The sequence below is a fragment of the Equus asinus genome, chromosome 3, assembly GCF_041296235.1.
Source record: "Equus asinus isolate D_3611 breed Donkey chromosome 3, EquAss-T2T_v2, whole genome shotgun sequence".
NCBI classification, from domain to species: Eukaryota; Metazoa; Chordata; class Mammalia; order Perissodactyla; family Equidae; genus Equus; species Equus asinus.
In genome coordinates, this window is record NC_091792.1 from 68,586,493 (window position 1) to 68,657,645 (window position 71,153).

General features: G+C 46.2%; 2 protein-coding genes and 1 pseudogene across 7 annotated transcripts in view; all 3 read right to left on the reverse strand.

The window, feature by feature from the left end:
• Nucleotides 1–19,630: 19,630 nt before the first annotated feature.
• CHMP7 (charged multivesicular body protein 7) lies at nt 19,631–31,923 on the reverse strand. 3 transcript variants are annotated; one of them, XM_014835566.3, is made up of 10 exons: nt 31,492–31,923; nt 29,311–29,482; nt 24,149–24,334; nt 23,878–24,011; nt 23,024–23,072; nt 22,657–22,776; nt 22,265–22,363; nt 21,986–22,046; nt 21,300–21,479; nt 19,631–21,066 (listed from the first exon to the last, which is right to left on the reverse strand). In XM_014835566.3, the coding sequence occupies exons 1-10, from the start codon at nt 31,788–31,790 to the stop codon at nt 21,014–21,016; spliced, it is 1,353 nt and encodes a 450-aa protein (XP_014691052.1). In that variant the 5' UTR covers nt 31,791–31,923; the 3' UTR covers nt 19,631–21,013. The 3 variants fall into 3 exon arrangements, with proteins under 3 accessions (XP_014691052.1, XP_044622766.1, XP_070361297.1); XM_044766831.2 differs by having other exon boundaries at nt 31,662–31,869; XM_070505196.1 differs by lacking the exon at nt 21,986–22,046 and having other exon boundaries at nt 19,638–21,066; nt 31,492–31,897.
• A 5,612-nt stretch (nt 31,924–37,535) lies between these two features.
• LOC123284448 (stathmin pseudogene) lies at nt 37,536–38,247 on the reverse strand (annotated as a pseudogene).
• A 10,066-nt stretch (nt 38,248–48,313) lies between these two features.
• LOC106827632 (tumor necrosis factor receptor superfamily member 10A-like) overlaps nt 48,314–71,153 on the reverse strand; it is a 26,900-nt gene continuing 4,060 nt past the window's right edge. For 2 of the 4 annotated variants that reach the window (XM_014835568.3, XM_070505199.1), the window contains 9 exons: nt 64,587–64,687; nt 58,457–58,568; nt 57,604–57,715; nt 55,833–55,906; nt 55,656–55,751; nt 55,050–55,081; nt 54,452–54,634; nt 49,747–49,822; nt 48,314–48,452 (listed from right to left, as the gene is read on the reverse strand). In XM_014835568.3, coding sequence (XP_014691054.3) covers nt 48,415–48,452; nt 49,747–49,822; nt 54,452–54,634; nt 55,050–55,081; nt 55,656–55,751; nt 55,833–55,893 — 486 coding nt within the window. In that variant the 5' untranslated portion in view covers nt 55,894–55,906; nt 57,604–57,715; nt 58,457–58,568; nt 64,587–64,687 and the 3' untranslated portion in view covers nt 48,314–48,414. Of the gene's footprint in view, nt 48,453–49,746; nt 49,823–54,451; nt 54,635–55,049; nt 55,082–55,655; nt 55,907–57,603; nt 57,716–58,456; nt 58,569–64,586; nt 64,688–71,153 lie in introns of all 4 variants that reach the window. The other 2 variants (XM_044766832.2, XM_070505197.1) reach the window with 1 other exon arrangement.

Consider the following 71,153-nt stretch of genomic DNA (forward strand, 5'->3'; position numbering starts at 1 on the left):
TTTGAAATAATGGATTCAATGTCTTCAACAGATATCAAACTATTCAGCTTTTCTGTTCCTTGTTCTGTCAGTTTGGTAAGCTGTATTTTTAAAAGTATAAAGTTGTCCCTAATATCTGTAGGATAACTGCTTCTATGGTCTGTAGTGATCTTTCTTTCATTTTCTTTGTTTTTTTTTGATCAGTCTTGCTAGAGGTTTATCAATGTCATAAATCGTGTCAAAGAACCAGATTTTGGGTTTGATACATTTCTTTGTTGTACATTTGTTTTCTATTTCATCAATATCTGCTCCTATGTTTGTTTCCTTCTTCTAGTTTTTAGGTTTGATTTGCTGTTTTTTCCTAGCTTCTTGATATGGAAGCTGAGATGGCTGATTTTTCAGTGTTCCTCTTTTATTTTCAACATATGCATTTAAGGCTATGAGCACTGCTGTGGTGGTCCCACAACATTTAATATATTGCATTGTTCATCATATGCTTTATTAATTTTTTAATGACCAAAGGATCTAAATAGAGGTATGGATTATTTTTTATTTAATATGTCTGCAGTTTGCTATTCCAAAATTCGAGAATTCGTGTCTCTCATCAGTTCTGGAAAACTCTCATTGATTTTCCCTTGAATATTATCTCTCCTGCATTTTTAAACTCTTTCTGGGTGCTGAGTTAGGCATGTGTAGACCTTTTCATTGTATTCTCTCTCTCTTCTCCCCTCTCCTCCACCCCTGCCCCAGCCTTTCTCTAATTTCTTAATCTTTCTGTACTGCCTTTGGGTAATTTCCTCACATCTGTTTTTCAGTTCACTTACTCTTTTCTCAGATATATCAAATCTGCTGTTTAACCCATTTATTGAGATTTTAATTTCTATAAATATTTGTTGAATAAACAAACATTTTATTTTAAAAATTCTATTTTCTTTTTAAAATCTGCCTAGTCATTTTTGCAATGTATTATTCTTTTCTTTTGATTCCTTGTTTATGCCTTTAGATTACTTTAAATATTTTCATTTTTATAGTCTTCAGCTATGCATTCTTTTAGCCGACGACCTGGGGGTCTAACCTTGCTATTTTCTGTGTCAGCCCTCACTCGTGGTGGATTGTTTCCTTGTTGGGGTCACGAGCTCATCTTCCGCAGGTTCATCTGTGGGAATTGTATGAGGCCTGTGTGAAGGCCTGAGGAGCTGTCTGCCTCTTCCGGGTGTTCACAGTGTCAATAGTCTGGGCCCACTTTCTGTTTTTAAATTCTGGTAAAATACACATATAGAATCACTTCTTATGTCTCGTCTTGGTGGTTCTAATATCACAAGAAAAATGTCAATTTAAACCCCAAACAAGAGTGAGCAGGCTTGTGTCTGATTTCCCAGGTGATACTTATTTTTTTCCGTCTGAGTCCAGGCTGAGATACACACACTTCCTTGTCATCTCCTTGTCCCAGAGGACAACTTTGCTTCTCGTTCACCTTTTCGGGGAGGGTGTTGTACTTTCAGGTTCACAGTGTAATCGGTGAGTCTTGGTTCCAGCTCTCTGCTTGCATAGACTTTTGCATTCATCTTTGCCTCTGGGTAGTTGTAAATTCTGTGCACCCCACCTGGAGGCAGCCACCATGTCAGCTCATCTAGATTTAAGTTTTGTTTTTGTCCCCTGGGATTTCTTTTCTTTTTTTATGATCTCAGTAATGCATTATTTTATCCCCACTTTTATTTTGAAATATTTCAAACCCATGAAACTGAAAACAAAACACAGTTTCTTTTACCCGATTCACAGCAAAGCCAATCACCAAAAGCTCAGGCCTGTAGCAAGGAAAGAGGTTTATTATTGAAAGCCAGCCAGACGAGCAGGTGGGAGTAGAAAACTCAAACCCACCTCCTCACAGGGAAAAAGGTGGGGTTTTTAGGTAGAGGAGGGGAGCAGGTGGCCTTGCTGGCTGTGCCTCCCCACCAGCCTGCGGCATCACCTTCAGCCTGCGTGTGGCCTTTTGAGATTGAACCGCCTTTCTTCTTACCTGTCGGACCTTGACTTCCCGGGAAACTCACTCACTCATTACAGAAAGATCTGGTTAGTTTGAGCAGCTGAGTACGTGCATGCACAGTGCAGTTAGCAGAGCTTATGTCCAATTTTTTCCTCTCTTCTAACCCAGGGAAAATTTTAACTCATTCATTCCTGGTTTCACTCACAGAAGAACCGCAAGAAGAACAGACTGAACAGACACACATTAACGTTTTCTCTTTGCTGAACCATCCGAAAGTTAGTTGCAGATATCGCAACACTCTACCTTAAACGCTTCTCCACATATGTCCCACATAATGACAATGCAGTTAGCATACTCTCAGAATTTAACAATGGCACAGTGAGTTCATCCAATACAGCCCAATTTCTCCATTTGTGCCAATAATGTCCTTTAAAACTGTATTTTTTGTAATCCAGAATCCAGTTAAAGACCACACCATTTACTTAGATGTCTTGTCTATTTTGTGTCCTTTAATCTAGAACAGTGTACCTGCCTTGTTTTGTCTTTCATGACATTGATATTTTAAAAGTCTAGACCAGTTTTTTTTCAGAATGGCTCTTAATTTGGATTTGATTATTTTCTTAGTGAGTAGTTTCAGAGTAAACATTTTTTGGCAAGAATTGCACATACTAAATGTTGTGTCCTTCTCGGTCCATCCTATCAGGAGGAACATGATGGCATTTTCTGCATTAGTGGTAATGCTAAGTTTATTTGGTTAAGCTGGTATTTACCCGGTTGATCCACTGAAAAGTATTTTCCTTCATTTGTCATAATAAGTTGTGGGGTGATACTTTCAGGCTGTGTGAATATCCTGGTTCCCAATAAGCTTTTGCTTAATGGAAATTTGTGTCTAAATTAGCTATTACTGACTGAATTAATTTTAGTGTGATGGTTGCAAAATGGTAATTTTTTCTATTATTCCTTTGATGTTTATTAGTTGACATTCTTCTCCAAGGAGAGCTTTCCTTTCTCCATCCTCCTACCTAGGCCCGCCTTAGTCATTATCATCATTGTAGTTAGTTTCAAAATAAACTCATTATTATTTTTTTGGTAACATTGCTTTATAACATTATACAAATTTCAGGCATACATTATTATATTTCGATTTCTGGGTAGATTACATCATGTTCACCACCCAAAGTCTAATTGCCATCTGTCACTGTGCACATGTGCCCTTTTATCTCTTTCGACCCATCCTCCCCCTATGGTAACCACCAATCTATTCTCTGTGTCTATGTGTTTGTTTGTTTGTTTTTAATCTTCTACATGAATGAAATCATTCGGTATTGGGCTTTCTCCATCTGACTTATTTTGCTCAGCATAATGCCCTCACGGTCTATCCATTCTAGTTGTAATGGCAAGACTTCATCTTTTTTATGGCTGAGTAGTATTCTATTATATATATACCACATATTCTTTATTCATTCATCTGTTGATGAGCACTTAGGTTGTTTGCAAGGCTTGGCTATTGTGAATAATGCTGCAATGAACATAGAAGTGTGTATATCTTTTCAAATTAGTGTTTTTGTGTTCTTTGGATAAATACCCAGAAGTAGAGTAGCTGGGTCATATGGTATTTCTATTCTTAATTTTTTGAGGAATCTCCATACTATTTTCTACAGTGGCTGCACTAATTTGCATTCCCACCAGCAGTGTATGAGGGTTGCCTTTTCTCCACATCCTCTCCAACACTTATTTCTTGTCTTTTTAATAATAGTTATTCTGACAGGTGTACAGTGATAGCTCATTGTAGTTTTGACTCGAATTTCCCTAATAAACAGTGATGTTGAACATCTTTTCTTGTGCCTGTTGGCCATCTGTATATCTTCTTTGGAAAAGTGTCCATTCAGATCCTTTGCCCAGTTTTTTAATTTCATTGTTTGTTTTTTTGTTGAGTTGTATGAGTTCTTTATATATTTTGGATATTAACCCCTTATCAGATATATAATTTGCAAATATCTCCTCCCAATTTTTAGGCTGTCTTTTCTTTTGTTGATGGTTTCCTTTGTTCTGCAGAAGCTTTTTAGGTTGATGTAGTCCCACGTGTTTATTTTTTCTTTTGTTTCCCTTGCCTGGTGAGACATAATATTCACAAACATACTGCTAAGTGATGTTGAAGAGTGTACTGTCTATGTTTTCTTCTAGGAGTTGTATGATTTCAGGTCTTACATTCAAGTCTTTAATCCATTTTGAGTCAAATTTTGTGTATGGTGTAAAATAATGGTCTACTTTCATTCTTTTGCATGCGGCTATCTGGTTTTCCCAACACCATTTATTGAAGAGACTTTCCTTTCTCCATTGTGTATTCTTGGTTCCTTTCTTGGAAATTAGCTGTCCATAGATGTGTTTATTTCACTAATTTTTAAGCACATTGTGTTAAAAACAACTTCTCTCATTATTCATTTTGATTCTCAGATTGTTCTGAAGTTGGCCATTAGGAGTCCCTTCAAGTGGACTCTTGTGTCCTTTTGACATATTCTCATTGGTTTTTGAGTAATTACTTTCTGGAATAACAAGATATTCTAGGCTCACCTGGAACTTTCCCAGACCCAGCCCTCAGAATCATTTATCCAAGGAGCCTTGATTCCTTTCACTGGGGAATGGTATTTTAAAATTAAGATCGGGCTTTATGTGTGTTCATTGCTTTGGGGTCCATTGTTTCTAGGCCTGTGATGATTAATTGTATGTGTCAACTTGACTAGGTCACAGGATCCCAAGATATCGGGTTAAACATTATTTCTAAGTATGTCTGTGAGAGTGTTTCTGGAAGAGATTAGTATTTGAATTGGTGAGCTGAGTAAAGCAGATTGCCCTCCCCAATGTGGGTTGGCATCATCCAATACAAGCCAAGACACTGCATAGATTGAAAAGGTGGAATTTGTCCTCTCCTTGACTGCCATGCTGGAACACCATTCTTTTCTTGAGCTCTGTGCTCCTGGTTCTCAGGCCTTCAGACTCGGGCTGCAATCTACATCGTCAGCTCTCTGGCTCTCAGGCCTTCCTGGGTCTTCAGTCTGCAGAGAGCAGATCATGGAACAGTTCAGCCTCTATAATTGTGAGAGCCAATATCTTATAATAAATCTCTTTAGATAGATAGATAGATAGATCTCCTATTGGTTCTGCTTTTCTGGAGAACCCTGACTAATACAGGGCCCTTTGAATGGACAGAGATAAGAGCTTTTTGTTTTTTAGTTTTTGTCAAATATGAGTCCACACTGATTCCTTAATTCTAATCCAACATCAGCAAATCAACAAATTCTCCCCCTTTTCCTCCCATTCCTTGTTTATATATCCTTTCTCTTATAGTAACAACCTTGTTTTCCAACAATATCAATATATTTTTTCATTTGTTCAATCCTATAACCAGATATAGATTTAAATTTATGTTTGTTAAATTTTACCAAGTATTTCTGGGCATTTTTGCAGAAAGAGACATTTAGGGTAATTCTGTCTGCTTTATTGCTGGCAACATGGAGACTCTTATGTGTCTGAATAATATTGATCCCCAGAGCTGTCATTACTCACTCACTAATTGAGGGGCAGAGGGTCACAACCACAGTGTCTAGCCAAGTCCTTGTAGGGATTCGCTAGCAACTATCCACTAAAGGAGTGAGACATTTTGTCCCTCTTTATTTTCTTTCCCTTAGGTATCATGAAAAGAAAAATATGGCGCCATGGTCTTCAGACCCCTTTGATGGGATAATCTTGAAGATCTCCCATAACAAGTTACCAGAGTGATATTTCAAAAGGTAAATCAAATCATAGCATCCTCTCCCCTATATAAAATCCTTTAATGGTCCCAATGCATTAAAATAATGTATTAGCAGGCTGTAAGTTATCTGGCCTTCTACACTGGGTCGGGCCCAGGGTGAGGCAAGCGAGGCATGACCCTGAGAGTGAGTGCCTCCTTAAGCTCCGTGTCCTCGCTGCTCAAAGTGCCTCACCTTAGAATCACTCCAGTCTCACACACCGTCACCCTCCTCCTCGCCTGTTACACCCCAGCCACACTGGCCTCCTCTCTGCCTCCACTACAAGTTCTTTCCTGCCTCAAGAGCTTTGCAGTGGCTGTTCCCTCTGCCTGCAATGCTCTTCCTCTGGCTCCTTTCAGGGTGCTCTGTCTTGTCTGCATTTAAGAACTCTAATCAGATGAGATTTTTTTCACTGTGGTGACATTTACATGGAAACTACCAGAAGCAGTTGCCTCTAAGATGCTATCTAAGCCTACAGTGGTCCCATGGATTCTGGGCAGCTCTCTGCTTCTCTGCCACAAATGGGGTAAATCAATCTACGCTGAGACTGGAAACCTGGGGGCCTACATCCAGCCTCCCCAGGTGGAACATACAATCCATTTCCTTTGAAGGCCTGCCAACGACTTGGGTTGTGGTAGGATCCACAGACCCCTGCCTCTTTTCTGTTTCCCTAAATGTCTTCTGTTCTTTCCCCCATGAGCACAGTTCCCTCGCCTCTTGAGGACTTCTAGTAGAATCTCCTAAAGGGGCTCAGAATTTACGAGAACAAAAGTCAGGAAAGTCAGCGACTGGTGGGCAATTTCTGCCCAGCCTCTCTGAGGCAAAGGAGTGCAAAAGGCCTTGCTGGCTTTCGGGGAGGCAGAGGTCAGCAGGAGATGCAGGAGGACCAGTGCAATGCCCGGCACACAGAAGGCACTCAATAATCATTTGTTGAATGAATGAATAAAGATTCCCCAGTACCTATGAAGAAACAGCGGTGGAAAATCATGTGCGTGGACTTCCAGACAAATTGATATTGTTGAAAAAGGCAGGTAAATGAAAAAGACACAGCTGTGCTCAAAAACATGACTGGCGTCTCTGGGAAACACCATGTAGTAAGCTTGACTGAGCCGCGAGCCAGCTGGGCTCCCCGTCTGGAAACCAGCAGAGGCTCTGGGATTTCAGTCCCTGTGGATTAACAAGGAATAAAAGTGCCCCATGTGAGGAGGAGAGCAAAGCCACCCAACCTCTTAAAACCAGGGATTGAGGGGGAGCTTCCCCTTTATGCAGTTATACAGCATAAAACTACATTTGACCAGTGCTGGGAGCTATGGCTTATTCCAGGAGGCAGAAGACCACAGATAACTTCACTGGGCCACACTAACTGCTAGCCAACTGGGGCAATTGTATGCCCAATAAGGACATCACTCTCTGCTGCCTAGAAAACCTGGTTCTTTTTTCTTTTTTTTTTTTTTTTTAGGAAGATTAGCCCTGAGCTAACATCTGCTGCCAATCCTCCTCTTTTTTTTTGCTGAAGAAGACTGGCCCTGAGCTGACGTCCGTGCCCATCTTCCTCCACTTTATACGTGGGATGCCTGCCATAGCATGGCTTGACAAGCAGTGCCATGTCCACACCCGGGATCCGAACTGACGAATCCCAGGCCACCGAAGCGGAATGTGTGAACTTAATGGCTGCGCCACCTGTCTGGCCCCGAAAACCTTGTTCTTAACCGAGTGCCCTGGGGCAGGGATGGAGGCAGGCACAGAATCACCAAACAAGGATGAGTGAACTCAAAGAAAGGGGAAAAACTACCCACTAAAGGAGAATTTAGCAAAGCAAAACTCTAAAACACATGAAAAAAAACTAATGGTAAGAAAAGACACATCAACCAAATGCAAGAGGTGGGCCTTCATAGATCCAGATTTGAACAAACCAATGGGAAAAGGACGTCTTTGATAAAGTCCGGGAAATCTGAACACAGTGTGGGTACTAGATGGTATGAAGGGACTGTTCTTACTTTTCAGGTATGTTCATTGTTGTAGTTACTTTTTCATCTGTTATAGATTTATACTAAAGTGTGTATAGACAAAATGATATATCTTATATTTGCCCTAAAATATTCCTGTTGGGGAGGGGAGAAGAAAAGCATGGAATTATAAAGGAAACAAGACTGGCAAAATGTTGATCATTATTAAAACTGGGTGACGGGTACATTATTCTTCCAATGATTATGTATAGTTGAAATTTTCCATAATAAGTTGATTTTTTTTCTTTTTCTTTGTGAGGAAGACTGGCCCTGAGCTAACATCCATGCCAATCTTCCTCTATTTCATGTAGGATGCTGCCACAGCATGGCTTGACAAGCGGTGCTAGGTCTGTGCCAGCGATGCAAACCTGCAAATCCTGGGCTGCCAAAGTGGAGTGCACGAACTTAACCACTGTGCCTCTGGGCTGGACCCAAGAAGTTGATTTTGGGATGCCAAACTAAAGCTCTTGAAAACAGTAAAAAGATGGGCAGGGTAATAGTCAATGTGTAGCTAGAACATCTTTAAGTTCTCAAATGGGAAAAGATAAAGATAAGGAAGAATTTGATAGGAAAATGTACAGTTAAATCCATATGCTAAAAATTTGAGGGTAACCACTGAAAGATAAGAAATATAATCTATAGTTTCCAGATCATCACAAGAAAACAATAATGATATAAAGACCCTACCCAGCGTAACGTACAACGAAGAAAAACAGGCTAAAATATAGCGAACCAAAAAGTGTCTCTTTTGCTTCAATAAAGATATGAAAGGAAAGGAAAAAGGAAAAAAATGTATAATAATTTTTTTTTAAAGGATGACCACATGACTCAGCCCAGTTCACCCTGGGAGAGAATCTACAGCTGACTGCAGACGTTCTGCCCTGAGAGAACTGGGTGAAAATTAAGAATTTTCAATGAAAATCCAGACCCTCATTTGCTTAATTCTTTAAAACGCCTTTACATTCTTTATTAGTCAACACTACCCTCACCCCTTCAGGGCCAGCCAGCCTGGGCCATGGCTGCTGTGGTCAAGCCAGGCTCTGATTGACCAAGAAGCCCCAGACCCTCAGGTGGCTGGAGTGTTCCCCACAAGGGCTCCCTGTGTCCCCTCCCTCACTGCTGGCAGCATTCCACCTGGCCCCAGTTCAACCTGCCTCCCTCTTTCAGCCCCAGCTCAAGACCCAAGTAGGGACGGGGGGCAGGCCACAGCAGGACAAATGTCTGATCAAGGCCAGTAGACCTGATTTGTGTTTGAGACTGAGGTTGCACAGGACAATGGCCCAGCCACCGGGGAAAATGCCCCTGATTCCACGGGGCAGTTTGGAGTCCCCACCTTCATGACACCCTTCATTTGTGTAGCACTTGATACTTTCAAAAAGCATTTACACAGCTCCCATTTCTTTGTGGTCATCAATGCCCGCCTTTGAGGTAGGCTAAACAGAAATAATTATTCCCTCGGATCTCTTCTTCATAAAGAAGAAGATTCTACAAAGGCACATGCCTTTCCTTACATCACACGTCCAGGCAGTGATGGAGCCAGGACTCAGATCTCTTGTCTCCTCACTGCACTGGGTCACGCCGGCCCACCCTTGCACACACAGGAAGCCAGCCCACAGTTGTCCTTAGTGGGAATGAGGGTAGCTCCAAACCCACGCACCACAGTGACAGCAAACATGCATCTCTGCCCATGGAACAGCAGAAAAGTCAGGCTGGGGACACACCTGTCTGTATTTTGCACAGAAAGCGGAAATCCCTGCATAACCACATAAGAAGAGAGCAGATCCTAAGCAATTTATTAAAATAGCCAAAAGACATGGACATTCTATCCCCAAACTCCCCCTCATCCCATTATCCCAGAATAGCATGGTGCCTATGAGGGAGAGTACTGGGGTCAGACTACCCGTTTCGATACTGGCTTGGCTACTTAACTCTGTGACCTTGGGCAAATGGCACATCTCTGTTTTGGTTTCTTCATCTGCGAAATGGGGCTAACAGTGCTGGCCTCACTGAGGTAAGCAGCGATGAACTAATCCAAAATGAGACAACCCACGTACAGTACCTAGCACCGCGTGTGGCACATAAAGGCTAGAGGAGAGGGAACCCCTGTGTGTCTCTCCTGTGCAGCTGAGGCATTCCAGGAGCTCCAGCTCTGAAAGAGCCAGATCCAAGGCTCTCTTGACCTCCTCCGGCCATGGACCCAGGGTCCAGGCCACAAGATCACAAGTCCGGCTGCTGGCCCTAGGTCTTGCCATCTTGTCTCCACCATACAAAACAACCTGTAGACAAAAGCAGAAAGGACCACTCTATCCTGCTATTTCAACCTCTACACTGTGAGGGAAGGGAAGGCTGTCACAATGTTAACCTAGTGGCCATGAGTCCTGGCTGAGCCTGGGCCCCAGCTGTCCATACACAGCCTGGCTCCAGGGGCTCTCAGCCTGCTTCCCACTTGGCACTGGGAAAAGTCATTCCATATGCAGAGCTTGTCTCAGAAATGTGACTTCTACCCACCTGTCAGATCCCCTGTGCTCACCAGCACCCACTCCAAGGCCTCCTGCCATAGCATCCCCATGTGCCATGGTCCTCTTCTCTCACCTCCTCAAAACTTACCTGCTTGTTGACTTGATCCCTCAAGTCCCCCAGGGGACTAGCTGGCTATTCTGCCAACTAAACTGTATGCTAATGAGAAAGTCAAGAATTAAGGCTTGGGAGCTGCCTGGGAACTAGGCTACTGGCCAGGGATAGACCTTGGGACACTAGGGCTGCCTTTAGCCCAGATGGCTCCCAACAGGAGTATGAGTCATGACACCAGGTTCCTGCTTCTTCTCTCTCCCTTACTCATAAGGTGACCACAGAAAAGTGACTCCCTTTCTGAGCCTCATCTTGGAACTCTGCTCTCTGAGGCTGATTCACTCTAAAGTTCTGACTATCAAGTCTACCCTGAGGTGGTTCCACCTTTATGTTCACCCTCCACATCATCCTTTCCCCACCACCACTGCCATCATCATTACCACCACTACCACTACCGCCATCATCACTACCACCATCACCACCACCACTACCACTATAACCACCACCATCACCACCACTATAACCACCACCATCACCATCTTTCCTACCACCACCATCACCACAAACACTGCTGGTCATTGCCAATACTATCATCACTATCACTACCAACTGCATCACATTACCATCATCACCACCACCACCAACCCCAGCAGTAAACTCAGCTTACAGATCATACCCCAGCAGCAAGGAAGGAAAAGGGCTGGTAGGCAGACACAGCTCTTGGCCAAATTATGAAGTTTACTATCAGTGCCTCCACCCACCTGCTTCTCCACCATGTCCTCTGACACACCCAGACCCTCCCCTTCAAGTCATCCTGCCCTCTTTCATCGCCTTCAGTCATTCACCCTGCAGTGTAAATTTAACTCAGCATGCTGCCTCTCCAAAGAATATGAGCATATAAAGCTTGGGATCTGACTGTGGCCTAAAAGACTTTGACTCCCTTCAAGATTTGAGGAGTGAGAAAAGATATGATTGATCAAGGACTAGATGTCTCGTCCAACAGGGTTTTGGGGTGAGGACTACCTTGATGCCGTAAGATGGGAAGAACTAGTTACAGGAACAAAAGGGAAAACCCAGAAATAGTCCTGTGATGTAGAGAATCCAGAAACATGATACCAAAGTGCCCTACAGATCCCACAAGGGCATCCCCTCCACTGCAGAGGTGTCACTAACTTAAGTCTCTCAATTCCTCAGCTTCTGGCCTCCCAGACTCCACATGCCAGCTCCATGGCTCACCTTCTAACATTCTGCTGCAGCCATTTGCTCAGAGCACATGGGAGAGCAGGAGACGATCTTCTCCAGGGATAATGCCCGTGCAGTGGAGGAGCCCTCCTCCAGGCTCAGTGCCATCTCATCTGCTAGGACCAGGGGAGCTGGGTTCGGAATGGGGGCCTCTACTGGAGGAGCAGCAGCCCTCTCCTTCAGGCAGGGTGTGTCCCTGTGGCAGGACACCAGCTTACTGCGGAAGATGACCGTCTCCACCACAGCTGAGGGGACCGGGGGCAGGGGCTGCAGGCCAGGAAAGAGACAAAAGCCTGCGGAACTCCCCATTAAATGCATATTCCATGGGACGGAGGGCTGAGTTGGCCCAGCCACACCACTCAAAGATGCTGAAGACGTCTCCCTGACACAGGTGGGTGCCCCGGCTCAGCAGCAGGGCAGAAGGGCATCGGGCAGCTGAGAGTGAAGAAGGGGAGCAACAACACACAGAGATCCTTGCGACGATGGACAAGGTCTTTAGCACCTTGGTCTCCTTGTAGGAAGTGTTCTAGGGGGACAGGACAGGGGCTGATCAGGGCCCCATGGGGCCCTTTTCCAGCCAGGCACACTCACCAGCTCCAGCACAGAAATCCTGTGCAGCTGACAATATGAGAGGTAGTAGATGTGACCACAAGTGACCTGCATGACTAGCACAGGGACATAGAAGCTAGCCACCAAGGAGGCCACCGCATAGGTCTGGCTGAGGCTGCGGTTGCATCTTTGAACCAGATAGTGGGCTCTCTACTGCTGGGCTGGGCTCTGCCCTGTGCCACCTGCCCCGTCTGCCTGATGCCAAAGTGTAGGTGGACAGGGATGAAGGGCGTGAGAACTGAAGGAAACCAGGCTACCGCAATGACCACCAGAGCAGGCCTAGTGGCCACATGTTGTTGGTAGTAGAAGGAACTGGCCACGGCCGGATAGCCTGCAGGCCGATGAGGCACAGGCGCGGGATGGAGGCTGTGCAGCACATGATGTCAAAGGCCACTCAGATGTCGCAGATGCCCCCAAAGGGCCTGTAGCTAGCTCCGGGCTTCTTTGCAAGGCATGACCAGCATAGCCACCTGGAAGTCCAAGGCCACCAGGAAAAAAACGAGGACACTGGTGACCTTGGAGCACAGGTGGCAAAAGGGCAGGACAACAGCACACAGCAGGATGTTTCTCAGCAGCATCCAGAGGAGCCCTAGGAAGGCACCATCCACTTCCTGCCCTCTGCTGGACCAGGGCCTCGGTCACCTCTGGTGCCGCCAGGAAGGCCTCCTCTCTGGGAATCTGGAGGCACTCGAGCTGGGCTGAGATGAGGGCCAAGGGCCAAGTCATGAGGTCAGGTTGGAGGGACCGGCCTTCTCGGTAAAATCAGCCAAATGTCCCCCGACTTGCTGCAGGGTCCTTCTCCCTGCACTGAAGAGGCGCTCCTGGCAGGATCCCGCTGTTGGAGGAGAGGACAGGTCCCTGCACAGAGTAAAGAACAGAATGTCCCGGAGGATTTTATCCGGTGAAGGGAGCAGGAAGGTTCTGCTCAGTGGCTCCTGGGCTTGCCCCAGCATCGCAGGAAGGAGGGCGCCAGTAAGAACCACAAACATAGACTAAGGGCCCAGTGCCTGCACCAGTGGGCGCGCGTGGGGACACAAAGGGCCTGGGCGCAAGAAACCGGCTGGAGAGGAAAGCGTTATGCGGCCCGTGTCAAGGCAAGGACCTGGCCGGGGGCGCAGGCAGCAGACTGCGGAGACTTTACCGCCCGACGGCTCTCAGCGTCTGGCGTCTGGCACCCGGTGCTCGCCTCCCAACAAGACGCGCGACCCGCCGGAGAGCCGTGAGGCCCGGCCTCCACCCGCTCGCTCCCCGCAGCGCGGAGCACGGTGGTCCCTCTCACCTCCTTCCCCCGAGGGCGCCGGCCCCTCGGTTCTCAGTGACCAGACCGCTCCCGCCGTGGTGTAGACTGAGTCCCAGCAGAAGCGCCAGCAGGCACCTGAGCGGCCTCTCCGGGAGGGTGAGCTGCACGAACTCCGCGCGCCCTCCGGGCCCTCTCCCGGGCTTCCTCCGAACCCCCTCGCTGCCCCTGGAGTTTCCTCCACTCCCCGCCCCCTCCGGCTGCCTCGTCGCCCACTCCAGGCCTTAAATGCCTCCCCAGAGTTGGGGCTGGCCTTGTCTCCTCGGAACAAGAACTCGGCTTTGGAGGCTTTCCTTCTAGAAGGATCACTTCTTGCCTCCGCAGCCACTCACCGGACTCGGGAAGACCAGAAGAAATGTTCTCTTGCCACAACGGTGTTTTTGAGCTGAGGGAGGAGTCTGGCGGAGCCTGACGCCAGACAGCCCTGTCTGCAGTGTTAGTGGCGCAAAATTAGAAGGTGGCAATAAGGAATGTCACCTGTTCTTCGTCCTCTCGTTAGTGACCAGGATGGTGGAAACTGGTAAAGGTGGCTGAGATTTGGATCCATTCTATAAAGGGCCGGACTCCCAAGAAGCTCTGCTAATGGCAAACAGAAGACAATAACAAATTCAATTCTGGTTTCTGGAAGTTTCTCTTCCAGTCCTCTCCAGAGTCAAAGGGAATTATTTATACGAAACCTGCAGCAAAGATGCAATCAGTTTACAAGAAACAAGGTGGTATGTGTATGAGCTTTATAAATCTGATAAGATGATGAGAATCACAGCCAACCCTTGCCCCAATTGAGATAAGAACAGAAAAGGAAAAGAAAAATGCAAAAATTAGATTTACCTAGCTAAACCCCCTCTCTGTCATCAGGAGGGGTTCTGCAACCACTTTCACTGTGTGGGGATGCAGGCAGGGGTTCCCCACACCGTCAAGCAATTCTCCCATACCTGCTGGGTGTCCTACACTTCAGCTCAATTCTGACACTACCTACCCAGAAATAGCATCAGATCCCACAGGTTGAGGGCTCATCCCACAAGACTGCCCTCACTTCAGGTGCCATCGCAAGTCCAGGCTGTTACCTGTGCTTCTGACTGATTGTAAATCAGGTGGGGTTCCCACAATCCCTTCCTTGGGTTCAATTAATTTGCTAGAGTGGCTCACGGGACCCAGGAGACCTGTTTACTCACTAGATGCTGATTTATTACAAAGGATGTTAAAGGATATGAATCAACAGCGAGATGAAGAGATACGTAGGGCAAGTCCTCCGACAAAGAAGCTTCCCCGAAGGAGCTTGGGGCCCGGCACTGTGGCACGGGGAGGGTTCTGGTTCCCCAACCCGGAAGGACTCCAAACCTTGTCCTTTTGGGGTTTTACGGAGGCTTCCCTACATAGGCACGATTGATTAAAGCATTAGCTACGGGGGACTGAACTCAATCTCCAGCCCCTCTCCTTCTCTGGGGGTTGAGTGGTGGAAGGGGGGACTGAAAGTTCCAGCTCTCTATTCGTATGGTTGGTTCTCCCGGCAACCACCCCCCCCCCCCCCCCAGTCCTTAGGTACTTCCCAAAAGCCACCTCATTCACATAAACTCAAGTGTGGTTGACAGGAGTTTGTTATACATATCAAGACACCTTTCCTGCTCTCATCACTTAGGAAATTCCAAGGGTTTTAGCAGCTCTGTGCCAGAAATGGAGACAAGACCAAATATATATTTATTATAAATCATAATCATCCACTGGAAACCATGGACAAATTATTGACCATTTCTAAGCCTCCACGAGCTAATTTGTGAAATCACAGTACCCATCTCACTGGAAAGAGTAAACATGTTCAAAGAGCTTAGCATGGTGTGGTGATCGTGGAGACGCACTGCCCAGGCCTTCCTTCAAGGATTTGCTGCCCAGCTGCAGGGAGTGTGGTCAACAGCCAACTGGCCAGCTGTCAGCTCCTTCAGGGGCTGCCCCAGCTGTAGAGAGTCACCCTAGATGAGGTCACCCCCCTTGCCAGGGGTATCTGATAACTGAGGGAGAAGGGTGGGGATGGATAAAGGACTGGCCATTTCTGCCCGACGTGGGACACTAACGGGCAACACTCACTGTAGAATTCCCGGACAGAGTGGCCAAGGCTTTTTGGGGCCTGCATCATGGACTGACTTCTTCCTCTCATTAATCCTGCTTCTTCCCCCTTCCTTTCATAGGTGGTGACCCCTGATACCCCAGACTCTGTCTCCAGGCCTGCTTCTGGAGAACCCAGCCTGCGATACATGACCAGCAGACAGTAAGTACCCAATAAGTGTTAGTTATTGTTCATTTTTTGTTGTTATTATTGCATTAAAATAGGAGCCAGAGTCCAAGACTGGGCATTTTGTTCCCAACCCATCTAACCCTGCCCTGCAATTGCTTAGGGCTGTACTAATCCTTCATTGTGCTGATGTCTTGGAATTACCCGTCATTATGGGCTGAATGCTTGTGTCCCCCCCAAATTCATATGTTGAAACTCTAACTCCCAATGTAATGGTATTAGGAGCTGGGGCCTTTGGGGGTAATCAGGCTGTAAGGGTGGACCCTCATGCATGGGATTAGTGCCCTTATAAAGGAGACATCAAACAGTTCTCTTGCCCTCTTTCCACCACGTGAGGATGGAAGAAGGGGCCATCTGCAGCTCAGACGACAGCCCTCACTAGAACTCTCATCTCAGACTGCCGGCCTCCAGAACAGGAGAAACACATTTCTGTTGTTTATACGTCTATGGTATTTTGTTACAGGAGCCTGAACGGACTGAAGACACCCTCCCTCTGACTTTGAGTTCCTGGAGGGAGGGACCCTATCTAAAACCTCTTTCTTTCCTCCACTGATTTGTTAGTTCACACATAAAAGGCACACCGCTCAGATTTGTTACTTTTTAAGTTTCCTGGCTTGGGAACTCCAGCAAGATGTTTTCAATAGCTAACTCTCTTCCAAGCATATAATCTAAACAAGTTTCTGTTGTCCTAGACTCAGCCATTATGTGCTAACCCATAAGCCAGCCTCCATTCATTATACCACGCGGCGGGATGGAAATCCACTGGCTGAGGTTTGATCCACGCTGCGGTCCATGTGCTTGGGGGGTACTGAGTCACCTGGTCACAGCATTGGTTTGTCTCAAGAGGGTCCTAAGTCTGGCTCCTTTAGGAAGCGCTGTGCAGCCCATTGCTGTGACTTTTTTCTGCACAATTTCTGTGCTGCTACAAAATACAAGTTGGAAAAGTTACCCTCATGGCGCGTATCAGCAAAGAACAGTGTGAAGACTATACTTGGTTTCCCTAAAAACTGGAAACTGGCCAGCCAGTTGAGGGGCAATTTTCAATCCCTAGATTCTGTGTAATTGCAGTCCTGACAGCTAGAGGAAGCTGATCTGCCAACCCAAAGCACTGACACACACCAACCACCGACCGCAGACCACCGACCACGGACCACCGACCATGGACCACCGACCACGGACGAGCGCCCCCGGGAAGTACTTATGGAGTTATGTGGTTTTTGAGTCTGTGTTAAGAGGAGCCTCGTCTAAGAGAGAATATCAAACCGGAAGCCAACAAACCTAAATACCCCGGCCAACTCTGTGACCTCGGGCAAGTCCCGGAAGCTTCAGTGTCCTCATCTGTAAAATGGAGGCTCTGTATTGTTTCTGTGCAGGAGAAGGAACCATCCTTTACCCAAAGAGTAGCTGCAACTCGAGGAAAAATGAGACATTGGTGGAGAAAACAGTAAAATACTTCAAAAGAAAGAAAGGGTTGTGAAACTCACCCATAAACCTCCAGGCCAAGCTTCGTTTGGATCCCTTGTGAGTCAGCAGCTCTCGCAGTGGCCTCCTCTTTCTCAACTGCCTTGGTGGTTTTTCCTCTGGGGATTGCCTGATTACATATCCAGCAGACTGAACCAGAATATCATAACCTCTTCCCAGGGGGCGTCTGCTCAACCTTGGACCCTCTCTGCCCTTCAGGCAGGCAGTGACGAGTGACTCAGTCTCACCTTCGCTCGTCCCCCTCACAAGTGTCTGATGTCATAGCCCACCCAGGTCCCAGGGCTCTGGATAAGAGCCCCTGTCGGGAAGACCCAGGACATTCTGAGATTGGGCCCTTCCCCGCTTCCTCCCACCTCCCCAAATGTGCACTCTTACCCCTTCCCCACATCTGCTCTCCACACGCTGCATCACTGTCCCCCAGCTAGCAGTGACGGGGCACCCTCCCCCCACCTTTCCAGGCTCAGCATTGCTGTGGCACTGCTCTGACTCCTGCCACAAGCCAGCAGGGATCTGATAAGAGATTTTCACCTATTGGGGTTATGGGGTAGCTATTCTGGTTCAAAATGGATTTGGCTTGAACTAAAGAAGCCTGACTTATGGCCTACCAAACAGACATTGTACCTTTGCTTTAACCATTAAAGAATGTACTCTCTTAAGAATGCATACTTCCCCTCCTATGCCAGAATCTATAATGCCCTATTGGTAAGATCCCACCCTGAGCCCCAGCCCACTCCGCCTGCCAGTATTAGCCCCTTTCCTGACATCAGGGTCATATTAACCTGCTAATTTGCAACTGGATACCTCTTTGCATCTTTGATGAATGTGTATCTTGGGTGTGTTTAATGTATGTTCTTTGTTCTAAGAAGGTGTAAGACTGTACTGAAAACATGCTTCTCCAGAAGCCTTTCTTCCTCTGTGGAAACTGCCTTTCCAGGCTATTGTCCTCATCCTGGTTCAAGAAAAACTCACCTTCTCTCTCTTATCTGTAGGATGGTTATTGGTTATTTTGCATCCAGATTCAAGAGAAGGGAGAAGTGGACCACACAGAGTGACACTAAAGTGACACTAAGACAATCAGAATTTCAGGAGTCATTTTGTCTCTGCTTCACTCTTCAGAAGAGAAACGAGATGCTGTTTCCAAAGTCACACGAGTTAGTGGCTGAGGAAGACCTGGAACCAGGTTTCCTGATCCCAATCAGGGCCAGTCCCTACCGGATTCATTACATTTTCTCTCCCTACTTGAATTCAGTGGGATCATGGATAGCTGATACTATAAAACTTGTAGATTGCTTTACAAGATTTTGAATGCCCAAGGAAACATCCAAGGGAAAGGGGAGCTTGGATGTCATCTCTTCACTGAAGCCCTCCCTGCGCTCACCAACTTCAAGTGTTTATTCTCTGAGCTTCCTTAGCTCTGTATCCCATAGGTACTCCACTTTCAACAGGGCAGTATCTGAAGCTGACTCATTTGGGCCTGGCATCTCTCCACAAATAAGAAAACTCACCAGCCCCTTTAATAAACGAGTCCATCCCTTGGAGAGGAGAGAATCTTGATGCAAGACTCGGGCCCCCCCATGGGGATTGCATGCTCACAATGCAGCCACCGGACAGCGGCTCCTTTTTCTCACTCTGATCCAACCCCAGACTCAACATCGTCTCTTAATTTCCTGTAGCACAGCAAGGAACTATGCTGAAACATTGCTGAAAGCCCCTGTTGAAGAGACTCCTCAGCAGCTCAGGTCAGCGAGAGAAAAGGAGCAATACAAGAGCAGGTAAGAGGCTCACAAAGTCCAGGTCACTGACTTTCAGCAGGGGTCCCTACCACACGCCTCCCTCAGAGAACCTGGCCTGTCTTCACTTTCTTCTTCGTTCAAACTGTTTCTGCCCTGGGCTTGCTCCCAACACCTTTTCCTGGTTGGTTCGCCTGCTGACTTACCTAGAGCTGTGAACCTAGTGCTGTGGCAGATCTTACTGGCCTGTTGCTAGCTCTGCACTCAGCCTCAAAGTCCATCTCTCCATGGGGCGTGCAAACACCAGGCATGGAGCGGGCACTGAGTGAATACTGGTGCCAGACCACAATACAGGACAATCACACGGGCAGAGGAAATTGGGTCAAAGAGAATAGGCAATGGAAAAGAATGAAAAAACGACAGTATGTTCCTAGAACCGATGAGGCAATCCAAAGAATGCATCCTCCCCAGCATGGTGTCAGTGTGAGAGCCACTGGCCAGGCTGACCAGCCTTCACTGCAGCTCAGTACTCACACTATGAAGCACATCCTCCCATGGCCTTAAGTGAAAGGCCCAAGTGGGGCTATGCTGGAGGTGCCGGCGGGGAGGCATGAGGAACAGGACACCTTACATAACCCAAAGAAGAGATGACGACAAGCACTCGGGTTTTTTCTTTTAATTATTTACCAGATAAAAAAGAAAAAATAGTGATTGTTTCTCTTCACCCCCAACATTTCAGTTTACCAAGGTCAAATGGGAGAGAAGTTTGTTGAACAGTGATTCGTGCTCCTGGCCTGGAGCAAATTCTTCTTCCCCTCTGCTCTACACCACCTCAAGCAGGAGGAGCAGGCCAAAGGGCTCCAGGTGGAACACTTGTACTGTGGCCGCCAAGGGGCAGTAGTTGGGCTGTCTTCTTTTCTTCTCCCTGTTGCCAGAACATTTAGACCTCTCCTGTCTGTCCCCCCTCACCATCCTCCCCAATTCATCAAGGAAGTAGGAAGATGGTCTGGAGGCAGGCACAGGCGTAGAGCAGGGCCGAGAAGCACACAGCACATGTGGCAGAAGGCCACGATCTTCTGCTTCTATTGCACATCTTGGCTCAGACGCCCTGCCCTGAGCAATGGACTACAAAGTAAAACACTTCTGCAATTCAGACAACCTGTGGTTTGTGCCAGGCTCAAGAAAGGGAGGTGCTGTTGTTGTGTGGCTTGTTCTGATACATATATATTTCAGTTATTCCATGATAAGGGCAAGGCGAAGATTATGCCTCTTTTAAAAAGCATTCTGGGTTTGATACTTGGGGCCCTGCCGTCACCTGGGCTTCTCCTCCTCAAGTTAAAAAGCCCAAGAATAACCCTTTCTCCAGTCAGATCTTCTGCATAAGATGGAAGAGCAGCAGTGTCCCCCAACCACACAAGCTCCCTCTCCAGTCATCATTACTCTGAGCCACTCAGGGGTGACCTCTTTCTGAACACCTGGAGAATCTGACAAATGACCCCAGAGAAAAATCTTTTACACTGTATGTTTCTCCATAAAGTGGCACCTATTTGATTCTCATTCTTCTCATTTCCAACGAAAAGAGACTGGAAAAAGTTGTTTCACTGACCTTACACACAGAATAAATTCCTCTAAAAAACAGTGAGGATGGGGGAAAAGGACTGATTTTGATTTGGCAAAGCTGCAAATCTTTCACCTTCATTGGCTGGCACGAAGCTGGTGGGTGAAGGCAAACCTGACTGAGCCAACGGCGAGCAGGGCAGGCTGCGGGAGACGACAGGGCAGACACAGGACTATAAACCGTGGCACTATAAAGACGAGGAGGCAGGTCCGGGACACGGGCCGGGAGCGAGCCGTGGAGCACGCTTCCAGAAACTGTGTCTGTCCTGCAGTAAGTGGCAGCATCCAGGTAAACTGGAGTAGTTCTTCTTCCTCCTCTTCCCAACAAATTCTGAGAGTTTCTCATTTAAATAACTATGTACACACACACACAAGCCTGGTCACTCTTTTACATGAGGGTCCTTCACTTGAGGGTCCTATAATGGCTTTAGAGAGTCGGTTCCAATTGCCTTTTTGGAGATTTACTGCTTGGGACCAAACCTGCAAGGAGAAGAAATGACTGAACAGTTCACCAGGCAGATCTTTAAAACGAAAGCATCCCAGTGATTAAGAGATTGAGTCTTAAATATAAATAATGAGCCTGCAACTCCCTTACTGGGCTTTGGTAGCATGGCAAATTGAGTAACTGGGCTGGGACTCATCAACTCTGTGCCTGGCTACTGTCAGCCAGAGGTCCCGCTGCCCACCAGCAACCCTAGAAGACAGCTCCATACCTCCCTCTGATAAGGACAGTTTCTCAAGTTCAGCTTCAAGTTCAGCATCCGAGATCCTAGGCTTAGGCACAATGTTGGTATAAAATGTCTCATGGGTGTTGTCAGGCAGATATGAAGGTTCTTTGGTGGTATCCTGAAGAAGGATGTCCAATTCCTTCTCCAGTTCCTCACTGTCAAAATCTGGAAAGAAAAGATGACATAAGGACACATGAAGACCAGGGAGGAAACACATGAATGAGTCAAGGACTGAGGATAGCCAAACCCAGCCCAACTTTACAAAACATGTCCAGACCTCCTTGCAGGTTAAAAAAAGTCATGCAAGTTAGGACACAGAAGGCACCTTCAAGCAGATACTCTCCTTCCATACACAGAGCGAAGTCATTCTGGAGATCTATTTTGCTAACACCATGGAACCCCTGCTTCCCCTTGCCCTTGAAGGAGGACCCTCCAGTGACAAGGCTAGTGAGTAAGGAAAGCTGGAGCACAGAGGGGTCATTGGCACAGCCTCTCAAGGAGGGAAGGACAATTCCTTCTAACTGCCCTCGTGGCTAAGGCCCAGAGACAGGGCAGGGTAGGAGAGCCCTGCCTGTGCCAGGAAAAGCAGATTGATGATCAAACCTATCACAACACGAGGAAGTGAAGTCCTCTTAGAAAGGAAAGAAGAAAGAGTCACTTTGTCAACTCACCTAAGCCATTGGTTACCCCACCAGCCAGAGTCTGAGAAACTTCATCCTGGGTGTCGCACAGCTGTAAGAGAAAAGTGCAAGGCCTTGAACTCTGAATGGTGTCTCTGAGGGCCTCAATGGTCAGGGTTACAAAGTAATGCTGCCCCATCTGAGAATCAAGGAAAGCTTCCTCAGGTTCACAAGGTAGAGAGTCAAGTTTGGGTAGAGGAGGTGCAACAATGTCACATCTGTCCTCAGTCACTTCTTCTGTCAGGGTCCCTCCCCAGCTCCCTCCTGTACCTCCTGGATCTGATCCACCAGGCTCTCTGCCTTCTCCACTGTGACATCCTTCATGGAGAGTTTCAGTGCTCCTACCCCAGCCTGATAGGCATTGAAAACCTAAAGAGAAAGCAAAGTTATCAGTGCAAATGAAGAACACTGGGCCAAATACACGCAATATTGTTTCATCTCTAAAAGATAACTTCGGGTTTTTTGGGTTTCTTTTGCCACCCATGCTTGATTCAGTCCATGCCAACTGAGGCCAAAATCTCCCAACAGGAGAGGCAAAGGCAATCCCAACCATATCGTGAAAGAGCCCGGGGCTCCCACAAACAGCAAAGCCGCAGTGGCAGGGATGAGGACTGCATGCCGGAGAGACCAGCCACGTCCTGGAGCAGAGGCGCGGTGGCTACCATCTGATCTGTCTGGGAGGCATAGATCCGGTCCAGGATGCCTTGAACAGTGTCCAGCTTGGCATGGAGGGCCTCGATGCGCTTCTCCGTCCGTTGCTTGGCCTTGAGAGATCTCAGTGCCTGGGGGGCATGGAAACTTGGTCAGGGTCAGACTAGGCAGGCCAAAGCGCCAGAGGAAGATAGCCCTTCTCAGGTGAGAAAACCATCCCAGGCCTCCTTCCCTCTCGTTTGTAAAACAAGTTATGGCACCTGGGCCACTTGCCGCCTGTTCCCCTCAAGCCCCCAGTTCCTCTCTGAGCTGCGGGGGTGTGTCTCACTGTCAGCCCAGGGCACAGGTACACAGCTGGAGGGAAAAGGGAAAACTCACCAGCTGCTTCTTTCCTGCTCGGCAGGCCCGGCGGGCTTCTTCTTTACACCTACGAAACAAAGGAAGAGATCAGGATGACTATGTCATTGGATAGAGGTGGCAGGGTCCTGAGGGGTCCCCAAGAGTAGCACTTAGTTAAGGTACTTTCAAATCTGAAGATCAAACCCATTCCATCTAGTGGCAAGAAAAACGATGCCCGACAGCCCACTGCCAAACTCTTGCAGCAAGTTGAGATATAAGCTTGAGCATGTGCATGTGGGAAAGGCAGACTAAGGAAAAGCTGTTTCAACCCATAGGGAGAGAGAGCATGTCAACAAGGCACCTGAAAAACAGATTCCCACCTTGGGAGCCAGGAGAAAGGGAATGAATTTCTAATACCAACAATGACCTTGGACATATCCCTTCGCCTTCTGACAGTGTTGGGCTTCTCCTGCTGTAAGATGGAGTGAGCGAGCACACTCTAAATCAGTGTCTATATGTCCCACTTTCCAGAGAAGTGTTCATGTGCCTTTAGCAGGGACACCTTGTGTGGTCATCCAAGGGGACGAGCAGGAGTCCCTCAGAAAGACCTGTATCCCCACATCCCTAAGACAAGGCTTGGCTCAAGAAATACTGGTTAAATGGATACTGACATGGAAGAGCATAAACATAACATTAACAGTTGTAATCTTTGGGGGAAGAATTAAATTTCATTTTTTTCCTTTGCGATAGCCTGTGCTTTCTGTGATTGCTGCATTGAGCAGTCAGCACCTTTGTAATTAGTATCAAAATAACCTTTTTTTTAAAGAGCCAGCAGACACCAATGCTTTGCCGGCTCTGAGGGGGCAGGGGGCACTCAGCTCAGTGGTGGTTACCTCTCTGCTTCCTGGGACAAGGACTCCACTTTGCGCGAGAGCAGCTGTTCACTCTGCATCAGCTGGTACACCCCAACATCTACGTCGTTGACAGGAGAGACCTTGGCATGTGGCCCCCGGGCAAACTTCACAATCTGAGGGACAGGGACAAATTACTGCTGCCCCCACCACAAATGCTGAGGAACCCCCAGGCACAAATGCTGGTGGGCATGTCAGTCAATACTTAATAAGCCATCAGTGAGTCAATGACTGAACGAATGACCCTCCATACCTTTTCCCCATTCTGCTCGAGGACCGTGACTCTCTTCTCCTTCTGCAGTTGCAGCAACACCAAGTAGAAGGTCCTCTCATCTGGGCAGCAGCCCGCACAGAGGGTGCTCAGCTCCGACAGGGCCACCACAGGGTGGGAGGAGAGAGGGGAGTTCTGATACACACGATACACCTCCTCGGCCTTCTCCTGCAGGGAAGGCAACACGTGCTGACAGGCCTTGATGGCCTCCCATGGAGCCCAATGAACCCTGATCCCATGCTTCAAAACCATCATCACACAAGGCAAGAGCAGGGGATCCCCGACTCCATCTTCCCTAAAGTAGCAGCTTTCGAAAAGGAAAAAGGATTTGTGTTGTTTTAAACCTTGGAGGAAAGTTCCAGGTACACAATATATTGGGAGCCAGCTCTGTGCTTCACTTCCATCTGGGACTTCACACTTCTGCATGTCCCTGCCCCTTGGTTCCCCAAGGGAAGAATGAGGCGGTGTGGTGTGGTGCAGTGGCCATGAGCAAGAGCTGAGGCCTGGTTTTCAGCACAGCCCGTGTGACCCTGGACCAGTCACAGTCTCACTGGTCCTTAGCATCTCCTCACAAACTGAAGAAGGTGGATGAGATGACACCTAAATTCCCTTCTAATCTTGGTCTCTCCATTTTTATGCCAATTGGCAATGCTGCAAATAAGAACATTACTGAGTCTATAAAGAGTCTCAAGAGAGAAGGATGTGACAAACAGATGGGATAGGGTTTGTGAGAAGTCTAAGAAATATATGTTCCAAGAAATGGGGCCGGCCCCATGGCCAAGTGGTTAAGTTTGTGCACTCTGCTTTGCCGGTCCAGGGTTTGCTGGTTCGGATCCTGGGCACGGACATGGCACTGCTCATGAAGACATGCTGAGGCGGCATCCCACATGCCACAATTAGAAGGACCTACAACTAGAATATACAAGTATGTACTGGGGGGCTTTGGGGAAAAGAAGAAGAAGAAGAAAAAAAAAAGATTGGCAACAGATGTTAGCTCAGGGCCAATTTAAAAAAAAGGTTCCAAGAAACGATGCCACTATGTTCCACTCACATGGAAACTACTCTCTCAGTCTTCCACAAATAAGAAATGTTTACTGAGGTATACAGAGAATGCTATGAAAACACAGAGAAAGAATATCCAGTTCAGAGGTTGCTCAGAAAAAAATGTTTTTTGAGCAGAATTCTGAATGGTGAGTAAGTTACTAGGTGAAATAAGTGGGCGGGGCATCTCAGGAAGAGAGCCGATCAGGAGCAGTGGCAGAGTATGAGTCAATGTGGGTTTGTGGATGCGGTCGAAAAGGGGAGAGAGAGCAGAAGCACTCTGTCTCATACAAAGTGTAACATCTATGCTGTCCTTTATTCTGCAGATGGCAGGTGGGCACTGAAGGGAAAGGACATGGCTAGATCAACAGAGATCTAGCTGACAAATGGGAAAGGATGGATTCTAGGAGTCAGGCTTAGAGGCAGGGAGACCATTTATTAAAGAGAATATAAGGGATTGAACAGAACAATGGTAATAGGGACAGAGAAGGGATGGGTCCAAGCAAAACTGAAAAGATAAAACTGGCAGTCCATGGTAACTGGGTCTGGTGTGGAAGGAGAAAGAAGAGTCTAGGATGGCTTCTGGCTTCTGGCTTGAGTGATGGGTGGATGTGATGCTATTAATTAATAGCAAGAATATAGGAGAAAAAGCATATTTTAAAGGAAAGACAAAACCTTCCACTTTGAACATGTTGGTTTGGCATGTGTGTTGGTTTAAGATGCCAAAGTATTAAAACTTAAATTAAGAAAAGGAAAGTATAAAATAATCTTAAGAAAGTATTTAAAAAATCTGATTAACCTGAACGTAGAGGATGCTTTCCTAAGCAAGACCAGAAATTCAGTAGCCATAAAGGCAAATCTGAGAGATCTGAATGTAGAAATATGAAAACTTCTATAGGTAAAAGACATCATAAATAAAAAATGAAAAGCATACAAGAGACTGGAAAACAATACTTCCATCCCTAATACTAAATATATTACATATATGTCTCTCTCTAATACATGAAGAACTCCTACAAATTAATATAAAAGACAAACAATCCACTATAAACATAGGCAAAGGATATAAACAGGTAATTCATAAAAGGGGATGTGTAAATGGCCAGTGGATTGGTGAAAAGACGCTCAGATCACAAACAGTATCATTTTTATTCATCAAATTGGCAAAATTTAAAAGACTGATGTTATCCAGTGCTGGAAAGGATGTTGGGAGACTGGACAATTTAAAGTAGTCTTGATGAAAGTGTAAATTAGTACAAACTTTTGAAAAGTAATTTGGCAATTTCTGTTAAAATTTAAAATGTACATAAGCATTTCTAGAAACTGATTCCATAAAAATAAAAGTAGAAGAACACAGATGTATACACAAGGCTGTCAGAGAAGTATTTTTTTTGTAACAGAAATTGGAATGACGTAAATGTCCATCTGTGTGATAACTACTGCATAAATTGTGGCATATCTATAGATTATTATGCAGCCATCCAAAATAATGCAGTAGATCTATATTGTGTAGAGACGTGGAAAGATGCTCAGGATATTAAAGAGGAAAGAAAAGAAAAGCAGGTTGTAGACCAATAGGTAAAATAAGATGCCATTTCCGGAAAAAAATGGAGTGTATGTGTATACTTGTGTGTCTATGTGTATACTTGTGTGTGTGTGTATATTCATTTATATAGTCAACAAACATTTATTGACTCTCTACTATGTACTAGGCACTGTCCCAGGGTCCATGGCCCTGGAACTTTCCCCTTCTGGTAGGAGAGATAGATAACAAATAAACAAGTAAATAAGATTTTCAGGAAGTATTAAATGCTAACAAGAAAATAAAATGGAAACTAATATAATAGTGTGGGACAGGATCAATAAGATATGTCTGTAACACACACACATGAATGGGAAGGGAACATACCCGAAGAGATGGAAATGGGATGAAGACAAAGGAAACTCATTTCTTTGTATGTATTTTTTGAAATAACAAATCAATGGTCAATTTTTACCTTTCTATATTTTTTCAAAGAAAATTCAAAGTTACTGGCTGCCTTCTGTGTCTAGACTTGGGAAAATCAATTTACCTCAGAAGCAGGCTTGCTTTGTTTTATAAAAATATCCAGTAAGACCCTTTAGTTTCACACATGTAAACAAGTCTCCACCCTACGAGAACACAGTGAAGTCACCATGCATTTGAAAGCAGATGCCCCCAAATGAGATTAAGCGTCAAGTGTTCTGTTTAATGATGTAAACTGGGTATAGATTTAACAGTACCATGCCCCAGCAGAGCTAGAAGATTGATTTTCCTACCTAAATAGGATTAGACTACATTGCTGTCAAAAATTATTGTTGGTTCTTGGAAGAGCTATGCAACTCCACCCCCATCTCTGCCTTTGCTCTCAAAAGACTGAATCCAAAACCACATCTGTGGGATAAACGGAGCTCCCTGCCTTTGCTCCAGGTCGGAGAACACGTGAGGTAAGACTCCAAAGAGGAATGCAGCTTGCCTCAGAACCACCCACACCATCATGTAGTTTCTGTGGGCCTTGGCTGAGCATGGAGGTAGGACACTGGGTTGGGGGGATAATCAAGTGGGTGGGGGAGAGTGGAGTGCAGAGGGGGACAGGGGTGTGCCCTTAAGAAAATGCATGCTGCTCAGTCAAAATCCTGGGGGACTGGGAGAGCTGGTAGATTTGGGAGACCTCCTCCTCTGTCTGAGGCCGAGAGGGTTGGGGGTGTTGAGATACCAAGAAACTGGAGTTTCTCTTGGGGTGGGGAATGGGGATTCTGAGCCAGCTCCAGCTGTGCGGAAGCTTCCAGGGCTTGCAAGGGCCCTGAGGTTGGGCTTGGTCTGTGTTTCAAAAAGAAATACTGTCTGCTACCCAGTGTTCAGTCAACTTTATAACACACACACATACTTAAAGCTTACTATGGCCTTGTCCACAGCAGTCTGGGTGGAGTGGGGGGGCTGAAGCAGGTCTGCACTGGGTTAAAGACTGGGTGGGAGGTGAGGAAGTGGTGACAATAAAACTTGGCTGAGGAGAGAGACAGAGCAGTAACTAGGCAGGGGCTCAGGTCCCACAGAGGAGTCATTCTGTGACGGGAAAAACCTGACTGGGTTCAGAGGCTGCAGGAGAGCAGCGAAAGAGAGGGAGATGGGATAAACAGATCAAGAGGCTACGTGATGGGACAAGGGGACAAGCAGGGAGGGACAGACTTGAGTACATGCGGAACAGAGGAAGGACACTTCATCCTCTGAGCTTGGGGAGAAGGAAGGGCTCAGAGGTGGTTACACTGGAGGAAGGACAGAACACTGAAGGTACGACTCAGGAAATTCCGCCTTCTCAATGATGTGTCTGCAGAGAGTGGGGGGGAGAATGGACGAGTGTGTGAGGGGCTGGGAGAGGACAAGACAGCTGGGCTGTGTAGTGGCTCTGAGGGTCCTCCTACAGCTGGGGGCCGGGAAAGCGGCTCTGGTCTGGGTGATAGGGTGATTTTCTCGGCAGGGACGCAGACCATGGGGGCTGATCTAAGGCAGCTGATTTGCTGGTGTCTCTGGTATGGATCGAGAGAGGCGCAAAGGAGCCGAGGGCAGTGATGAGGAAAGCAGTCAAGCATGAGCGACATGCTCTAGGCTGGGCAGGGAAGGCAGGCCAGGAGGAAGCTCACTGACCAGGAGAGCATGAAGGGATCAAGGGCCTGGTGGCATCTTCGATGGAAGTTCATTTCAGAGGAGGAACTCAGCCTCGTTTGCCGATTTAGGGGAGGGCAAAGCTGAAGTCACAAGGTCCTGAGAAATTCTTGTCAGTAAACTACAGAAGGCACAGCATTTTCTAAACTTCAGCTTATCATTAATCCCTACAAATACAGAAAATAATCAACTGTACGTTACTGACAATTCGTAGACAAAGGATCACCCTTGAAATGTACAAGTCCAACTAACAACTAAATGATATGCCACAAAGTACCATATAAGGGAGGCCCGATAAACTCAGTTATCAACTCTGTCACCAGGTCAAAAAGTAAGTTCTTTTTCCAAGGATACACACAAGGAATGTGCAGGATCCTGTCATCACACCAGATGACACCCAGCCCTCTCCCTTCTGAGCACCTACCTTAAGCAGCTCCACAGCCACAAGCACCTCTTCGGCAGGAACCTTATTATCCCCTAGCATGTTGGAAAGAGTCCACTTGAGGGGCTTCAGCAGGAAGACTCCAACCCCCCAGGAGATCCAGCTGCTGTCTACACTGGCCATGAAGTCTGACTCCCGCTGCAGCTCACCTCGACTGCAGGCAAAGAAAGAAAAGGGTATACAGTAGGCTTAATGCAATGTCCCCTTACAGTCTCCACCTCCTCCCTTACCCCAAAAGAGGAAATGTGATCATCGTAAATACCATTTCTCAGGCACCTACTCTGTGTCCGCTACTGTTCCTGCTCCAGCTCTAAGCCTCAGAACAACTCTGCAAGGCGGATGGTGTTACCAGCAGTTTAGCTCAGGAGAAAACTGAGGCACTGGGAAGGTGGGAGAGGCCAGAGCTAATCTATAATTTGGCTCCAAAACGCAAGCTCTCCACTAAGACTACTGAGGTGCAGGAGGCTACAGGGCCTATGTGGAGACTTCCTTTCACAAATGGACCTCAGCATGATAAAATGAAAACAATGGTGGATTACCGTCAAGTGCAAGACCTAAGAAAGAATACAAACATATTCAGAGGAAGGGTTTTCTGCTATTCCTAAGTGAGGGTGGAGATAAGATATAAGCATTTCATGGTACTGGGAATGAGGAGCTAAACTTGCTGAAGGCACACCATGGGCCAGGCCCTACACTGAGGCCTATGTAAGAAACAGGTCTTCAAATCCTCACAATGAACCTGAGGACAATGACCACCATTTTCTAATTGGTCAAACTGAAGCTTAAAGAGGGGCACATACTCTGTCCATGGTCACATAATTCAGCACACGGCAGAGCCAGGATTTGAGCCCAGGTCATCTGGCCCTCAAGCAAAGTTGTCAACCACTGTGCTAGGCTGCCTCCACAGGAAACCGTCTCCCTCAGAAATTCCTCGGGCACCAGACCCCATGGAGCACCAGGAGGCATCAGCAGAGTGCCGGCAGTCAGGCAGGGGGACATCAAGGGGCTGGGGGGTCTCTGGATCGGAGCGGCAGAGAAGGTCCTGCTGCAGCAAGGAAGCCCAGCCTGTTCCTGCCCGTCACTGACTTCTCCAGCTACCGTCTCCCCTGCGCCCCACTGCAGGCATGAACTAAAACCGTGTCCACAGTACACTTTCTCAGAAAAGACAAGTTTCAGAAATGGCCTGTGGCACTCGTGTCAGCACTGGAAAGGTACTGGGGAGGAGGGAGACCTCTCAGGCAGGAAGAGAGGATAGCTGAGAGCAGCACAGCACAGGTGAGCTTCTCCTTCACCCACGGACGGAGGCACTATGCTCCCACGGCCGCTTTGGGTGACATCTACCATGTGAAGCGCAGAAGACCCAGCCAGAACACCAGGGCCAGTCCTGGCATGGCCTTAACTAGCTGTGTGACCCAGAGTAAATGGCTCCATCTCGCTGAGACTGTTTCCTCTTCTGTCTGCTGAGGATGAGCCTATGGGCGCACCCACCGGACTGATGGGGGGCTCAGAGGAAGTGGTGTGGAAAGTATCTGCCTGTTGCGAAGAGCTGTACAGCTACTGGATACCCATGTCACCGCCTCAGGTGCCTCCCGCACCCCGCACCTGTCGCACAGGTAGCACCCGCAGGACCTTCTCAGGACACCAAGATACTCAGTAAAGCCCTCAACCTCCCTCATGTCCTCTGCTCCAAACAGCCCGTGCCACGGACAAGCCAAGAGAGGCCGGACCACGGCCGTGCCGGGGGCGGTGGGCAGGATCCCACAGGCCTCTTTGCCACGACCGCCCTCCTTGGCTCTGACCTTCATGAGTTCAGTGAATCCCATCTCACAGGACTTCTACTCCGGGCTAACTCAAACCTGGAAGCCCCTACGAAATAACTACATAACGGGGTCCCAGCCGGGGCAAATCACTGTCACCTCTGTCAGACCGGCCCCTCCTCTTACCGTCTGGATCTCATCTACGCGGACCACCCCGGCCCCCAACTTCCCCGCTACGCCGTCTCCCTCCACACCCACCAGCCCAGCCCCGTCCTGCCTTCCTCCTAAGCCTGCCGAACAGACACGGGACGGTCCTTGGGGCCCGGCCCTGGCAGCGCGGCGCGCGGTCCCAGGAGGTCCGGAGGCAGCCCCCCGCCCGGCCCGGCCCGGCCCGACCCGCCCTCACCGCAGCAGGTCCTGCAGCACGGTGGCCAGCCCCAGCGGGACGCTGCCCTTGCGCTGGAAGGCCTCCTGCAAGTCCCGCAGACGCAGGCGCACCACCCCCTGGCGGCGGCTGTGGCTCAGCACCAACGGCGCCCAGAAGCCCATCTTGCTGTCCCAGTCGGTGCTGTTCACCTCGCGACTCCTTTTGAAGGCGGAGAACAGGAAGGACATGCGCTCCTCATCCTCCTCCCACTCGGGGGGCAGCAGGCCCGCCGGGTCTCCCCCGGCCGGGGCCTCGGCCTCCCGCTCCGGGGACCACATCGGAACCCCAGCCCCGCCAAGGCTCCAAACACAACCCTGGCCCTGGTCCCCTTCCGCCCTAGTTCCCTCCCGGCTTCCGTTCCTTGACCACCTCCTCCCCTGTCACTACGTCACCGCCGCTCCAGCGTGAAAAAAGTCGCGTGCGTTCTCACTGCGCATGCGTCTCTCGGCCCTCCCCGCGACAGAAGCGGGAAGACGACCGTATCTTCGGAGAGACTCAAAGCGCTTGCGCCGACACCTCCTCCCGCAGTCTTTGTGAGGAAAGAGGGCTTCGCGCGTGCGCGCCCCCTCGGGAATCATAGAGTTTGGGGAAGCGTTATAGACAGGCAAGCAGTTACGCCCCTAACTTGGGGTGGCTTCCGATGGTGGTGCTGGAGGGTTGGCTGGAGCGGGTGGGGGGCGCCGCGCCGCCGGGTGCCGGCCGGCCTGACTTCAGACGTTGAAACTTCCGAGCTCCGTCCGCGCCGGAGCGGCCCTCGTTGTCCATCTCAGTGCCACTATCCAGCTGAGGATCCCTTAGGCTCGAGCTCAAGTCTGATCTCTCGGAAACCCGCTCCGACTGCCTGGCGCGTTGCTGGGCTCCTTCCTGAGCTGCAGGTCAGCGGTTACCGCTCTGCGTCCCGTTCCCGAGGCCCCTGAGGCGGGTGCAGTGCCTTCAAGAGCTTGCTGTGACACCTCGTGGTGCTGAAGAAATGTTTCTTAAACTGAAAGGGCGTAATTTGACCCTGCCCTTCTAGTGTCTTAGAATCTTGTTAGAATGAGAGCTCATATACAAGATCCTCATAAACTTAGAGCAATGAAGACGTGCAATGTGTTAAGAATAAACTGGCTTCTTTTTAATCGGACCGTTTAAAAGGTGAAAAGAATTTTTTATTTAATGGGACCGGGTTACGATCGCCAGAGTTGCTTATGAATCTGGCCTTTGTCGCGCACTGGCTGTGCGGCCTTCGTCAAGTACCTAACCTTTCTGAGCCCCTTTTATAAAATAGTATTTCCTAGTCGGGCTGTTTGACGGCGATGTTATGATGTATGTAAAGTACCCGCACATAGGTGAGGTGTTACCACCGAGTAGCAGGATGTCTCGTAGTTGAAACAGCATAAAGAGGAGCTTTAATGAGAATTTCGAAGGAGGGGAAGGGCTGCGTTGGTCATGGGAACGAACGTGTCGGCTGCTACTGACGCTCCGCCAGCACTTTCAAGTCCCTCTCTCATTCACTGCTCATAACGAGTGACAGAAATTCCCTCTGAACGCACTCTAGACGGGCTCCTTGACCAGCCTGCCGACCTTGGCCTGTAAAGACTTGAACAAACACCGACGGAGTTTTTAACAGCTCAAGGCCTCATCCCCGGGATGACGCTGGCTCTCCTTAAAGTGCATGCCCGAGAAAACTCGGGGCTGTCCACAGAGTTCGCTGTTTGTTCCGCCCGCCGCCTGGGGACAGGGCCTGTGGCTTCTGTGGCAGCAGTGTGACGCGGATAAGCCGGTTGGCAGCACAGGTGGGCCCCAGGGACCACCCCCTTCCCGGTTTTGTGATTTCTTACCGCCCTGACTCTGCAGAGACCCCCTGGTCTTCCTCCCTATTCCCTTGTTCTCTTTTTAAAATCCCAGTCGCCTGTGTGCTGGAAGTTGAGTTCACTTCACCCTGGCCTTTTTTCCCTTTGGCAGTAGTATACTACTGATTAACATCTGTCCTTACTACTTTAACTAGTGTCTGGCTCTGTAAACAAAGATAAATATTTGACACAACCCCATGAGATAAGTTTTGGCACTTGCTCTATTTAACAGAAGAGAAAGTTGAACCGCGCTCTTTTAAGTCTGGTGGAGAACATTGCAGAAAAGAAGAATAGTATGTAATTTGAGCAAATAAGTTATACCCTAAGAAGCACATTTCTGCGCTGCTGTCATGCCCAAAAAATGGCTGGTTGGTTTGTGTCATGAGAGGGACCGGGTTGTTTTCTCACCCAGGTCTCGGGGTGTGTGTCAAAATAGTCCTGCTCCTAAGCATTTTCAGGAAAGCAAAGTTGTGTACCTGCGGCCACCTGCACCTGAAAATGCCACTGGGCTCCTGACTCCTCGAGGCAGAGGGTTCTCCGCTGTCACCGTTTGGAGGGTGAAGAACTCCTGGGAGTAGTGGAGAGTGGCAGGAGAAGCTCGGCTGATCCTGAGAGGGGTGACGGGCTGCATGGCAAGCCCTTCTCACCTCAGTGCTTCCCCTGCCGCACTCTTCCTCTCCTCTGGTGCTGGGCTCCTTTGCATCCTTTAGTGTGACCAGGGAACCAGGCAAAGAAAGGGTTACTGAGGACCTGCTCAACAACAAACGTAACCTGTCAAATGCTGTTCAGACAGGAAGGAGCTAGGTATCCTGTTTTGCAGAAGTTGTTGTCCCCATTGTGCAGGTGTTGATGTTTTGCAGACAAATCACACATTTGCAGAAAGACCCTGGCAAATCGTTCCAGCACCAGCCGTCCTAAAGTTACCTTTAACTCATTAACATGCTGAATTCTCCTCCTCTGGCAGGGTCCAAACAACCATTTTTAGATCATGCAATGTATGTGATAACACATACACATGTTATGCAAGTGCCTTAAAGGAGCACAGTTGTTATGCAAATAAACCCCTATCTTCTGCTCTATTTTGTATAAAGTCTCCAGCAGTACTGAGCTAGGAGAGACTGCTTTGGGTGTTATCCCCAGTGTTCTCCATTGCTTGTGCAAGCCATAAACCTTTCTTCACCTACTTCTGCCCTGGTTGTGCATACTCACCAAGAGATGAACCCATTGCATTCAGTTACATTAAGACACAGCTTAAAAGTCACTTCCTCAGAAAGACCTTGTCTGAACACCCTATCTAACATAGCACCCTTAGAAATTTAGAATGGATGGATTAATCAACACCTGCTGATTAATCTTAACATCACAAGAAGGAAAGACAATCAGAGGTTACATGCCTCCTGAAGTAACGTAATATGCAGAAACACCAGTGAAGTATTTTTGTTAAAAAATGGAACCTGAATCTGATCTCTTAGATGAGATCTAAGTACTATTTTATGGAGGTAAAAAAAAAAATCAGAGAGCGGCCTGGTGGTGTAGTGGTTAAGTTCACATGCTCTGCTTTGGCAGCCTCGGGTTTGCAGGTTCGGATCCCAGGCGGGGACCTAGACACCGCTCGTCAAGCCATGCTGTGGTGGCATCCCACATGCAAAGTAGAGGAAGCCTGGCACAGATGTTAGCTCAGGGCCAATCTTCCTCACACACACTCACACACACACACACACAACGTCAGAAGGTAGAAGAACATGTTAAGTGAAAACTGAGGTCGCAATGAACAAAGTCCAGACTGAGGAATTCTACTAGGTAATGACCTTGCTTCCTTGACAAATAATGGCAACAAAAATAATTTTAATGTGCAATGTTTTGGATCAGATTTGTATCCCATCTGCACAACCATAAAAACTCTCCAGGATAATTAGATACTTTCAATGTTAACTGGATATTGGATGTTATTAGTGAATTATTTTGAGCATGATGATATGGTGGTTATGTTTTCTTAAAAATACTTATATTTTGAAGATACATCTAAGATACTTATGAGTGAAACTGTATAATATTTTTGACAGGAGGTTGGGTAGGGGAAAGTATCAATGAGCATAAATTTCATACAATGTACCTAGCACATAGCTTGGCACTTAGTTAATGAATAAATAAAGAAATGACCCCCACCTGCATTCTGGATTTATCTCTGTTAGTAAGTAGCTGCATGACCTCAGGCAAGCAGGTTTCCTCACAGGTTCCTCCTCTATGAATTAAAGGTTTCTATGCCACGATCTTGTGGTTTTTCCTAGTGCCCACTTTCTGATTTTACATGTACTATCCACTGTAAATGTGTGAGTGAGTGCAGAAGCTCTTTAGTTTGGGGAGTGTGAAGAACAGATGTCGCCTAAACATCACCGTCTTGTGGCAGTGATATTTATTTACTGATGCCCCCAATATGTTTTTGGTCAGACACCTAAGCAGGCTCAGTCCAGCCATAATGTACAAATATCATAGAGGCTTCAAACACTGCAATGCCTCTAGAATGCTGCGTGATGCTTCATGCCATCTCTCCTGCTTACTGGGGATGCGTCATCATTTTTGTAGAAATATGCATACTTGTTGTATTATCCAGTTATGTCTAGTTCTTATCTCTAGGATTCACAGCCTTTAAGACTTGGCTAGAAGAGGAGTGAAAAAAATAGATTATTCCTAGTCTATGAGATTTATAAGAGAAGAAGCCAGGCTTGTTGCTATTCTGTTCAGGCACCACTATGTTCTGTAAGCCCTTCTTGATCTCTTTGATTCCTCTTCCTTCCTTCCTGCTGCAGGCTATATTGAGTGTCCCTTATTATCTCTCTATAACCTTGTATACTTCTCTATCATTTTGTGTGCCACATTGTCTTCTAAGTTTCCATTTATATGCCTGTCTCTCTGACTAGTTTAAGTGCCTTGCTGGAAGGGACCATGTTCTTAATTATGTTTGTTTCTAGAATAGTGCCAAGAACATCCTAAGGATTTAGTTTGCTAAGTGAATAAATGAATGAATTTAATTAATCAAACCGTGAGTAAAGAAACAATTCCATCAAGGTCTATCCTTTATATCGTAAGAACATTTATCCAAATATAATGTACTGATAGAATAGTTGAATGACTTATTTGTTTCTGGGCTGTTTTAAACTGAAATACCTCTAAATTGAGTTGCCTACAAGCTTGGACAGAGGGCTTAGAGGAATCGCAGATGTGGGTAATCCCTTTGCTGCTTTCTTCAAAGTGTCCAAACCACAGGAAGGTGTCTCTGTCTATCTATTCATGACCGTGACCTTCTAGAATGCATCAGTGACAGTTTGTGAAACTGTTCATTGTCACTCCAAAGAATATATTGCTTTTTAATCTCCCTGTCTTCTCTTCCACTCTTCCCTTTTAAATTGCTCTGTATTCCAGTCCAGCATGTAAGTAGCCTGGAAGTCGTCATTCTGTTCTAACAACAAGTAAAAAGGTGGACAAACTAAAAATCAACAATTCTTCTTAGATCCTTCAGAGAAGTGAGACCAGAGGGCAAACTGCTACCACAAAAACTGGAGAGACAGGTGGATACAGAGAACCACAACTTACTGGAGAAGAGACCTGTAGACAACCTTCCTTGGGAACCAGTAGCAGAGTGGGAAAACCAAAACTGAAAGTGTGGACAAGCATGAAAGTTAAAGACTCCGAGTAAGGCCGGTCTAGAGGGATCCCCAAACTATTGTGAGTTTTACCTCCAGGAGATCTTCCAGGTTCTTACAGTGAAGGTTAAAAAATCCCTTCTTGCTTCCTGCGGGGGGCGAGGGAGTAGCATTTTGAACTATGAAAGTGTTCAGTTCTTCTAAACAAGGCCTGCTCTCAAGAGAAACTTTTTCTTAACAGCTCTGTGCAGTTTTATTAATCATTCAAGTGCAGCAGCATCTGGTAAGATCGGACGGAATTGGAATTTAATAGTGAACAGACATTCTCTCTAATAGTTTGAAAGAAGCCACTACCTTCTCTTTTCACAAACATGTTTTCACAGAGCCAATACAGTACTAGCCATTAACCCCGTACACCAAGTGCACCAAAGCAGAAAAGATGCCACAAGAAAAATAGCCACATTAGAAAGACTTCAGCATTTTAGAAAAAGAGTAAAACACTTTTAGTTTCTCCCCTTCAGCCCTTAAAACAACATCATACAGTCTGGATCTACCTGTACAGTCCTATATCAGCTTCGGGAATATTTGTCAAGAGGGCCAAAATAAAGTGACGCTGGCCGGTACAGTCTTTGGATATGTAGGCAGTGGAGGGGGAGAAAGTCAGTTCTCGGAACAAATTGTCAGCCTCAGTCTCATCGGCAGGGTCTTTGAATTCATGGTTCTCCCATGCTTCTTCCACGTGCTTGTCTTTTTCTCGCACGTGCTCCAGCTTGGAATCCATCTGTGCCTCTTGGTTCTCTTCCATTTTGTGGGTCAGCTCCTCTTCTGCCATTTTACTGAAGTTGTGTTCTCTTCTACTGCTTTCTGAAACATTTGTTTCTGGTGCTCTCCTTTCTCAGCAAGCTGCTTCAAGACCTCACCTTCTTGGGACTTGTGTCTTTCTTTTGTGGCTTCTAATTTCTTCTGAATTTCCTGCAGGGAAAGACTCTTCTTTGGAGGTGAAAGGGAGAATGCTGGGATGGATTCTTTTGACCAAGGACTGAGAAACTGCTCAGAAGCCTGGCCTGAGGGACACTTCTTCAGACTTTCATTTGAATATCAGAAGAAGTCATGGTGAACAGAAGACAAGAGCCTGGCAGTGTACTCTACATAATCCACTGGCAAGAAAACCCCCTGCTTCATCTATGTCCACTATGGTGGAAAACAAAATGCCCAAGCTAATATTAACCAACAATGCTGAACTCCTGTTCTTCCTGGGGTTTAAGCTCCTTGTCTAAGAGCAGACAAAATTAATTAGGTTTATGAACCTCAAGGTTTTAGGTTATAATATTTTCTGCCTTGTGTCATGAAATAGTCTACATCCCATCTTAATTTTTTTTTTGCTGAGGAAGATTCGCCCTAAGCTAACATCTGTGCCAATCTTCTTCTATTTTGTATGTGGGCTGCTGCCACAGCATGGCCACTGATGAGTGGTGTAGTTCCATGCCCCGGAACTGAACCTGGGCCTCCAAAGTGGAACACGCTGAACTTAACCACTAGGCCACTGGAGCTGGCCCAGCCTTCTTGATTTCTTAAAGGTCATGATACTTTTAGACTCCAGTGAGTACCAAAAACATAGGCCTACAGGTTCCCAACAACTAGAAATTAAAATCAGAGGCAATGAAATGATCTAACCCCAGCAGAGCATTAGATGCAGCACCAGACTCAGGATGGATGTGGCCCTGGTCAGGCTAGGAAAAACAAGCAGCTTCCCCCGGTCAGAGCACGCCCTGCACTCCAGCCTCTGGTCCTGCTCCTTCCTCCCTACACCCTTTTGAATCTCCCCAAACTCTCAACACCCTAGACCCTGCCCGTGGGTTAGAGAAACTGTTTTACCAGAACCTAATCTGTTGGGGTTTTATCAGCATCTAACTGACACGGGGGAAGGAAAATACCCAACTTCAGGCTCTGTGGCCATCCTGTCTTACCTAAGGTTGTGGGGAACTGAGAAGTACTGGTGAAGTTCACAACCCAGGGACACATGCTCACTATGAGATGAGACCTAATCATAGATCTATAGAACAGCTTCCTCCCCCCACAACCTCACAACCACGTTATTAAGGCCTATTTACCACAGTTCTTTTTTCCCCAATACATCATGTACAGCTTTCAACAAAAAAATTACACGGCATACTAAAAGGGGGAAAAATACAGTTTAAAGAGACAGAGCAAGTATCAGAACCAGAGTTAGAGCAGGAATGTTGGAATTATCAAATCAGCAATCTAAAGTAACTATGATTAATATGCTAAGGATTCTAATAGAAAAAGTAGACAACATGCAAAACCAGATAGGTAATATAAGCAGAGAGATGGGAATTGGAAGAAAGAATCAAAAAGAAATGTTTGAGATCAAAAACACTGTAACAAAAATGAAGAATGTCTTTGATGAGCTCATTAGCACACTAGCTGTGGCTGAGAAAAGAATCAGTGAGCTTAAGGATTTGTCAATAGAAACTTCTAAAACTGAAAAGCAAGAGAAAAAAAGACCAAAAAAAAAAGGAACAGAATATCCAAGAACTATGGGACAACTACAAAAGGTGTAATATACATGTAACAGGAATATCAGAAGAGAAGAGAGAGAGAAAGTAACAGAAGAAATATTTGAAATAATAATGACTGAATTTCTCAAAATTAATGTCAGATATCAAACGACAGATCCAAAAAGCTCAGAGAACACCCAGCAGAATAAATGCCAAAATAAAACTACACCTAAGGATATTGTGTTCAAACTGCAGAAAGTCAAAGATGAGGAAAAAGTCTTGAAAGAAGCCAAAGGAAAAGAAACTTTGTCTATAGAGGAACAAAGATAAGAATTACATTTGACTTCTCTTTGGCGAGAGCATGCAAGCAAGAAGAGAATAGAGTAAAATATTTAACATTTTGAGAGGAAAAAAACTACCTAGAATTCCATACGCAGCAAAATCACCCTTCAAAAGTGAAAGAGGGGGCAGCCCCGGTGGCCTGGTTAAGTATGGCGTGCTCCGCTTCAGCAGCCCAGGTTTGCTTCCTGGGTGCAGACCTCTACCACTCATCTGACGAGTGGCCATCTGTGGTGGCAGCTCACATACAAAAGAAAAAGAGGAAGATTGGCAACAGGTGTTAGTTCAGGGTCACTATTCCTCAGCAAAAGAAAAGAAAAGAAAAGAAAGTGAAGAGGAATAAAAACTTGCCCAGACAAACAAAAATTGAGGGAATTTGTTGCTAGTAGACCTGATTTGCAAGAAAGGTTAAAAGTTCTTCAGAAAGAAGGAAAATAATGTAGGTCAGAAACTCAGATCTACATAAAAAAAGGAAAAGCATTAAAGAAGAAATAAGTGAAGGTAAAATAAAAACTTTTATTTTTCTTATTCTTAATTGATATAGAAGGTAAGAGTTTGTGCCAAATAACAACAATAAATTTGATGATTACAGCTTATTTGTAAGTGAAATAAATCACAGCAATGACGCAAGGGACAAGATGAAGGAATTAGGAATACTTTGTTATTACAAGGCACTTGCACTACCTGTGAAGTGGTGTAGGATTGTTTTAAAGTGGATTGGATTAGTCATAAATGTATGTTGCAAACTTTAGAGTGACCATGAAAAACAGTAAAAAAAAAAAAAAGTATGATCGATATGCTAAGAAAAGAGAGCAAATGAAATAATATAGAAATAATATAAAACCACAAATGGCAGAAAAAGAGAAGACAAAAATAGGAACAAATAACAATGGCAATGAATAGAAAACAGTAACAAATATGGTAGATATTAGTCCAACTGTATCAGTAAGCACTTTAAACATTAATGGTCTAAAAATACACTAATCGAAAGACAGAGACTGTCACAGCAGATTAAATACAAGACCCAACTATTTGTTGTCTACAAGAAAACAACTTTAAATATAAAGATATGTATAGATTAAAAAGAAAGGGATAGATGGGGCTGTCCCCGTGGCCGAGTGGTTAAGTTCCCGCGCTCCGCTGCAGGTGGCCCAGTGTTTCGTTAGTTCGAATCCTGGGCGCGGACATGGCACTGCTCATCAGACCACGCTGAGGCAGCGTCCCACATGCCACAACTAGAAGAACCCACAACGAAGAATACACAACTATGTACCGGGGGGCTTTGGGGAGAAAAAGGAAAAAATAAAATCTTTAAAAAAAAAAAAAAAAAAAGAAGAAAGGGATAGAGAAGGATATAACATGCTACACTAATCATAAGAAAGTGGGAGTAGCAACATTAATTTCAAACAAAGCAGACTTCAGAGCAAGAAAAGTTATTAGGGATAAAAAGTGGCATTACATAAAGATGATATAACAATCTGTAATGTGTACGTACCTAACAGCAGAGTGTCAAAATGTGTGAGGCAAAAACTGATAGAAATGCAGGAGGAATAGATGAATCAATCATCATAGCTGAATAGTTCAACAGCCTTCTATCAGATCCATCAGGCAGAAAATCAGTAAGAACGTAGTTGAACTCAGCCGCACTACCAATCAACTGGATATAAGGGATATCTATAGACTATTTATCTAGCAACAGCAGAATATACATTCTTCTTAAGCTCACATGGAACATTCACTGAGATAGACACATTCTGGCCATAAAACACATCTTAAATTAAAAAAAATAGAAATCATATAATGTCAGCTCTCAGACCATAATGGAATTAAAATAGGAATCTGAAACAGAACAATATCTGGAAAATATCAAAATATTTGGAGATCAACAACGCACTTCTAAATAACACATGAGTTAAAGAAATCTCAGGAGAAATTTTATAATATTTTGAACTAGACGAGAATGAAAAAACAACTTACCAAAACTTGTGGGATGGAACAAAAGCTGTGCATGAAAGGAAATTTATAGCATGAAATGCACATATTAGAAAAGAAGAAAGATCTAAAATCAATGGTCTAAAATTTCAATTAGGAAACTAGAAAAAGAAGAGAAAATTAAATCCAAAGTAAGGAGAAGAAGAGAAAAAAATTAGAGCAGTAATCAAGGAATTTGAAAATAAGATATTAATAGAGGACATCAACGAAACCAAAAGCTGGCTCTTTGAAAAGATAAATCAATAAGCCTCTAGACAAGCTAAGGACAAAAGACACAAAATACTAATATCACAAATGAAAGAAGGGACATCATTACAGATCCCATGGATATTAAAAGGATAATAAGTGACTGCTATGAAAAACTGTATGTCCACAAATTATATAACCTAGATAAAATGGACCAATTTCTTGAAAGAAACAATCTACCAAAACTCACACAGGAAGAAATAGACAGTCTGGATAGGCCTATATCTATTAAAGAAATTGAACCAATAATTGATAACCTTCCAAAACTGAAAGCACCAGGCCCAGATGGGTTCACCAGTGAATTCTAATAAAGATTTAAGAAAGAAATTGTATCAATTCTTTACAATCTCTTCCAGAAGATAGAAGCAGAGAGAATACTCCTTAACTCATTATGTGAGACCAGCATTACCCTAATATCAAAACCAGACAAAGACATTGCAAGAAAGGACAACTACAGACCGATATCTCTCAAATATATATGCAAAAATCCCCAACAAAATACTAGCAAATCTAATCAGACAATACATAAAAAGAATTATACACCACAAGCAAGTGAGATTTATCCAAGTATGCAAGGCTGGTTCAATATTTGAAAATCATTTAATGTAATCCACCACATTGACAAGCTAAAGAAAACTCATATCAAAAAATTCAGAAAAAGCATTTGACAAGATCCAGCACCCATTCATGATTAAAACTCTCAGGAAACTAGGAATAGAGGGGAACTTCCTCAATTTGATAAGGAACATCAACCAAAAAACCTGCAGCTAATATCATACCTGCTGGTGAGAAACTAGAAGCTTTCCCCCTAAGATCAGGAACAAGAAGCATGTCCCCTCTTACCCCTCTTTTTCAACATCGTGCTGGAAGTCATAGCTAACACAATAGGAAATAAAAGGTATACAGATTGGGAAGGAAAAAATAAAACTATCTTTGCCTGCAGATGACATGATTGTCTATGTAGAAAATGCAGAAGACTCAGGGGACATAAACCCTCCTGAAACTAACAAGCAAGGTTGCAGGATACAAGGTTAATATGTAAAAGTCTATTGCTTTCTTGTACACCAGTAATGAACAAGTGAATTTTGAAATGAAAAACACAATACCATTTACATTAGCACCCCCAAATTGTAATACTTAGGTGTGAATCTAACAAAACATGTACAAATCTACATGAGAAAAACTACAAACCTATGATGAAAGAAATCAAAGAAGAACTAAATAGAGAGATATTCTATGTTCATGGATAAGAAGACAATATTGTCAAGATGTCGGTTCTCCCCAAATTAATCTATAGATTCAACATAATCCCAGACAAAATCCCATCAAGCTATATTGTGGATATCAACAAACTGATTCTAAAGTTTATATGGACAGGCAAAAGAGCCAGAATAGCCAACACAACATTGTAGGAGATGAACAAATTTGGAGGACTGACACTGGCCAGCTTCAAGATTTATTATAATTTTACAGTAATCAAGACAGTGTGGCATTGGTGAAAGAATAGAAAATAGATCAATGGAACAGAATGGACAGCCCAGAAATAGCCCCACATAAATACAGTCAACTGATCTTTTTTTGTTTTGTTTTGTTTTGTTTTGTTTGTTTGTTTTTGAGGAAGATTAGCCCTGAGCTAACATCTGCCACCAATCCTCCTCTTTTTGCTGAGGAAGACTGGCCCTGGGCTAACATCCATGCCCATCTTCCTCTGCTTTATATGTGGGACACCTACCACAGCATGGCTTGACAAGCAGTGCCATGTCCGCACCTGGGATCTGAACCGGCAAATGTGGGGCCATCAAAGCGGAATGTGTGAACTTAACCACTGCGCCACTGGGCCGGCCCCCAGTCAACTGACCTTTGATAAAGAAACAAAGCAATACAATGGAGGAAAGATAGATTGTTCAACAAATAGTGCTGGAACAACTGGACATCCACATGCAGAAAAACCTGAATGTGGACATGAATTTTACACTATTCACAAAAATTACCTCAAAATGGATTGTAGACCTAAACATAAAACTCAAAACTATAAAAATCCTAGAAGATAACGTAGGAGAAAACCTAGATGGCCTCAGGGATGTGCTGACTTTAGACACAACACCAAGGGCACAATCCAATGATGAAAATAATTGGTAACTGGATATCATTAAAATAAAAAATTGTTGATCTGTGAAAAACTCCGTCAAGAAAATGAGACAATAAGCCACAAACTGGGAGAAAATATTTGCAAAAGACACGTCAGGCAAAGGACTGTTATCCAAAATACACAAAGAACTCTTAAAACTCAAAAATAAGAAAATAAAAACGATTAAAAGATGGGTAATAGATCTGAGCAGACACCTCACTAAGGAAGATATATCAATGACAAGTAAGTATATGAAAATATGTTCAATACCATATGTCATTAGTAAATTGCAAATCAAAACAACAAAGAGATTTTACTACACATTTATTAGAATGACAAACATCCTAAATACTGACAACTCTAAATGCTGGCAAGGAGGTGGAGCCACAGGAACTCTCATTAATTGCTGATGGGAGTACAAAAATGGTACAGCCACTTTGGAAGACAGTTTGGCAGTTTCTCACAAAACTAAACATTCTCTTACCACATAATCCAGAAATTGCACTTCTTGAAATTTACCCAAATGAGTTGAAAATATATTTCCACACAAAAGCCTGCCCATGGATGTTTATAGCAGCTTTATTGATAATTGCCAAAACTTGGAAGCAGCCAAGATGTCCTTCAGTAGGTGAATGGAGAAATAAACTGTGGTCCATCCAGACAATGAAATATTATTCAGCGACATGAAGAAATGAGCTATCAAGCCATGAAAAGACATGGAGGAAACTTAATGCACATTACTACGTGAAAGAAGCCAACCTGAAAAGGCTACATACTGTATGATTCCAACTACATGACATTCTGGAAAAAGAACACTATGGAGACAGTAAAAAGATGCGTGGTTGTCAGGGTTTGGGGGAGGGAGGGATGAACAGGTGGAACACAGAGGAATTTTAGAGCACTGAAACTATCCTGTATGATACTATCATGGTGGATAGGTGTTATTGTTTATTTGCCAAAAACCGTAGAATGTAAAACACCAAGAGTGAACCCTAATGTTAACTCTGAACTTTGGTTGATGATGATGTGTCAGTCTAGATCATCGACTCTAACAAATGTCCCACTCTACTGTGAAATGTTGTGGGAACTGCAAGTATAGAGGAAATGTCTGTCCTTCCACCCAACTTTGCCATGAACCTAAAACTGCTCTGTTCTAAAGGAAATCGTTTATTTCCTGTAAGTCAATGCTCAGGAAAATGAATTGGGTGTTCCCTGTGATTATCTCCTTGTGTAAACACATGCCTTATGATTCACTGCCACGTGAAATTAGAAAGAGTCAGGACCATGGCGCCTCCCAGGAACTCTGGGTGAGAGGGAGAGCCGGGGCCTAAAGAGCAAGAGGAGGGGAAATGGGTCTCCAGGAGCTTTCAGGGCTGAGCCATCTGGCCCACTGATGAGGATGCAGAAGGGCCAGTGGGGAGAGAAAGTGAGGGTGGCCCAGGAGGTGCAGGAAGCCCACAGGAGAGGGGCCACAGAATGACCTCAGTAGCCAGGGACCCACCCCCTCTTCCCAAATGCTGTGTCAGAGCCAGCCTGCACCACACTGGAGCCCAGCAGGCCCAGGTGCAACCCAGAGACACCACCTGGGGAGGCTGTGGGGGAGCCAGGCCAAGACTAGTGTCCCTCTCCCAGGGGGAAGGGCAGGGAGGTGAAGGAGGGGCAAGATGCTGAATTCCAGTTCCTCAGGAACCTGGCACTTGGAGATCCAGAGTCAGCAGGAAACCTACCCATGCAGGGCAAGCCTGGAGGCACAGAGGGGAGAAGGGAAGGAGCAAGTCCCACAGCAAGAATACACACCCTTGCACTTGTGTCACTCGGAGCTGCTTCAGAGGAGAATGGGGGGATGGGGGAGAAAAAACCCACACCTCTTTTTGTATAAGGTTTCATATTTAATTTGGTCATGAGTTCATAAATACATGAGTATTTTGTACCTAATGGCCTTCCTCGTATTCTTTGATATTTCCAACAAGCTCTTCAAAGAAGGTGTCTTCCCAGTGGGAGAAGCTTGAAAGGATCCCCACCCATTAAGTAAAACTTAAAAGTTTTGTACTGGGGATAAAGCAATAAGAAGACCATTTCAGGCCTCCATGAAGATTCCCTCTGGTACAAGACACACAGTAGACATATGAACACATGAATACACATGACACTTTACTGGGCGCTTAGGGAAGTCCTCTGAGAAAGGCACCAGTTTGCTGAAACGTGACCAACAAGTATCGCTCCTATCTCCACCTAAAGATGCACGGGCGGGCGTCCTGCACTGAAGGGCCGGCGAAGGCAGGAAACACCTACGTCTTTCAGCAAAGGGAGGGGCACACCATGGGACCTCGGGAAGGAAGAGGGAGAGTGGTGTAAGAACCAAGGCCACGGGGTCGCCCCTCTCTAAAAACTCCAGAGGATATCATGCCCTGAACATGCCCCAAAGTCCAAGCAGTTCCAGTTTTAGCCCGGCCACACCAGCCGCGGAAGAAGACAGTATCCTGTCTCGAGATGGGAAAGACCACAAACCCTGAGAATCGCTTCCTCCGTAATATTCTCCTGTCAGGACTGTAATACGATGGAGAAGGGTGCAGTATGTCAGAAGTTCAGGAAAAAGCAGAAGTAAAATCAAAGAATCACTGTAGTAATTTGTAAAAGTTTACGGTGCACACACCAAAAAAGATAGTTTGCAAAGCGAGAGCATTGGAACCCACCACGAGGGAGCAGAGGCTCAGAGGCACGCAGCTACAAAGCAGCTTAAACAGGGCAGAGGAAGGCGCAGTCGGCTCTTCACAGTGAGGGATTACCACATGAGAATTTTCCTAAGTGAAAGGGGACTGGTTATCCGTCACCTCCTAGCAATTCTGGGGAACAAACTAACTTTTGCTTATGATTTTCAGAGGCATCATCAGCAAGAGGTCACTCAGGTTAAATTAGCCTCGCCTGTCTTGAAAAATAAGCTAACTTAAACTTTGCTTGTATGCCCAAATTCATTTGGTCTGCTCAGAGAATTTTCAAGTCTGGTCTCTGTGTTTAACAAGTGGAAGAAGAGCTAAAGTGGTTACCGAGGATTAAAAAAATAAGATAAAGCAATAAAAGGACATAACCCTCATGTATCAGTCATTTTAGGCCAAATCTCACAATATTTAGGAATTGGTATTTCTATGTGAGTCTTCCATGCAGGAAGCAGAGGCTTACAGAGGAGCTAAGATCCTTAAATAGCCAATCCAGACCCAAAAAGGCACCAAAAAGACCAAGAAGTGAGAGGACATCCAGTGCTGAGTCAGCAGACATTTAGCACAACCCACGAGCACGCGTCAGACCCCAGGAGCAGACCCCGTTCTCTCCCTTGAGCCCAGACAGGGCTGAGGGTGCACTAACGTGACCTGAAATGGCACATGACATAGAGCATATTGCCCCCTCGGATCCAACCCACTCCCAGCCTCCCCCCAGCACCCACAGACAGGGAGCAGGAGGCCACCCACGGCTGCCCAGTGCCCAGACACAGGGCTGCACGCGATACCACTTCTCCCCTCTCTGCTCACTTGCGAACATGTGCCTGTAAATAACATAAATATTCACACACACAGGAAACTGCCATGTTGAAAAGAGTGGGCTCTTTAGAAGTTGCCAGTCATCTAATCCTGGACAACAAGCTCACATTGCGTATGAGGGAGAACTGGAACCCACCAGTGCCCCCCACAGAGGTGGGGTTTTTTCCCTCCCTCTCCTTTTGCATTTCTCCTTGTTTTTGATTGCCAACTCTCATCCGGGTAACCCATGTAAACAACCAAGTGAGTATATGTCTACAATTTGCTTCCATGCTCTATAAATACATACAAAAATTGAAAGTAGGATGCACATCATAAAGCATTAAGCAATAGTTACACATAGTTAAATACATACATACCAACGTGGAATCATCTTACCATATAACAAATACAAGTAAAAAGCGCAAGTCTATTAGGATAAAACAGTGCCGGGAACTGAAAGGATGAGGTCCTAAACACTCAGTGCACAGCAGAGCCTTTTCATACACAGATTTTCCTGAGCCTACCTGGTGGTCCTGAATTGTCTCCTTTGTGTTTCTCCTTCCCTCCCAGGTTTCCACGGCATCCAGCAGGGTGCTGACTGAGGCACCTCGCCCCGTACTGTTGAGCCAGGTCACCGGTATTTCACACAGGGCATCCTGTGGGCCCGAGGCTCCAGCTCTGGACACAGGGAGCTCACTGTCCATGAGGCTCATCTGCTGCATGAACAGCTTCTAGGATTTGAACAAAGGGCACGATGATTGGAAAGTAACTGAAGAACAGCCGCAGGCCTAGGTGGGGAAAGCACAGGGACAGTCAGGTGAGCTGGGCCGCCTACAGAAAGGGCAGAGGACCCTCAGTCAGGCCCAGACCTAATGGAACCTGGTGGAACCTCTGCGCTCCTCCTGCTCTGAGCCTGCTGCTCTGCCTCCCTTCCCTGCTTCCCATCAGCAGAGGATCAGGTCACGCTGCCTGGGCCTCACCTAGGCCCAGGTCACTGCGGGGAGTCAAGGTCAACAGAGAATCCTGCCCTAAGGGAGGCTGAGAGCTCACCTGGGAGGGGAGACGGACGTCATGGAGGGAGAAAGCAGAACGTGGTGTGAGACAGACAGGGGGGAAAAGGTCCTCAGAGGAGGGAACCCGCTCAGGGTGTGCCCACCATGCGAGGGACATCCCAGGACTGCCACACCTGCCCCTGTGGACAGAGCGAGACCTGGAGGCAGCAAGGTCTCTGGCTTTACACCTGGCCTGGCCTCTGTCACCAACATGGTGGCAGAGCGAGATGGGGACAGACAGACTCTGAGCAAGAATTTAACCTGTGAGATGGAGCAGACACCACCCAACTCATGGGACCGTACTGGGCATTAAATGAGACATGTGTGAAATGCTCTGCACACTGCCGTCCAACAGAAATACAGGTGGGCTGCAAATATAACTTCATATTTTCTATCAGCTGCATTTCAAAAAATAAAAAGAAACAAGTAATACTAATTTTAATAATGTATAGTACTCAATAATTTTAATAATGTATAGTACTCAATATATTCTAAATATTTTCATTTCAAAATATAATCAACATTGAAAAATTGTTAATGAGACATTTTGCACACTTCTTTTGTACTAATCCTTTGAAATATGGCATGGAGTTTACAGTAAAGCTCATCCAATTTGACCTAGCCACAGGTCAGGTGCTCAGTAGCCGCCTGGGGCCAGTGGGTGCCCTGCTGGTCAGATTTGCCCCTTAGGTGTCCTCAGTGTGGGGGAACCTGGCCCTGAACAACACGGGAGGAGAAGGGGAGGTGGAAGAGGGAGGGACAGGGAGGTGCAGAATGTTATTGGGATGAGATGGGATGGGGTGCAGTCGGGGGAAGAGGTGGGAGAGGAGGATTAAGGGTCCCGATGGCCCAGTGACAATCAGCATAGGCCCCCTGTGTCCAGCATCCCCTGCTCTGTGCTTCCCTAACAGCTAAGACACAGCAGGAAGGATACTGACCCTCTTCCCTCCACTGCCCTGAACAAAACACTCACTTTCAGTGGGGTCTGCACCGTTGGCTGGAACCAGCAGCCTCCTTCTCATCTGAGACCCTTCAGCTCCTGCAGGTCCCTGTGAAATACAGTGGAGACTGCCCTCGGGTCGAGACAAGAGTCCTAGATCTCAGACCTGAGCCTGACAACCAGCCAGCCGTGTGGCCTGGGGCAGCCACCTCGCCTCCCAGGTCTCCATGGAAATGGAGAGGAACCTCCCACTCCGTGCAGCTCTCAGGCTGCGTGTGCTTGTGTGCTCACGGAGGCCCACCCTACCTGCATAATGCCCACTTCTCAAGTGTCGTTCCAGCTCTGACAACTGTATACACCCAAGTAACCATCACCCAATCAAAACATGGAACATTCTTACCACCCCACACAGTTCCCTTCTGCCCCGTGCAGTCCATCCCCACCCACCCCATCAAAAGAGTCAGCCCGCCACAGGCTTTTATGTGACTCAAAGGAAGAAGATAGATGAGGGCACTTTGGAAAATCAAAAGTGAGCATTTATTCGATGAATGTGAAGGTGCTTTCATCAATAATATGGTACCATATCAATAGTCTAAATAAGGAAATGAAAGCATCAGGTACTCTCCATGGAGGCTAAAAAGACATTTTTTAAAATTAAACACCAACTCAGATTTTTTAAGACACCTCAGAATAGGAGGCTGCATCCATAATGATGAGAATTCCCATACTAAACAAGGGCCAACGTCATTCCCAATGGTGACATGGGAGGCATCCTACACAAAGGCCAATCAAGACCAAATGCCTGGGCAAAAGATCTGAACAGACATTTCTCCAAAGAAGATATCCACATGGCCAACAGGCACATGCAAAGATGTTTGACATCACTAACTATCAGGGAAATGCAAATCAAAACTGTAATGAGATATCACTCACCGCCACCAGAATGGCTACAATTAACAAGACAGGACACACCAAGTGTTGGAGAGAATGTGGAGAGAAGGGAACTCTCATACACTGCTGGTAGGAGTGCAAACTGGTGCAGCCACTATGGAAAGCAGTATGGAGTATCCTCAGAAAATTAAGAATAGATCTACCATACGATCCAGCTATTCCACTGCTGGGTATTTATCCAAAGAACTTGAAAACACAAATGTGTAAAGATATATGCACCCCTAGGTTCATTGCAGCATTATTCACAATAGCCAAGACTTGGAAGCAACCTAGGTGCCCATCAAGGGATGAATGGATAAAGAAGATGTGGTATCTACACAATTCAATACTACTCAGCCATAAGTAATGATGAAATCTGACCATTTGTGACAACATGGATGGACCTTGAGGGTATTATGCTAAGCGAAACAAGACAGAGGGAGAAAGTCAAATACTGTATGATCTCACTCATAAGTAGAAGATAAAAACAACAATGACAACAACAATAAACGAATATAGAGACAGAGATCGGACTGGTGGTTATCAGAGGGGAAAGTGTGAGGGAGAAGGGTGAAAGGAGTGATTAGGCACAAATGTGTGGTGATGGATGGTAATTAGTCTCTGGGTGGTGAACATGATGTAGTCTACACAGGAAGTGAAATGTAATGATGTACACCTGAAATTTATATTATGTTATAAACCATGTTACCAATAAAAAAAGAATGAAAATTTTTTTAAAAAACAATTAAAAATACTTAAAAAGCAGCCAGAGAATAAATAATATTATTGTCAAAAAAGCAGTGAGGTTGTCAGCTAATTTCTCAATAAGAGTGATAGAATCCAGAATAGAGTGAAACGATGCCTTTAAAGAACCGAAAATAAATACAACCAGAATTTTCTAAACAGCCAGTATGTCTTTTAAAAATGAAGAGAATATAAAAGCTTTTTCAGATAACAAAAATTGAGACAATAATTTGCCAACAAATCTAAACTGAAAGAAATACTAAAGTGGGTTCTGTTAGCAAAAGAAAAATGATTCAAAATGGGTCAGTATAGATTCCTCATTTCTAACAAATGTACTGCTCTGGCGGAAGACGTTGACAACGGGGAAGGCCATGCATGTGTGGGGACTGGAGGCACACGGGGATCTTTCTACCTTCTGCTCAACACTGCTGCGAACCTAAAACTTCTCTACAAAATAAAATCTATCAAATTTTTTTTTTTTTAAAAAAAAGACCAAAATGCCTGCCTTCTCGAAGCATCATTGGACATTGTTCTGAATGTTGTGGCCCATGCAACCTGGGCAGGAAAGAAAAATAAGAGTCAAGACTCTTGGGAGAGAGCAGGAGAAATATTCATTATTTTAGATAAGTTTGTATATTTAAAAAACTCTCAGGTTGGGGCAGGCCCAGTGGTTCACGCACTCTGCTTTGGTGGCCTGGGGTTCTGGGCGCAGACGTACACACCACTCATCAAGCCATGCTGTGGCAGCATCCCACATACAAAACAGAGGAAGACCGGCAATAGATCTTAGCTCAGGGCAATCTGCTTCACCAAAAAAAAAAAAACCCTCTAAGGTTAAACTACAATAGCTAAAAGTGAAGGCGTTTGCATGAATGCTTAAAAAACAAATGAGTAGAAACAATAAGTTGGAAATGGAATTACATGAGATCCAAAGCATAATGATTATAAAACACATAAACACATCAAATACAATGAAACACTCTTGACAAAAACAGGAATAATTTATCTGAAGAAAAAGTAAATTTTTACTGGATTATAATAAAATACTTGACTTAAAATACTTTTTTTTCCCTTTCAAATGAACTTTACTGTTTTAGACCAGTTTCAGGTTCACAGCAAAATGAGTGGAAAGTACAGAGTTGTCATCTCCTCTCTGCTCCCACGTGAGTACAGCCTCACTCACTGTCCACATCCCGCACCAGAGGGGGACATTTGTTACCATCTGTGAACCTGATGGACGACACCATAATCACCCAGAGTCCACCCAGTACGTTAGGGTCACTCCTGGAGCCGTCCATTCTACGGGTTTGGACAAACACAATGATGCGTAGCCACGACCACACTGACTGCAGCATAACTGCTCTGCTCCCAAACCCCGGGCTTGACCTATTCACCCCCCTCTCGCGCCTAAACCCTGGTCCACAGTTTTGCCTTTTCCAGAATGTGCATTTTAGGTTCCTCAATGTCTTTTCATGAATTGATAAGTCATTTCTTTTAACTGCTGAATAATAAACCATTGTCTGGGTGTACCACAGTTTACTGATCCGTTCACCTACTGAAGGATATCTTGGTTGTTTGCGAGTTTTGGTAATCATAAATAAAGTTGCTATAAACACCGTGTGTAGGTTTTTGTGGGGACATAAGTTTTCAGTTCATTTGGGTAAATACTAAGGAGCGTGACTCCCAGATCCTCTGGTAACACTAGGTTTAGTCTAGTGAGAAACTGCCAAACTGTCTTCCAGAGCGGCTGTGCCATTTTGCGTTCCCACCAGCAATGAATGAGGGTTCCTGTTGGTCGACATCCTCACCTGTGTTTGGTGTTGGCATGTCCTGGATCTTCTAAGTTTGGCTGAACAAACTTAAAAAACCTTAAACATGTTTGGTGGTATCTCAGTGTTGTTTTAATCTGCTTTTTCCCAATGACATATGATATGGAGCATCTTTTCAAATGCTTATTTGCCATCTGTATACATTCTTCAGTGAGGTGTCTGTTTGGATCTTTTGCCCTTGTTTAACTGGATTGTTTCTTTTCCTATAGTTTATTTCTTATTCCCTTGGAAGTTTCTGCTCTGGTAAGTTGTGATTCTCTGTGTCCAATAAGCCAGAGACACAGAACAATTCAGGGAGCTCCTTACATCATATTGTGTCTCAGAATAAATTCCACGAAGATTACACAGCTATATGGTGAAAATGAAATCATTTAAAAAACTGCCTGAGAAATTAGAGAAGTTCACCCTGTGTGACGGAAGAGTCTTTCTAAGCTTCTGAGCAACGACAAAGTAAACGTGCCGACAGTGATAGACAGTTATAACATTAGACCAGACGAGAGGGCAAGCAGGGTCCCATCATCTGCACGCAGGGAGGGAACGGAACCCGAGCTCTCAGAAGGACTCCGGGAGACAGAGCCACAACCACATGCAGCACAGTCAGAGCAAGGAAGTGTGGCTTCAAGCCAATGTTTCTTAGCAAAAATGACGAAAGAAAAGCACTCAGTGTCAGACCAAGATTGATGAACCCATATGACCAACACCATGGGTGTGTGCGTGTGTGTGTCTGTGAAATGAAAAAGTACTTCGACACATTCACCCAGCGATTCTACTTCTTCCAGAGCAGCTCTACAAAAAGATCAGGAATCTGGACAAAGATTTCTTTTCAAGTACCCTCACTGGAATAATAATTTATTTTGAAATAAACGTAAAACTTCCTACTGCTACAGGAACAGCTGACTGAATTATTTTACTAGCACTTATGCTGGAATATTATGCAGCCCCCCTCCCATCACTCAGCAATCACAGCAGCGCCCACTCTCTGCCTGCCTGTTCCAGGCTGTCCAGTGAGACGTGGACAGATAGGAAGACCCACACAGTCCACGGGGCTGACGCTCTACCATATCCGGGTGGCGGGCTCCTGCACACGCAGCCTCCTCCCCTTCGGGGCCCAGATCTCCCTCCATCACCACTTCCCATGGACAGGAGAGCTGACCAGCGCCAGCCTCTCCCTGTTCCTACCACGGTCCTGGGCAAGCAGAAGGGCCAGGGCGCCACATGGCCCATCACCCACTCACCAGCAGACGCTCTGCTTCCCCTTGGGACTGTGCACTGACACCTGTCGGCTCTGCCTGCTCCTGGCCTTCCAGTTCCTGCTCAGAAACCAGGGTGGACGACGACTCTCTGTTGTTCAGGGTCTTGTTGTAGGCGTTGTCCAGAGCCTCAGGTCCTCTTGGGGGACAGGAGCGCCAGAAAAAGACCTTGGGAAGGCAAAGAGCTGCCTCAGGGGTCCTCACCCACAGCCCCCTGCAGGGCCCCAGGGGACACGGCAGGCTCTCCCCCCACGCTGTCCCCCAGGCTGGCCCAGGCTCAGCACATCCAGGACTCGAGGGTCGGCACCTCTGCCTGACGCCCCCGATGCCCAGGGGGCAGGGCCGTGGGGTGAGGGCGTCTCACAAGCAGCAGGAAGGACAGGACTCGGCACTGCCAACTGGCCTGGGGGCTGCTCACAACGGGCCACTTGACCTCTTATGGTCAGCCCAGGCCCCCAGGCCACTTTAAGAGCCAGGGGCAGCAGTACAGGACAATGGGGACCACATCCACCCAGGGCTTGCTGTGGGCGGGAAGAGGTTCCTGAGAGCCTGATGCGGCCAGATCCTGGAGAAACCAGCTCACTCTGTTCATGCAGTTGGCGGCCACTTCACAACCTAGAAGAGAAGGGGCATCCGCCTTAGCCATGGAGAGGCCTCTTTGCAGCGCCTCCCTGTCCATGGACAGTGCAGGGGCAGGGTGTGGGCTGGGGGCTCAGACACCAAACAAGGAGCCCCGGGCCTGGTGACAGGAGGGGGCCATTCCAACCCCAGGCACCCTGGGGGACGGGGAAATAAAAATAAACACATATAGATCTCTGTTGGGTTCTGCTCTGACCAAAGCTGTGCAGACCCCTGACCCTCTCCTCTTGAGTCCAGGCACCCAGTCGAGGAGCGGACCGCCCCTCTGCCCTGGCCAGGGCCCGAAGGCATGAAGAACTGGCCCTGCCCCCCTGGACTTATCTAGGGACAGGAGGTGACCGTCAGCCCCAAGAAGAGGGCACTGATGTGATCTCGGCCCTCGTGAGGTGCAGGTGAGGTGGGAGATGGAGGGAGATGACAGGAACAAGATCAGAGCGAGACCAGAAAGACCAGGGGGTTCGGGAGTTGGAGGGGAGGGCCCTTCTGTCGGGAGAAACAAAGCGGGGAGTGAGGGAGGCAGAGAGCGTCAGCGCCTCCCCGCCCACCTCACCTTGAAGGATGCGCCTCCGGCAAAGATACACAGTCAGCCCCAGCAGCAGCACAGCCACAGGCCCGACTACAATCCCAATCACTGGCCATGGATTGCCTGAGGAGGGAGAGGGAGTAGTGGGTAGCCCCACGGTCACTGGCTCTCCAGGAACCGGGGCCTCCCCACTGGCCTGGGTACCTGATCCTTGGTGGACACACTTGAGGTCACTCCAGGGGGTACAGGGACTGGCCTCAACCATCCCATCGGGTCACCTGGGCACAGACACAGAAAGGACATGGAGGGGATCGGTGAGGGAGAGCTGGCAAGAGGAGGAGAAAGAGGGCACAACCTCCCGCCCAATGTCCCTAAGAGTGGAGGAAGAGCGGCCTTCTCCTGTCTGCAGGCCCTGGGCCCCTCACTCCCCTGCTGGGTGCCAGAGGATCTGAGCATGCGCACTTCAGCCCCTGGGGCCCCTGCTGAGTGTTCAGAGCTGCACCTGCAGGGGCTGCGACTTCTCTGCAAGCTGAGCTTCCCTGGCTGCGGGTGGAGCCCTGCATGAGGGGGCATCTTACCCAGGTCAAGGGTCAGAAGCCCTTTAGGCACCAGCTGAACCTCATCCTCCATCAACCTTTAATACAAGGAACGTCTTGTCCTCCCCGTGCTGACTATTCCTACCCATCGCGGCCAACACCAGGGTCAGAGAACAGGAAATTACTGCTAGACCCTGAATCCCAGTAATAGGGAAACGCACGTCTTACGGGGGTGACAGAGGCCTGGGCCAGGCAGGCTGAGTCAGCTCAGGGCTTTGTTGGAACCAGGAAGGAGCCACAGGCTAGGTCTCACGGGGGCTCGGCTGTGGGCACGTTTGTGTTCACGGGCCCTGCCTGCATAAAAATAATATTAAAAATCACGCTTGATGGTTAGATTGGCAAAAATATCCAAAACCAAGAGTGACAAATTTTGGAGAGGTTGTGGAGAAAAAGGAACCCTCATACACTGTTGGTGGGAATGCAAACGGGTGCAGCCACTATGGAAAACAGTATAGAGATTTCTCAAAAAGTTAAAAATAGAAATACCTTATGACCCAGCCATCCCACTACTGGGTATCTATCCTAAGAACCTGAAATCAGCAATTCCAGGAGTCCCATGGACCCCTATGTTCATGGCAGCATTATTTACAATAGCCAAGACGTGGAACCAACCAAAGTGCCCAGCAACTGATGATTGGATAAAGAAGATATGGTAATATATACACAATGGAATACTACTCAGCCATAAAAAAGGACAAAATCGTCCCATTCGCATCAACATGGATGGACCTTGAGGGTATTATGTTAAGCGAAATAAGCCAGACAGAGAAAGACGAACTCTATGACTCCACTCATAGGTGGAAGTTAACATATAGACAAGGAGAACTGATCCGTTGTTACCAGGGGAAAGCGGGGGGTGGGGGGAGGGCACAAAAGGTGAAGTGGTGTTCCCACAACATGACGAACAATAATGTACAACTGAAATCTCACAAGGTTGTAATCTATCATAACCTTAATAAAAAAAAAATAAATTAAAAAAATAAAAATTTTTTAAAAATCACGCTTGATGACGCAATTGTTGTAAAGAAGAAGACAAGCCCAGCTGCACTCCACTCAGTTTTCCCTTGTGATTTCAGAAGAAACTAAACATTTTCTGGGGCCACTGACAGCATCACAGGCCCTACGTAGTGGCCCACTGTGCCCCGTGGAAAACTTTACCCGGCCGCAGGGCAAACACGTTGTGAGATCGGGGAAGGGGACACTGCAGGGGCCAGGGTGGGGGCACGCCGATGGATGACGAGCGTCGCTGCAGGCTCAGAAGTCCCCACAGGCACAGGGAACCCTGGGGAGGAGGAGGGGCTGCATGAACAAGGACGGACAGGGGGTCGGGGAACCTGCGTCTTCTGTGGGCTGGGAGCCTTGGCGGCTCCTTGTCTCACCAGCTGCTGCCGGTCTGGCAGACCTCGGGGAAATCTTCTCCGTGGAAAGTGCCACGTTTGCACCAACACTCCGTTTCTCTGGTCCCGGTGCATTTACTTGTCTCCTGTTCACCTGGAGACAAAGGACAAATATTTGGCCACATGTTTCCCTCACATCCCTCAGTTCTTTTCCACTCAAACCCCTTCCACTCAGCTTAACTCTGTTGACTAATTTTGGGGGCAATTTTCTGCAGCAACACACGCGGGGCACACAAAGGACAGCCACCGTTCACCTGTCACCAACAATCAGAGTCATACGAAAAGGAACATGTTTCAAGCATCATGTTTGAAAGGAAAAATCCTTTAGCTCACAGTCATGAGCAAGGGCTGGGAAAAAATCTGATAGACCCTGGATGGACAGGAACCCTTGGGTGACTTCCCAAACCTGGTCCTGCTGCAGACGTAGGGCAGCCTTAGGCCACGAGGCTGAGAGAGTCGAGCCCCCTCCAGGAGCACAGAGCAGAGGGCTAAGGAGGGCCTGGCACTGACCAGACTGACGTCTCAGCTCAAACCTAGCCTTCTCCACTAGGCCTGGCCTGTTCACTGTTGTGACTATACTGGCCTCCTTCTCAAGGGAAAGATTATTACCCTCCTTCCAACTGATGGTCTAAAAGATTTCCCTACTGTATGGCATACATTATAAAAATAATTTCTGTCTTCATTTTATTTTATTGACCTAAGACATAGTCACAAAACAGGGTATGATGAAGACCAAGCTGAGCTAGAAATCAGCTTTCTGACTCCCCATTCGATACAATTCGCATCTCATCACCCGGCACCCTAAGTGTAGGCATGGGGTCCACATGTTCTGTACCTGATTGCAAATCATACAAAGTCAACAAGCAGGGCAGGCGTCTGAATGACTGTGTGACCCGCTCCATTTGTGCACGGTGTACAATCTCTACTGTCTTCTGACACATGGGATCCTGGGAAGGGAGAGAAAAGCTGGTGAGTGAATCCCCACAGGATTCCAAGAGGCTGGCAGTGGTGGCCAGAGAATGCCTCTCTCAGCCATCTGTGGACCCCTAACGGAAATCCACTCCACTGGCATCAGTCAGCTCACCAGTTCTGCACCCACTGCACACCTGAGGCCAGCGCTGCCAACAGAGCTACAATCTAATCCAATAGGAAATACGAACTTATAGTTGCCATGTTACAAAGGCAAAAATAAAGGGTCATATTATTTTTAATAATGCATTTAGCCTTATATATCCCAATTAATATCATTTTAACATCAATCAGTATAAAACATTGAGATACTTTACGTTATTTTTTCATAACCTCTCTTAGAATCTAGAGTATATTTCTCCCTTCTCACTTTTATCGCAGCTCGATTCGGAGTAGCCATATTTCAAGTGCTCAAAAGTCAGATGGGCCCACTGACTACCGCACTGGACAGCACCACCCTGGACCTCGGACGCTCCAAGAAGCAAGCCCTAATCCCTGATCTCAGCGAGCTCACGGTCAGTAGATGACACAATCAAACGGGAGCAGAAGTAACAGGACAGTGAGAGGACAGCCTGCAGTGAAAGCTCATGCCATCTGCCACGGGAGGAAGATAAGGGAAAAGTGGGTCAGACCTGTAGAGGGTCAAAGAGTGAAGGGGCCCGAGGCTGCCCTGGAGTGGAGAGGATTCTAGCTCTGAGAGGAGGGGCCCGTGTCCAGAAGCCCAGCCATCATCTCCAGCGAGAGACCTCAACCTCCCCTGAAGGATCAACCTCTCCCCTTTCCTGATTCTCTTTTTTTTTTTATTGTGGTAAAATTTGCCATTTTAACCACTTTTAAGTGTACATTTCAGTGGCATTAATTACATTCACTATATTGTGCAACCATCACTACTACCTAGTTCCAAAAAATTATCTCCCCAAACAGAAACTCTGTACCCATTAAGCCATAGCTCTCCGTTTTTCCTCCTCCCTCCGCCCCTGGTCAACTCCCAACTGCTTTCTGTCTCTATGAATTTGCCTATTCTGGATATTTCACCTAAGTGGAATCACACAACATTTGTCCTTTCGTGTCTGGCTTATTTCACTTAGCACAATGTTTTCAAGGTTCACCCATGTTGTAACATGTACCATACCTGCATTCTTTTTTTTTTTTAATCACTGAATGATATTCCATTATCTGTATAGACCATATTTTGTTTTCCCATTCTTCTGTTGATGGACACTGGGCTGTTTCTGCCGAGAAGCAAATGCTGCAGTTTGTTACGTGAGGGAGGGTATGCTGCAGCAGAAACAAATGCCGCCGCAAATGCTGCAGTGGACATGGGATATAACTACCTGTTCGTCTCTGTTTCAGTTCTTTCGGCGAATACCCCAGAGAGGAATTGCTGGGCCATACGGTAGTCTATGCTCTACTCTTTGAGGTACCACGAAACTATTTCCATCAGCCATACCATTTCACATTCCAAACAAAGGTTGCAGTTTCTCCACATCCTCTCCAACACTTGATTTTTTTTCCCATTTTAATTATTACCTATCCTAGAAGGTGTGAAGTGGTATCTCTTTATCATTTTGATTTGTATTCTCTTAATGACCAATACTGTTGAGCATCTTTTCATGTGCTTATTGGCCATTGATGTATGTTCTTTGGAATAATGTCTATTCAAGTCCTTTGCTCATTTTTCAATTGGATTGTTTGTCTTTTTGTTGTTGAGTTATAAGATTTCCTTATATATTCTGGGTATTAAATCCTTATCAATTATATGATTTGAAAATCTTTTCTGCCACTCTGTAGGTTATCTTTTCACTCTCTTTACAGTGTTCCTTGATGAACAAAGCTTTCAATTTTAATCAATTTGTCTATTTTTTGCTGTTGCCTCTGCTTTTAGTGTTATTTTTAAGAAACCATTTCAGATGGGATTATAGTATTAATGAAGTCCCCTGTTTCTTCTTGATCCTTTTTCTAGTCATTCTAGCATCTTTTTGAAAGAGGAGTAGTGAAGTATTCAAGTATTATTGTTGAAATGTCTGTATCTCCCTTCAATTCTGTAAATTTTTGCTTCATAAATTTTGGGACACTGATGTTAAATGCATATATGTCTATAATTGTTATGCATTCTTGATGGGTGAAACTTTTATCAACATGCAATGTTCTTTTTGTCTCTTTTAATATACAAATACATAACATATTATAATTTCAAGTATTGTCGATAATAACATAATCTCTTCAACTCTCTTTTGGTTACTATTTTCATGGAAAACCTTTGTCTGTCCTTTCACTTTACTTCCTTGAGTCTTTGCTATCGCTAGAGGGGTTCAACTTCAGGTTTGAGCAGACAGAAGAAAGAATCAGTAACATGAAGAAAGGCTGTTGAAATTAACCAGTCTGAAAAGCAGAAAGAAAAAGAATGAAGAGAAATGAACAGAACCTAGGGACCTGTGGGACACTATCACACATATCAGTGTAGTCATCATGGGAGTCTCAGAAGGAGAAAAGAGAGAAGGGGTCAGAAAACAATTATTTGAAGAAACTTCCCAAATTTGATAAAAAGACATGTCTACACATCCAGAAAACTCAATGAACTCCAAGTGGGATAAACTCAAGGAGATTCACACTAAGACGGAGTACAGTGAAATTGATAAAGACAAAGAATCTTAAAAGCAGCAAGTGAGAAGCAACTCATTAAGAACAAAGGATCCTGGGTATGATTATCAGATGATTTCTCATCAGAAATCATGGAGGTCAGAAGGCAATGGGATAACATATTTTAAAGTACTAAAAGAAAAGAATAGTCATATAAGAATTCTATATCCAGGAAAATAATCTTTAAAGAATAAAGGAAAAATTAAGACATTCTCAGATAAACAAAAGCTAATGGAGTTCAATATGAGTCAAACTTCTCTACAATAAAAGTTAAAGAGAGGCCCTCAGGCTGAAATGAAGGGAGACTAAACAGTAACTTCAAGCTATACGAAAAAATAGAGAACATTGGCAAAGGAAACTACATGGGCGAATGTAAATGCCAGGATCATAGTCCTTTTGGTTTGTAACTCTCCTTTTCCCCCCCATGATTTAACAGGCAAATTTTAAAAAGAATAATTATAAATCTATGTCGCTGGGCACATAATGTACAATGATGTGATTATGTCAATAAAAATACACAGGAGAGATGGAGATATATAGGAGCAGAGTGTTTACATACCATTGAAACTAAGTGGGTCTTATTCGAGTTAAGACGTTACAAAATTAGATGGCAACTGTAATCTTCAAGGTGACCACTAAGAAAATAGCTACAATAAATATATATAGATCCAGGGCCCTGTGTGATCTGGTCCCATCTGTCACTCTGACTCCTGCCCTTCCACCCACCCGGGCTGCCTTCTGGCTCTATTCAAACACCCCCAGCCCCTGCCCCCGAGGTACCAGTTCCTGCAGTGCCCTCCCAGGGAGCACTCTCTCTGGCTTTCAGCACCCCTGGCCCTGCCCACCTATGGTTGTCAGCCCAAAGTCACCCTCCCTGGGAGGCCTCACCAACCTTGTCAGTGTCTCACACATCACTCAATCATCCTTCACGATTTGTGACCCTAACAAAATGCCACAGACTGGGTAGCATAAATGACAGAAATCTGTCATAGTTCTGGAAGCTGGAAGTCCAAGATCAAGGCAGTAGCAGGGATGGCTTCCTCTGAGGCCTGCCTCATGGGCTTTCAGATGGATGCATCTTGTTGCCTTATTACGTGGTGTCTCTCTGCACATATGTGCCCCGGTGCCTCTCTGAGGTTCCAAATCCCCTCTTCTTATAAGGACTCCGATCAGCTTGGAATAGGGCCCACTCTAATGGCCTCGTGTTCACTTACTCACTTCTTTAAAAATCGTGTGTCCAAATAGAGTCATATTCTGAGGTACTGAGGGTTAGGCCTTCAGTATTTAAATCCTGGACGGACACACTTCAGGCATAACCCGCCCCCCCGGACCCCCATAATTCATGTCCTTCTCACATGCAAAATACAGTCATCCCCATCCCAGCAGCCCAAAAGTCTTAACCCATTGCGACATCAACTCTGTCCTAAATCTCATCTAAATATCATCGAACCAGGTACGCGTGAGACTCAAGGCATGATTCGTTCTAAGGCAAAATTCCTCTCCAGCCATGAATCTGTGAAACCAGACAGGTTATCTGCTTTCAAATACACTGGTGAGACAGGTGTGGGTGGACAGTTCCATTCTAATAGGAGAAATCAGAAGGAAAGAAGTTATAAATCCAAGAAAGCCCAGAATCTAGCTTGACAAATTCAGTTAGATTTTAAGACTGGAGAATAATCCTTTTTGGCTTGATAATTAGTCCTCTAGGCCCACCAGGATGGTAGCCTCACTTTCCACACCTGCTGGGGCAGTGCATCCCCCCCCTTGGCCCCAGGCAGAGGTCCGTCCCCGAGGCCCTGGCAGCGGCCTAGTTCATGGAAACCAAGTGGTGACCTCGCCTTCTGGAACCAAGAAGGAGGCAGTCTGGCCCCCCAGACCTGTGCCCTCTGGGCCCGTGGCAGAGGCGGCAGCTCTACTGATCTCTGAACCACTTCCACAGGCATTCTTCCCTGTTTTAAAGGATAACACATGTTTGTAGCTGGACGGCTCTATCGTCCTGTCCTACAGTATTCCAGAAGCCTGATGGCCTTCCTTCATTTTATCCCATCTCCGTCTCGTCTCCTTCAGACCGAGCTGGCAGTGTTTCTGCTGGTATAACCCCATCTCTAGTGCTGGCTTCTGCTGAGATGCATAATTGAATCTTTGAGACACAGCCACAGTCTCTTTTTGGAGAGATTATCCCACTATACCTTGGTGTTTTCTCCAGAACACACTTTCTCCTTTTTTTTTTTTTTTTTTTGCAATATGGATAGGCTGAGAATTTTCAAAATCTTTAAGTTCTGGTTCCTTTTTACTTGACAATTCCTTCAATTTCTCTCTCTTATCTCACATTTTACTATAAGCAGGAAGGAGAAACAGGACTGTGCCTTCAAGACTTTGCTAAGAGCCATCTCCAACTAAACGTCCCAGTTCGTCACTCACAGGCTCCACCTTCCACAAAACACTAGAACGCAATTCCGCCCAGTGCTCCGCCACTGTGTAACAAGAACTGCCTTTTCTCCAGCATCCGAGACCACGTTCCTCACCCCCATCTGAGACCAGAACGCCTTTAGCATCCACATTTCTGAAAACAGTTTCTTCAAGGCAATCTCTACTTTTTCTAACATGCACCTCCAAACTCTTCCAACCTCTATATGTTCCCCAGTTCCAAAGCCACTTCCACATTATTTTTAGGTATTTGATACAACAGCACCTCACTTCCTGGTACCAAAAAATACATTAGTTTGCTAGGCTGCCATAACAAAATACCACAGACGGAGTGACTTACACAAAACAAATTTCTTTCCTCACAGTTCTGGAAGCTGAAATTCCAAGAGCAATGTCACGGCAGGGTGGGTTCCTGTGAAGCTTCTCTCCTTGGCATTCAAATGGCCGCCATCTTGCTGCCTCTTCAGATGGTGGGCCCTCCCTCTTTGCACATGTGCCTGTAGTGTCTGTCTGTGAGTCTAAATTTTTTCTTCTTGTAAGAACACCAGTCAGATTGAAATAGGGCCTACTCTACCAGCCTCATTTTACCTTAATCACCTCTTTAAACACCCTATATCCAAACACCCACACCTTCTAAGGAACTAGGGGTTAGAGCTTCAACATATGAATCTGAGGTGAGGGGGCCACAATTTGGTCCGTAACAGTTCTTATCATGCCTCTGATTGTCACATGCATCCTCTGTGTGGACCATCCCAGAAGGAGAGCCCCAAGGGCAGGGGCCTCGTGCCCTCCCCTAGCACGGTGCCTGGCACACAGAGGGCATCCAGTAGGCACCTGTGGAATAAAGAACCAGAAACTGCAGGAATGGAACACTGGAAGGGCGTGGAGGCAGGGCGGGTAAAGGGTTAGAGATCAGTCTTCAAAAGTACCTGGTGGACACAACCCTTTCCAGGGGCTGCACTTCCCAGAGGGGCGGCTAATTGCGGTGAATTCGGTCCTGCTCGGTGGTCGTGGCTGAGGCAGCTGGGACCTGCAGGGACAAAGCAGGGATGGGCATGAGTGGCTTCCAGACTCTCACCCTCCCAGGAGCCTTCTCACATTCCTTTAACCTCATTTCCAAAAACAGAGCTGGGACCTTTCTTCTTCCAGCTCTAAACACTTACTCGTGTGCATTCATGTTTGCCTCATCACCATTTGGGGCTAACCAAGTATCATAAACTTGTGAAATCCTTCTTTATCTTTTTTTCGTATTATAAAACATGTTTATTCTAGAAAATGTGGGCAAATAATAGAAAGTTTTTCTACAAACACAAAAATTCTATGTGATTCCTTCACTAGAGGAAGTTTTCTTTAACATTTTCTCATTCAGTTCTACTGTTGGACCATATGTATAGAATACTCATTGTCTCTCTCTCACACACACACACATTTTTACAATTAAGGGTTATACGATATGCAAACTTTTAGAGATCAAGATGCAAGATTAAATGTTAAATAATGAAATTCCAGTTTAAAAAGCAACCTCAGAAGCTGCCTCAAAGGAGTCCTCAGTGTCCCAGTAAATACCGAAGAGACACAGAAGGAGTGACATGGCAACACACGGATCTGGTCCAGGACCGCTGTGCTATACGTGACATCACGGAGCCAGCTGGAGAAATTTGAGTAGGTTCTCATGATGAGACACAGCGATGTACTGATGATGATTTTCGGATTTGGAAGGTTGCTTTGTGGTTACGGGGCAGAATGGCCTTGTTAGTAGAAAGTACACACTTGTTACTCAGTGTGTATTTTTGAGCAGCTATTTTTCAAATGATTCAGGAAAATTTTTTTTGAATAGTTTTTGCAACTTTTCTTCAATTTGGGAGTATTTTAAAGTAGACAGTTAAAGTTCAAGGGAAAGGACGTAAAATAAAAACTGTTTATGTTGAAGCCAGTTCAACGGCCTGGGTCTAACCACAGTAAAACGCAGCCCTCTCCCATGTGAAGGCTTGTGAATCACTGGGTGACAGCTCAGCTCACCTGTGTCCACCGAGCCTTCCCCTGTCTGGGCTGGGCCTCCTCCCTTTAAATTTTTAAAGCATTCAATAAAGTTTAAAGATTTATACAATCAACATCCTCTATCTGCCTCCTTGATTCTATAATTAATAAATTTTCCTGTTTGCTTTATCATGTATTTATTTTTCTATCCACTCATTTATCTTATTTCTATGATCAACTGAAGTTGCACACATCAGTACCCTTCTCTTAATACTTCAGCATGTATTCTACTAACTAGAGTTAATGCCTGTTTAGTTTTTTGTTTTGTTGTTTTTTGGTTGAGGAAGACTAGCCCTGAGCTAACATCTGCTACCAATCCTCCTCTTTTTGCTGAGGAAGACTGGCCCTGAGCTAACATCCGTGCCCATCTTCCTCTATTTTGTAAGTGGGACGCCTGCCACAGCATGGCCTGATGAGTGGTGTGTAGGTCTTTGCCTGGGATCTGAACCCTCGAACCCTGGGCAGCAGAAGCCAAGTGTGGGAACTTAACCACTACGCCATTGGGCTGGCCCCATTAGTTTAGTTTTTTTAACAGCAAAACTTCAGGGAAATACACGGTTCTTAGGTGTGCCATTCAGTGAGTTTTGATAAATGCATACATGTGTGTAGCCCTAACTCTCTATCTAGATCAGACAACATCAGCATTACCACAGAACATCCCCTCACACCTCTGTACCCCTTCCCGGCTCATCCTAACCTGCAATGCCCCCTCCAACAGTTGGAGGAAGTTTCCTTCTGTTCCTAACATCATGAGAGCTTTCATCACGAAAGGGGGGTAAATGTTCTCAAATGCTTTTCCTACATCTATCAAACTTTACGTCCTTTTTCTCCTTCACATTGTTAATATAGTGAATAACACTGATTAAGTTACAGATGTTACTTGAACTTAAATCCCTGGGATTCACCCCACTTGGTCATGATATTTCATCTCCCATAAGCACTGCTGACCTTGCTTGGCTGTTGTTTTGCTAAGGGTTTTTACATCAATACTTAGGAGGGATATTGATCAGTATTTTTCTTTTTTGTAATGTCTTTCTCTAGTTTTGGTATCAGGGTAACACTGACCTCATAAAGCAGTGAAAAAGTGTTTCCTCCTCCTTAAAGTTTTGACAGAATTTGTGTAAGATTGGTGTTCTCTCTGTTATAAGTTTGTATAGACCTCACCGGGGGAACCACCTGCGTCTGCTCAGCTGGGGATGAGGCTCTAAATAACGGACGCCAATCCACAAACAGGGACAGGACAGCTCAGACTATCTGCTCCTGCAGCAGCCATTTTGCTAAGTAGTCTTTTTCCAGGAATTTGTCCATTTCGTCCACATTATTGAACTTTTTGGCATAAAGCTGCTCACAAGATCGTGTTACTATCCTTTTAAAGATACAGGTTTTGTTATGATACCCCCATTAGCTCCTGATACTGGCATTTTGTGTTCTCTTTATTTTTTCTTTGTAAGCCTGGCTAGGGGGTTATTAATTCAGCGGATCCCTTCAGAAAACGAACTTTTGGCTTGGCCAGCTCTTTTTATTGTTTCATCTATTTCATTGATTTCCACTCCTCCTTGTTACTTCGTTTGGTTCCAATTTACACTTATTTTGTATGGCTGATTAGTCAATATGGATCTTTGGGTTACTGATTTTATATCTTGCTTTTTTAGAAAATTTATTTGGACTTGTTTTACAGCCCGGAATGTGGTCTCTCTTGGGGAACGTAAGTGTTCACAGAAGAGAATGAGTCTTCAGTAGACGTTGCACGTCTGCTCTGTGAATGTCCATTAAGTCAAGGTGGTTGACAGTACTCAGACCTCTCATAACTTTACAGATGTTTTCATCTAATCGTTCCATCAATTGTGTGGGAAAGGGTGTTATAATCTCCCTTTCAGTCTGTCGTTTTTTGCTTCATGTATATTTAAGCTCTATTACCAGGTTCACGCACGTTTATGATTATTAGGACTAATGAATTAACCCTTCTAGCACTACAAAAGGTCCCTGTTTACCTCTGGGAGTATTCTTTCCCTTAAAATCAACTTCATCTGCTATTAAGATAGCCACAACACGTTGGCTTACTATCTGCACGGTACATCTGTTTCCACTCAGCTACTTTCAGTATATCTGTGTCTTGCTTTTAAATTGCGTCTCTTGCTTTCTCATCCTTTCTAACATTTTCTACCTTTGGATTGTAATGCTCAGTGGATTTACAGTCAATGTAATAACTGATGAGGTTGAAGTCGGTCTACAAGTTTACCATTTATTTTGAATTTGTCCAGTCTATTATTTTGCAGTTTCTCCTTCCCTGCATACTTTACTGTTAATTATGTACTTTTTAGAATTCCATTTTAATTCAGTATTGGCTTTTCATCTATAAATATTTCCATTATTTATATGCAGTTGTTACAGAGTTTAAAATATATAATCAACTGTTGCAATCTATTTAAAGTCTTTTAAAAGTAGATTTATTGAGATATAGTTGACATGCAATAAACTGCAGATGATTAAAGCATGCCATTTATCAATTTTGGCAGACATACACACCTGTGAAATCATCACCACATCAAGATAATGACCTTGTCATCAACCGCAAAAGATTCCTCACAGACAGGTATGAAGTCAAAGTATTGGGGTGCATGTAAAACCAAGAGGAAGGGGAGGGGGTCTGTAGTTTATGGTTGTCTCTACTTGAAGGAGACCAAGGGTGCAGCCAGAGATCAAGGGAGAGAAGGAAAACAAGAAGAGAGGCAGTGGCATGTGGAGTACTTGGCCTGCCTAGGCTCCACGGACCCTGCCTCCTCCAGAGACGCGTCATGAACTGGGGGCGGGGCCTGGGGTGGGGCTGATTCCTTGCCTTGGCCCTCCACACCAGGGATGTACGAGAGAGACACTTCCACAGCAAAGTGTGACCCTCACACCCTCAGGAGTCTAGACATCAGCATCACCTGAGTTCTCAGCATCTTCCTAGGCCTGAGATCTGCTTCAGAGGTTTATGGGTTGTTGCTTTTTAACTGCAGTAAGAAATTGAATTGAAAGTCAAGTCACCTGGCTTCTAGTCAGGGCCAGGCACTAAACAGCAGCATGATCCTGGGACAGTCACTTTCCTTCCTCTCTAAACTTCATGCTACCCTTTTTGAAATGACAGGCCGCACTAAATGGCCTCTCAGGGACACACCCTGGGCCAGCCTACTCCAGGCCTCATAGACGAGCACCAGATGCTCAACTGGGTGAATGGGGGATCCAGTGACCCAACCCTTGGTGTCGCTGGCCCCTGGGGCTGCTCACCCGCCTGCCTGCCCCTCCACCAAAGAGCTGGGTGACCTCCAGCAAGTCGCCGAATTAACCTGTGTCTCACACTGCTCATCAGAGAACAAAGATAATCACAGCTCCTACATAGTGGGGTTGTGAGAACGAAATGAGTTAATAAGTCTATAAAGTACGGGGACAGAGCTGGGCAAATGGTAAGTGTTGTATTTAAGCACAAGCTGTGTTAGTATAATCATTACCCTCAATGCCGATTTAATAAACGCCAATCCTCCAACCAGCGATACCACAACCCGAGGCCTCGCCTCTGTCAGAGCAAATTTGTGGAGGCCTCTCTGGAAAGTGGGGCGAGGTCTCACGCCTCCCTCACACTGCCTTCTTCATTATTTAGGTCCCTCGTCCCATCTCTTCCACCACACTGCAGCTCCCAGGCACAGGATGAACACAGGTCATTTGTTCCCTCCCCGAGGGCTCCTAGGTTCCCACTCCTTGGAGGATGAATAACAGCGTCCTCCCCCAGGACACAAAGGAGGTGAGCCCAGAGACGGCCTCAGTGTCCTGCCCAAGGAGAGTTTCCAGGCTGCAGCCCAGGGAGGGGAGCAACGGGAGCCCCAGGGCCTCTGCTGAGGAGACCCTGATAAGACCTCCCAGAGGCCGAATGCAGGGCAGGGAGCTGGAGAAGGAGAAGCTGCTCAAAGAAACGCACAGAGGGGCCCATCCAGCATCTGCATGAGCGCTGATCTGTGCACACACGAGAGGGACCCGTCCCGGCTGAGAAGAGGCCCCTGGAAATCAGCAGGCTGGACAAGGACCGGGGTTCACCGGAGCTGGGAACTGTCCATGTGCCCATCCGCCAGAAGGGACAGACCGCGTAAGAGAGGTGCTGTCTGGTTATCAGAAGTTTACTGTTAACTAATCCTTAAGAGGCAACTAAACTCCAATGACCTAATAGTGAAATTCTAGTTTAATGCTGAGATTGGCCCTATATCTTGCTTTTAAAAGTGGTCATTCCTGTTTCGCCCTCTTCCTCTCAGCTCCTCTCTACAGACTTGAGTCCCAGCCCGGACACGTTTCCTCTTTGAGCTGCAGTCTCTCATCTGTATACCGTAATTACCTCGTCTCCCCCAAAGGGCCAAGCTGCTCGTCTGAAGCGTTGGCGCCCTGGGGTGTTAGGGTCAAGGCGAGCCTCCCTCCCTTCCCCACTTGTCACGCACACATGAACAGGAATGGCAGGAGATGCTGTTCCCAGGCCAAAATGCCAGAGACCATCCTACTGAATCTCGTTTCCTCCACATTAAAGACACGTGAAAACCATGCCCAGCTCCCTGGCTTGTCAGGAAAACTACACAGGACAACAGATGCTCATGGCAGGACCGAATCTGCCCAACAGCACATGCTCGGTGCCTGTCACTGCCCCGCTCCCCGACCCTGCCCTGGAAGGCGGAGCCCCCTTCTCTTCCATCCCTGGCTAAGGGAAAGTGGCCCAAGAACAGGGACGGAGGCCTTCTGAGCAGGGCCTGGGGCCACCAGCCACTGCAGCCACACAGATTGATAGGCTTCCCGCTCGCCCCTCAAATTGCACCTGTGCAAGACCCTCAGCAGAGGGACAACAGAATCATCTGGACACACCAGGCCTGTGACCCTGCAATGCCGTCACTGTCATCCCTTGATGTTTGGGCTCCTCTGCATTCCTCCATGACCCCCTCCAGCATCTCTCTCCCCCGTGTCCTTCAGAAGCTCCTGCCTCCACCTCAGGGAGCCGACAGCAAGGTGCCAATCAAGCAGGTGGCAGCCACTGCTGGGCTGCACACCATGTGCCCTGTGACCCTCCCAGCACCACAGTGACCGACCCCACCCTGAGGATGTGATTTGTCCTCCCACAGGCGCCCTCACGGCTCTCAGTGGTTTACAAAGGGCCTTGCAGACTTTCACCTCCTCCCCATTTCACACTTGGGGAAGCGGGGGCCACACCAGGGTCCCAAAGCTGGAAAGGAGCAGAGCAGACCCGCTGTCTCCAGCTCCAACATCAGGACTCACAAGCCTGAGTGAGCTTCCGAGCCGCTGAGCCTCACAGTTCCTACTCTGATAGAAGTAGGTGGAAGCCTGCGCAGAAGACCTGGAACGGAAATGGGGCCGTGCCAGCACTGCAGACAAGGACCGGGGCCAGGAAGGAGCTCAGCACTGGGCGCCGTGACGTCCCCCTTCAACAGCCC

What these genes read in the sequence shown, in the direction of transcription:
- CHMP7 (XM_070505196.1), bottom strand. Translation starts at nt 31,790, where the DNA reads ATGTGGTCCCCGGAGCGGGAGGCCGAGGCCCCGGCCGGGGGAGACCCG. An exon ending in TGGTGGATCAGATCCAGGAG is followed by an intron (nt 21,480 to 22,264) that starts GTACAGGAGGGA and finishes TTTTCTTTCCAG; the next exon opens with ATTTTGACAGTGAGGAACTG. An exon ending in ACTGTCCTTATCAGAGGGAG is followed by an intron (nt 21,067 to 21,299) that starts GTATGGAGCTGT and finishes TTCTCCTTGCAG; the next exon opens with GTTTGGTCCCAAGCAGTAAA.